This window comes from Nicotiana tabacum, chromosome 6 (genome assembly GCF_000715075.1).
Source record: "Nicotiana tabacum cultivar K326 chromosome 6, ASM71507v2, whole genome shotgun sequence".
Taxonomy (NCBI): Eukaryota; Viridiplantae; Streptophyta; class Magnoliopsida; order Solanales; family Solanaceae; genus Nicotiana; species Nicotiana tabacum.
The window spans coordinates 157,260,520-157,332,608 of record NC_134085.1 but is presented as its reverse complement, the minus strand read 5'-3'; the positions used below and the strand labels follow the sequence as shown (position 1 = coordinate 157,332,608).

The 72,089-nt window shown below is 39.0% G+C and overlaps 2 protein-coding genes across 2 annotated transcripts; one reads left to right on the top strand and one right to left on the bottom strand.

Annotated features, from left to right (window-relative positions):
* The first annotated feature begins 40,169 nt into the window (after positions 1–40,169).
* On the top strand, positions 40,170–48,360 carry LOC107813970 (uncharacterized). Its single transcript, XM_075255680.1, is given in 5 exon segments — positions 40,170–40,415; positions 41,087–41,297; positions 42,442–44,767; positions 44,769–47,181; positions 48,144–48,360. Coding segments are annotated over 4 exon segments (5,109 nt in total). The 5' UTR covers positions 40,170–40,256; the 3' UTR covers positions 48,144–48,360.
* Positions 48,361–48,980: 620 nt separating this feature from the next.
* Positions 48,981–51,507, bottom strand: LOC107804119 (uncharacterized). Its single transcript, XM_016627948.2, has 3 exons — positions 50,457–51,507; positions 49,970–50,055; positions 48,981–49,551 (listed from the first exon to the last, which is right to left on the bottom strand). Exons 1-3 carry the CDS (start codon positions 50,899–50,901, stop codon positions 49,396–49,398), a joined length of 687 nt encoding a protein of 228 aa, XP_016483434.1. The 5' UTR covers positions 50,902–51,507; the 3' UTR covers positions 48,981–49,395.
* Positions 51,508–72,089: the final 20,582 nt, after the last annotated feature.

The following is a 72,089-nucleotide window of genomic DNA, read 5'->3' as shown; positions in this document are numbered from 1 at the left end:
TATAAAATACCTTTACAAACATACTCTTAATTTCTAGGATCGTTGACCCTGTCATTCACATTGCCATGTATGAAGAATTTACCTTCCTTAATTTTCCACCTTTTTGGGGTACTAGTGGTCTATCATTACCATATCCTTTTAGAGAATCACATTACCCATTATCTCTTTTTTAGACTACACCTGTCTTCAACAAAATATTCAAACATCATAGATACATGGTTTTACTCTTGTTTCATTGTATTTAAGTGGCCTTACTATTTCCCTTCCTCCCCACTTGTGGCGAATGTCCCGAATTTTGACACAAGTCTTGAATTTAGAAACTTCAGGGACATATGTCTCATGTCTTTATCTCTCGTATATATGTTCGACTATTAGGGAGATTTAAGTCACCATGGTATTAACCTCATAAGTTTCTGCCCTTATTCAGCCACACGGGCTTGGGGTTCCAATTCCTCATGTCAATATCCTTTAGGAGTGTAATACAACTTCGTACATTTCTGGATTCTTATAAAGTTCGTAGTACAAGGGTCTTCTCATCGTGGGTTCAATTGACTCTCCTTTCATAATTTCTTGTCTCTTGGGAGAGACTTATACACTCATCATTAATCTCCTGGTCATGCCTCCCATATATCACGAGCTTATATAACCAATTTTATTTCACACTTTAGGATCATTTACATGCTTCCCACACTACCCACATGTGCTATTCAAGCTTACGTATCACTTATCAACTCAATGTTTCTTTGGAAGTGGGTAATCATTTTTAACACTTTTCTAGAATAAATTATGCTCATGGTACTATGTACTTATCCTATATGCCCATACCATTCGTTCAACAAGATGTATGTGCCATCTCCTTAATATTCATGCCTTTACCCATTTGTCATGCCATATGATAACATTACTTGGAATAGACGAAAGAGCGTTTAAACTTAACTTGAATCTCAACGCATGAGTTACAAGACATTCTTATAGTCAAGCTTTATCGCCCGATCTGGAGTGTTGAAGAAGGATAACATTCCTAAATGTCCATGTAGCCTCTAACTTATAGATGTGGTTGACAACACACCGATAAGAAGGAATCTACAAGACACGGCTCCAAGTCATCCAAGGGCACTTTAAACGCTTAGGCTCTAATACCAAGTTTTTCACACCTCGAGCTCGGAGAGCGCGACCGGCGCTCAACCGAGTGAACCCGGCCGATCAAGCTTGTTAGACACTTTCCACCTGACTCACTTACGATCAAGAGAAGACACAATTTCATCAATTAGACAATAGGAGATCATACAAGTACATTACTAAGCCATTTCATTAGTTACATCATTGTTAAGGTTTAAAGTACATACATATTACGATTTAGTGGAACAGGATCCAAAACATAACATAATCCATTGACCTTCCCCAATACCCATATACAACCCACATAATGTCTACGGATCCTCTAAGTAGATATAAAAGAAAGTTTTACAAAAGTACCATCAACAAGGCCCTGACTATACCTTAAAATATGATAAGAAGGTGAACATGAGATACAAAAGATATAGGACCCCGAAATGATGTGGGGCTCACCAAGTCAGTTGGAAAGAGGGCACGCCACTAGCTGCGATCAACACTGTCTGCTATGGAACCACCTACATCCATTTAAAGATGTAGCCCCCCCAGCAAAAAGGATGTTAGTACTATCGAATAGTACTAGTATGTAAACCTAAACACCAATCTTAATAGAACGAACAATGAAACAAAGGGGAAGCAGTCATGATGTACAATAAGAGCTTCAAACAAATACAAAAATATCAAGTAAGGATCACATGGTTTCTGGTTCAATTTCCATCAAATTAGGTTGATAATCTTAGTGCCATGTGCCACAATCCACAATACCACTGTGTTCCTATACGGAGTCCGATATCGACCCGATTGGCTAGGCCAAACCATGTCCATAATTTCAATCAATCAATCCAGAACAATTACCACCATGTATGCAGCATGGTGTCCGATCACGGCCCGATCGACTAGGCTATCTCATTTGAGACATCATCCTTTCAATCATTCATCTCAAATAATATTTCCTTCCCATCTTTCATTACATGGCACGAGTAGCCTCATTTATTAAGTCGTTCTTGGCACTTGACCGTATCTTACAATTCAAGTTATTCACTTTTTATACATTCAAATGATAGTATCATCCATATCAATAGGGCCTATCATATAAGGCATTGCACACATAAGGAAAACAACTTGGAAAATCTTAATCACACGGATGCTTTTCATACAAATTAGGTTAGCAAACGTTATTCGACTCTTGACATGAATTCTTAACCTTTGTCAACACATATTCCTCATTTAAAACACATTCTCAAGTAGCATGATGACACGATAAAGACTTAGAACAATTATTGAACATGAATCTTTCAACACAACACATTAAGACAACCAATTCTAGTATGATCAAGTTAGGAACTTAGACCAAATACTCGAACACCAGGGGTTCGATTCTAAGAAGAAGAGAGTTTATCTATATATATCTCAATTGTGCTTCCTTAAACTCTATAATGTTCCGGAATTCTTAGCAACCTCAATCTATTTTGGAAATAGAACAATTTGAAACAAAATTATGAAGATGATCATGATTCTAACTCATTTGAGCATCATATCAAACCCTAGGTTTGCATTAAGTCTCTAAGGTCCTTTTATAGAGGATTTCATTAACCCACAACCCCTCATTTAACATTTTTGTCTCAACAATGTTCTACACCCATTGATAACAAATGCAAGAAAGATAACAACTCCAATACCCATGAACTTTTTTGACAATTGCCCATATTTTAGCTAAAATTCGAAATTAAGAGTTAGGGTGTAGAATATTACCTCAAGGAAGAAGATCTAGTGTGTTTTTCCTTGTTAATATTCAAAGATTTGTGTAAGAATTGAAGGATGATTTGGTGAAGATCAGTTTCACACTCTAGGGCTCATTCTCTCACTCTAAAGCATTAGGTTTTTGCTAAAAAATGACCCATTGCGTGTATTTAACGAAGTTGGGTCGGGTTATATTGATAGAAATATGGATACTCCGAAGTACAGAGCTGGTATCGCAAGGCTAAAACCTAACCTAGTGTGCTACCGACCTGGCCTCGCCAGGCTAAAGCCTGGCCTAGCGTGCTATAGACCTGACGTCACTAGGCTAAATCCTGGTCTAGCGTGCTACAGACCTGGCCTTGCCAGGCCGAAAAATTTCAACTCCCCACTGCATTGTTCAACCCAAAACCTCCAAAAATACAATATGTTAGCCTACCTTGGTACAACAAAATCTTAATTTACTTACCATTTTTTTTCCGGGGCCTTACATAATCTATCAATACTAAAATCCATTCATATGATAAGAACGATCAACATAATAATAAACTAGTCTAAACATGGATAATATGATCACGTAAAGCTACAATTTTTTGAATAAGACTCCCAAGCATGTTATGACTCAACAACAATGCATAGGTACTCGTCACCTCACCTATACATTGTACTCAACATTCAAACACGTAGCGAATAGGTAAATAAGACCTAATTCCTCAAGCCAAGGTTAACCACGATACTTACCTCGCTCCGCGGGCCACTCAATGCTCAATTACCGCTTTTCCTCTAGTATCTACCCCCGAACCCCTTGTATCTAGCCACAATTAACTCAAAACATCAATTATTGCTAAAGGAATCAACTACAATGCATGAATTTAGATTTCCCAAACTTTCCCCGAAAAAGTAAAAAACCGACCCTGGTCTCGCTTGGTTAAAACCCGAGGTTCGGACCAAAATCCATTTACCGATTCACCCCTAGCCGGGATACATAATTAATTTTGGAATCCGATCCCAATTCGAGGTCTAAAACCCCAATTTCTCAAATCCCTAGCTTCTACCCCAAAACCCCAAATTCTAACATGGAAATCTTATATTTTAGGTTGGAAATTCATGGAATGTTATGGGAAATTGAAATAAAGTGGGTTAGGATCACTTACCAAAGTTTTGGGAAAAAATTGGTTTTGGAATAATCGCCTCTAGGATTCTAGAATTTGAAAATTTGAAGAATAAATGAAAAATCCCGTCTAACTTCATTTTTACACAGCTGCAGATGTCGCATTTGCGATTGCGAAGCTCACAAATGCGAACTCTCGCATCTCTGCTACCTTTGCAAATGCGAACTATTGTTTGCAAATGCGACCTGAGGTGATCACAGTTGCGATCCTCATCTTCGCAAATGCGAAGTCCAACCCCCAGCCCAATTGCTCGCAATTGCGATGAATTCTTCGCAAATGTGAGGCTCGTATTTGTGAGCTAGACCTTGAAAATGCGAAGTCTACAGACCTGAAGCACACCAGCAAAAATTCCTAAATTCACAACACTCTGTAGCCTATCCGAAACTCACTCGAGCCCTCAGGATTCCAAACCGAACATGCACACAAGTCTTATAAAATCATACGAACTTGCTCGTACGATCAAATCACCAAAATAACACCTAGAACTACGAATTTAGCACCAAATCAAATGAAATTCTCAAGAATACTTTGAAATTCCTATTTTCACAACCGGACATCCGAATCATGTCAAACTAACTCTATTTCTCATCAAATTTCACAAACAAGTCTTAAGTATCATAATAAACCTGTACCAGGCTCCGGAACAAAAATAAGTTGAGCACATCATTTCACCCTCAGACGGATGGACAGTCTGAGCGCACTATTCAGATATTGGAAGATTTGCTCTGCACTTGTGTTATTAACTTCGGAGGTTCTTAGGATCAGATCTTGCCCCCTGCAGAGTTTGCCTACAACAACAACTACCAGTCGAGAATTCAGATGACTTCATATGAGGCATTATACGGGAGGCGATGTCGTTCGCCAGTTGGATGGTTCGAGCCGGGGGAGGCTCGATTATTAGGTACAGATTTGGTACAGGATGCCTTGGATAAGTTCAAGATTATTCAGGATCGACTTCGCACAACTCAGTCCAGGCAGAAGAGTTATGCCGACTGTAGAGTTCGTGATGTTGCATTCATGGTCGGAGAGAGAGTATTGCTCTGGGTTTCACCCTTGAAGGGTGTGATAAGGTTCGAAAAGAAGGGCAAATGGAGCCTTAGGTATATCGGACCTTTTGAGATTCTTCAGAGAGTGGGTGAGGTGGCTTACAAGCTCGCATTGCCACCTAGTTTATCAACATTTTATTCGGTTTTCCATGTGTCCATGCTCTAGAAGTATCACGGTGATCCGTCCCATATGTTATTTTACAGTTATGTCCAGTTGGACAAGGATTTGACTTATGAGGAGGAGCCGGTGGCTATTATAGCCCTGCAGGTTCATTAGTTGAGGTCGAAGAGTTATCCTTCAGTTTGGGTACAGTGGAGAGGTCAGCCCGTCGAGACAGCTACTTGGGAGTCCGAGTCGGACATGTGGAGTATATATCCACACTTTTTCACCAGCCCAAGTACTTTCTATATCCGTTCGAGGATGAACGATTGTTTTAAAGGTGGAGAATGTGATGACCCGATAGATCAACTATGTTTTAGAATCTAATTTTGTGCTTTGAAGCCTTAAATACATCATCTTAGCTCTCATCGATTTGCGTATGCAGTCCGGGTGTTTCCGGAAAGCTTTTATGTTAAAAATTGAGAAAACATGAAATTTTTGCCTTAAAATCTAGTTGAGTTGACTTCGGTCAATGTTTTGAGCAAACGGACCCGGATCCGTATTTTGACGGTTTTGGTGCGTCTATATCGTGATTTGGAACTTGGGAATATGCCCGAAATTGAATTCAGAGGTTCCTAGCTCGAGTTATCGTATTTTGTTGAAATTTGAAACTTTAAAAGCTTAATGATTTTGAAAGTTTGACCAATATTTGACTTTATTGATATCAGGTTTGTCTTTTGGTTTCGGAACCCGGTATATGTTCATTACTATATTTATGACTTGTCTGTCAAATTTGGTGAGAAACAGAGTTGGTTTGACATGATTCGGACGCCCGGTTGTCAAAATAGAAGTTCATGAGTTTTCTTGATAATTCCTTTTGATTTGGTGTTCAATTCGTAGTTCTAAGTATTATTTTGGCGATTTGATCGCGCGAGCAAGTTTGTATGATATTTTTTGGACTTGTGTGCATGTTTAGTTTGGAGCCCCGAGGACTCAAGTGAGTTTCGGATAGGCTACAAAGTGAATTTTGGACTTAGGAGAAGTGCTGGTCTGTTTCAGTTCTGGTGCAGGCCTCAGACCTTGCAAATGCGAGGTCAGGCTTCGCATTTGCGACCTCTGTTAGGTTCGCATTTGCGAGCAACTCCTCGCATTTGCGAAGAGTAGCTGGGGCACCTCAAGACTTCACATTTTGCGAAGTGGGGCTGCGGGAGGCTTGGTCGCAATTGCGGATGATCACTGTTCGCATTTGCAAACAAATCATCGCAAATGCAATGATAGAAGAGATGCTGAGTCTTCGCAATTGCGAAGGTTTTCTCGCATTTGCGGGGTTCGCAATTGCAAACCCCAGGTCACAATTGCGACGTCTGCAACTGATCAAATAGCTAAAAAATAGGATTTTCTCTCATTCTTCAAATTTTCAAAACAAGAAAACCCTAGAGATTTTTTAACCAGAAAGAATTCGGTTCAGATGGAGGATACCTATCCAGAAGTTTTCGCAACTCAATCATAGATGATGGAATCATCAAATATTTGACCTTTTCGAACTCTGTCTCTAACTCACTAGAGGAACGGGAAACAAAGAGAAGATGTGTACGAACGAGAGTTGTTAAAACTAGCATATTGAAAGATCAATCGGCCAAAATAAGCATGAGCGGCTAACTGATTCTAATCTATTTTCTTTCAATCTTTCATTACATTTCCTAAGATTTCAACCTAAAATCTAGTGCTTTCATGGTGGAAATTGGGGGTTTGGGTAGAATTAGGGGGTTTTGTAAAAATTTGGATTTAGACCTCAAATTAAGGTCGAATTCCAAAAGAAATTACATAACCGGGCTCGGGAGTGAATGGGTAATCGAGTTTTAGTCCGAATTTTGAGTTTGGACCAAGCGGTCCTGGGAGTTGGCTTTTGTTGACTTTTTCAATAATGACCTAAATTGAATCCTTTGCAATCGTGGGTAGTTCATAAGGCTTAATTTGAATTGTTTGGTTGGTAATTTGCTAGATTATATTGGTTCGAAGGCTTGTTTGAAAGGCAAAGATATGGTTGTGCTTTGAGTTGATTTTTGGAGCGAGGTAAGTGTCGTGGTTAACCTTGATTGAGGGATTAGGATTTGTTTGTCTATTTGCTACATGTTTAGATGTTGGGTACAACGTATAGGTGAGGTGACTAGTACTTAATTATGCATTATTGTCGGGTTAAAGCATGCGGGGTGTGGCTTGTTCTGTATAATTTATTGCTTACTTTGATCATGTTATCCATGTTTAGACTAGTCACTTATTAAATTGATCGTTCTTACCACGTTTACGGGCTTTTGTGATAATTGAGTATTGTTTCTAAAGTTGAGATTGGTATTGTGGAACCATTGTTGAAGTAAGGCTTGTTCTTGTTGATTTTATCTTCCTCTTTGTTGCTTGTTCATTGTTATACGGTAAGGGATAGTGTTAATGCACGAAGGGTGATATCGTGCCATATGTGAGTGTTAATGCGCGAAGGGTGATGCCGTGCCATATTGTGAGAGTTAATGCACGAAGGGTGATGTTGTGCCGTTTTTATTGATTTGTGATTAAAGTGAGTTTAAAAGCACAAAGGGTCATACCGTATAGTTTTATTCATTATGTTTACTCATTTTACTGGTTAAAGGCATATTGACTATTCTAGTTATCATTTCTGCTATAATTATCATATTTTGTACCCCTTTAGCATGTCCCCTCCCAATAGTACATGTTTAGCTTTTATTGTTGTTATCTTGTACGTATATTGTTATCTCCAAGGGCCTATTACGTGGGTATCTTGTCATAACCTCGTCACTACTTCGTCGAGGTTAGGCTCGACACTTACGGAGTACATGGGTTCGGTTGATTTCATACTATACTTTGCACTTCTTGTGCAAACTTTGGTGTCACACCTCCTTTTTCACCGCACCCCCGGAAGGGAGTATATAAGGGAGTTTTTCCAATTAAAGGACAATCGAAATGGGATTTTATTTAAAGATTCAGAGTCGCCACTTGGGAGATTTATGGTGTCCCAAGTCACAGGTTGAATCCCGAATCGAGGAAAATATTGACTCTGTATTACAGTCCGTGAACCAGAAATCCGAGTAAGAAATTCTGTTAACCGGGGAGAAGGTGTTAGGCATTCCCGAGTTCCGTGGTTCTAGCACGGTCGCTCAACTGTCATATTCAGCTTATTTATCTGATTTTTAATATGTTGAATCTATGTGCAGATTTTAACTGTGTACCGCTTTTATTATTATTATTGTTTACCGAGAATTGCAACATCGTGAAAATACATCTCGAACCACGTCACATCAATGCACCCATGGCTATTGACACATTTCAACTCTGTTGAGATTTGGATTTGGGTCACACAAATGTGCACCAGAGTTTAAGAAGATAACATTATTAAATATGCGCCTAAAGCGACTAGCGTATTATTATTTTGGGTAGGGCCGTAAAATTTTGCTAAACGGCCCATCCCGAAGTTTAAGTAATTTTACCAACACATATAGAGGACCCCACAGCTTGTGTATTTTTGTTTGTCGAGGCTCGTCTCATTCATTATTTTTAAAAGGAATTTGCAAAATCTTGGAAATGCGTCTCGAACCACGTCACAATCAATGTACCCGTGATTAGCGACACATTTCGACTTCGTTGAGACTTGGATTTGGGTCACATAAATGTGCACCCGAGTTTAGGGAGGTAATGTTATTAAAATATGCGCCTAAAGAGACTAACGCGTTGTTATTTTAGGGAAAGGCCGTAAAATTCATTAAACGGCCCGTCCCGAATTCTAAATTTTTTATTTTACCCCTTTATTGAGGGCCCCGCAATTTATTCGTTTATTTGGCGAGGCTCGTCTCAACTACTATTTATTTTAAAGGGAAAATCCTAAAGTAACTATGATTTCTATTTTTTGTTGATCTCTAGTAAGAAAAGGTCCTAATCGATTTGTTACGGGGTTGGTGCAGACTAATTGGTTCTGATGTACCAAAGCCAAACATCGGGCTTCGAAAACGGGCCATCCGTATATCTCAGCCCAGGCCCAAGTGCATACAGTCATAAAACATGACCTGGGCTGCTCGTTTATCCATCTGGAGACTACACCTCTTGGGGGAAAAGAAATGGTTGAGCCCACGTGACTAAGCCAAACACGGTAGTTCAAATTGAGCAAATGACCAGTTAACAATTGTTCTAATGCATTATTCAGATGTTGTTGATCAGATTAACACCTTAATAGCTAAGGGAAACTTATCAGATTTAATGGACAAATCCAAGAGACGTGCACATTCTGACGTTTACTAACATTCTTGTACTAACTTGAAAATACTACTTCCAACTGATATATCAATTGATGCTTAAGGTAATTAATCATATGAGGTTACAATTAACTAAGTGGATGATTGATATAACTACTACAAGCTTTAGCTTTAAGTGAAGGTGCATCAACCTAGATTCATATTAACAACCAAATTACCTATGACCAATTCAAATAATTTGCTCAGTTGATGCAGCCCAGTACAACTACCTTAACTACAGAAATCCATATTTCAGTCCACAAAATGCAACTAACACCTATTGCACAATAAATGAATCGCAGAAAAACTTTCAAAATAACAGAACTATCGAACATGCAAATCCCCAGTTAATGAGGAACACAAGTTCTCATACTACCTAACAGTATGTACCAAATGATAGCTAACACAGTCCAATTGCAGTTCAAATTATACAACAGCTCTGTTCGAATTTAGTTCATATGATTACAAAACTAATTTTGTTCCACACAATTGAACTAGAGCCTAAGTTCGAATCATAGACAAAGAATCAATTTTTTTTAAAAAAAAATGACAGAAGACATTTGGTCAATCTCCATTGATTTTTATGTTTCAATCATGTGAAGCTACAGTCAGAGTCTCGAGTCATGTATCTAAAAATGGAATTGTAATAGAGGCAAAGATCAGCAGCAACAGTACAATAACAGACCAAGAGACAATCAAACAGTAGCATATGCACAACCCAAGAACTTGAATCACAGCCCACAAAGAGTTTGAAACCACACGAAGATGAGAATTTAACCACAAATCACTCGAATGCACCCAAATTTACTCGAGATTGAACTTCAAAATGCCCTAGGACTTCACTGTTTCTGAATGCCTTTTAGCTCTCCCCCTCTTTTCTCAGATTATCTCCTCTAAAAAAACTCAGCCCCCTTTTCTGTCTATAAATGACTCTATTTATAACCAAACACTGACATTGCCCCCTACCTTATTAGATTTTCTGCCCATCATCTTCCCTTACAGCCCATTATCAAGTGTTTTGTGCCCAAAGGTATGGGCAACTTATAATAATCAATTAATCCCCCATGCTTTTATGTTTTGTTCCCCACTAATACTAATTAATTCATTAGTTTAATGTTAATTAAGTGTTTTACTGACAGCCCACCTAATCTAGCCATTTTTAAACTTTTTAATTCCCAAATTACCCTCCTAAAGTCCCTGAAATTGCAGCTATAACCAATTCTCCTAAGTTCTGAATGCAACCTTATGGCTCACTACTATCTAGTTGACATTATCATACCAACACTGAATTCAAACCAATTGTCAGATTCATTTCAGACCCTAAACAGTAGGATTCGATTCCTCAATTGCTTAAGCTTGAATCAAATAGCAACAAAATAAGGCCAAGGCTATTAATGACTCAGAACACTCGTACAGGGCATGACACAGCAGGTTCAGGTGACAACCAAAATAATAGTTGTGACGAAGCAGTTCGATTGACCAAGCACTTCAGGACATTTCAAATGACCAAGCAAAAACAATGTGACGAACTGAATATACCCACATGCTCAGTACTAAGTTCAACTATACCAACAGGCTTATTTCAACATAACATTTAGGACAGAAACAAAACAGGTGGGGAAACAGACTAGAATAAACCATGAAATCAAACCAACATTACACTACTATCATGTTAAACTAAACACTCAAACCTATCGGACTAATCGACGACGCTTATACAAATTATAACATATAATAATCGACAACAAACAGAAACAATGATGAAATTGGACCAAATAAAAGGACAGAATCAATCGACAAAAGCTGAAAAATCAATAAAGCTACATTTAAACAAAATAAACTGAACAAACAAACACAAAAATGGAAACAAACAGGAAAAGGGAAAATACTTCAAGAACTCACAAACTGGACGACCCTGACTTGGACTCTGACTCGAACCTTTAATTGAGGTCGAATGGACCTTAATCGAGTGTTCTCAACTGATAACACTTCGACTAAGGTCCACTAGACACCCAACTTCCTTTGATTTGGACAGATTTCAGCCTTTGGTTTTCTAGGGTTCTTGGGGTTTCGATTTGGGGTTCGAACGGTTCTGGTCAGATTCGAACCAAACCAAGTGTGTTTTGGGCATGAGGGAGGTCAGGGGGTGCCAGGGTGTGAGTTTAGGGCGGATTGGGGTAGGTACAGGTTTTGCTCGAATCTTCAAATGAAGATTCGAGGAGTTTGAGGATGATTCGAAGCAAACGGGTACTAGATTTGCAACGAGGGTGGTCAGATGGCTTAGGGGTGTTAATTTGGTAGTCATCGGAGGAGGTGAGGTTTTAGGCTGATTCTTCGATTGAAGATTCGAGACGTTGGGTACTAATTCGAGGAAAACCGATACAGGATTTAGAAAGAGGATGTCGTGGGGAGACTATGGTGTAATTTTGGGGCTGTTTCGACCACCGGAACCGCCGTGAGGCGATTTCCGGTAGGTGGAGCACGGTGGGTGAAGGCGGTGGATCTGTTTGGTCTCTGAAGCTCAGAGACAAAGAGGTGAGGGGGGGTATGGCTTTGGGGGCGTGGGGTAAGGGATTGGACTTATATACGGAGGGGGTGTTTTAATCCTGGCCATTGGATCAAGGGTGATGGAGGGTTCAGATCAACTTGGGGAAGGGAAATGGGGTCGTTTGGTTTAGTGGCGGGGTTGGATCGGTTATTGGGATGGACGGGTCGGGCTATGAGGGAGTTGATCTAGACCGTTGATCAAGTGAGATCAACGACCCAAATTGAGAGTGACAAAAACGACGTCGTTTGGACGGTCGTATTGCCAGCCTAATTGGACCGGGTAAAGGGGTATTTGGACTGGGCCTGAACTCTCTTTAAAATTGGCCTAGTCCGATTTTCTCTTGTTTTCTTCTTTTTCTTCTATTTTCTTTTTAATTCCTAAAACCAAAATTCCTAAATTGAATTGTAAAACCAAGATTATTTTAAAAAGATATTAATTAACCCTTAACAATAATTAACACACAAGATCGAAAAATAAAATCGCACAATTAAACAATAAAAATGACAAAACTACCAAAATTCATATATTTTTTGTGATTTTCATTCTTTAAAATAGGACATGGTTTAATTAATTCCAAAATGCATAATTTAATCCTAAATGCACATGCAACACATATTTTTGTATTTTTTCTTAATTAAAGTAGAAATAAACACGCGCAGACAAAAATACCAATAAATTACAAATAACACAAAACCATTTTATTTTGAATTTTTGGGAGTAGTTCTCATAGAGCAAAAATCACGTGCTCACATTTGGTACTAGTCCGAAAACACAAAGGGTTTTCGTGCAAAGATGAAGTGAGCGGATAATAGCGATTTTTGCCGTTGGAATACTCCGCGTGAAGCATTTTTGAAAGGATTTAACGGAACCTTTGCTTCAAAGGTTTCCTACATATCCCTGGCTAGAAGGGAATCAGGTTAATGTAGTTCAGGAAATTTTTGTAGCTGGGACTACCATGGGATTGCAATTTTGCTGTTACTGCTGTTGCTGCTGATGTTACCGCTTACTGTCCTCCTTATTACACCTTGATAAAAGATAAAGAAGTTATACTAAGCTATGATCTATGAATTACAAAGATTTATTCCCAAACTTGGTCATGTGATTGTTGCTGCCTTGTTGCCTTGTGTTTCCCTCTGGTATTTCTTTACTTCTAATTTGACTTGTATTCTCCCTTGATCGCCGATCTCGAACTGTTTATTTCCTTCTTGTGAGCTTCACATTATTTTTCCTTCGAATCTTGAACTGCCTTCCTCTGCTGGGGATTTTTGTTGTTTCCCGCTGGGGATTTTTGTTGTATTCCTCTGCTTTACTGACTTCAACAACTTTTAAAATATAACACCTCCATTCTCCAGGCGGGCTCCTGACTTCAACTAATTTCTTAAAACATAACACCTCCATTCTCCAGGCGGGCTCCTGACTTCAGTTAGTTTCTTAAAACATAACACCTCCTTTCTCCAGGCGGGCTTAAAAATATAACACCTCCATTCTCCAGGCGGGCTCCTGACTTCAACTACTTCTAAAAAATATAACACCTCCATTTTCCAGGCGGGCTCCTGACTTCAACAACTTCTTACAAATATAACACCTCCATTCTCCAGGCGGGCTCCTGACTTCAAATATTTCTTAAAAATATAACACCTCCATTCTCCAGGCGGGCTCCTGACTTCAACTACTTCTAAAAAATATAACACCTCCATTTTAAAAATATAACACCTCCATTCTCCAGGCGGGCTCCTGACTTCAACAACTTCTCAAAATATAACACCTCCATTCTCCAGGCGGGCTCCTGACTTCAACTAATTTCTTAAAACATAACACCTCCATTCTCCAGGCGGGCTCCTGACTTCAATTAATTTCTTAAAACATAACACCTCCATTCTCCAGGCGGGCTCCTGACTTCAACTAATTTCTTAAAAATATAACACCTCCATTCTCCAGGTGGGCTCCTGACTTCAACTACTTCTAAAAAATATAACACATCCATTTTCCAGGCGGGCTCCTGACTTCAACAACTTCTCAAAATGTAACACCTCCGTTCTCCAGGAGGGCTCCTGACTTCAACTAATTTCTTAAAATATAACACCTCCATTCTCCAGGCGGGCTCCTGACTTCAATTAATTTCTTAAAACACCTCCATTCTCCAGGCGGGCTCCTGACTTCAACTAATTTCTTAAAAATATAACACCTCCATTCTCCAGGCGGGCTCCTGACTTCAACTACTTCTAAAAAATATAACACCTCCATTTTCCAGGCGGGCTCCTGACTTCAACAATTTCTTAAAAATATAACACCTCCATTCTCCAGGCGGGCTCCTGACTTCAACTAATTCTTAAAGCATAACACCTTCATTCTTCAGGCGGGCTCCTGACTTCTACTACAACTTGAAAATATAACAATATCCATTCTTCAGGCGGGCTCCTGACTTCAACTGTTTCTTAAAACATAACACCTCCATTCTCCAGACGGGCTCCTGACTTCAACTACTTCTTTGAAAATATAACACCTCCATTCTCCAGGCGGGCTCCTGACTTCAACAACTTCTCAAAATGTAACACCTCCATTCTCCATGCGGGCTCCTGACCTCAACAACTTCTTAAAATGTAACACCTCCATTCTCCAGGCGGGCTCCTGACTCCTTTAACTTTAATCATCTTCTTTCAAAACTGCTTCCCTCAAAACTGGTGTTTTATTCCTCTGAAAACTGCTGGGGATAACACCGATATTTTATTCACAAATATGTTATTTCCCTTCTTCAAAGACTACTTCCTTTAAAGCTGGTGCTTTCACTTCCCTGAAACCTGCCAGAAATAACACTGCTGGGGAATTATCTTCCTCTTTTACGACCAGTTACTCTCCTTTTTTTAATAATGGTGGGGATGATACTGATTCAGAGGCCAGTACCTTTAAAACTTTGGGTTATCTTGATTCTTCCAAGATTGCTTTATTTAAAATTTGTATTGCCTTTTCTCATATGCTACTGGGGATTTTACTTCCTTCAAAACTTGTGTTATCTTCCCTCTTCCCCAAGTGGCTATCTGATCTCAAGAAAATTTTTGCAATGAGAGAAAATTTTCTTCCCAGTTTGATAATCTTCTTTATGGCCATGTCTTCCTGCTGTCAATAATATTTCCTTTCCCTGCTTCAAATCAAAGAAAAATTTGTTAGTTTAAAATATGGTGAGTGGTCGTGCCACTCCTGTTGGGGATGGTTTTTCCCTTCTCCCTTTCCCTGCTTTGCGTTTTATTACAAAACTTGCTGGGGATGATATCATTTGCTGAGGATGATACTCCTGCTGGGGATGATTTTTCTTTTCTCTTCCTTCCCTGCTCTGTGCTGTTCGACCATTGCGGAACTTGGTCGAGAATCTATCGGAGTTGTTCCTGTATCTCGCAAATCTGCTGGGGATCCTCATAACCTTTTAACTGTTGCTTTTCCATTTTTCTCCAACTTCCCCTGGAAATTTGGTCCTCTTGGGATCTAGACCCATTCATCATTTGGTCTTATGACAAACTTCTTTTCGCTTTGTCGCCTTATTTTTGGCCTGTCCTATTCGCCTTTTTGCTTTGCACTATTTTGGCAACTGGTAGTAAGCTCTGAAAATCCTTTTCAAAAACAAACTGCTGGGGAGGTAAAACCAGGAAATGAAAAAGTGATGATTTCAAAAAATAGAAAAAGAAGAAGCCTTTCTGAACAAGCGCTGGGGAGAAAGAAAGAAAAGAACTTATCTGAATGATACAACCGATCCCAACGATCATGTCGTGCATTCCGGATTAATCAACCCAGTTTATTCGTATCAATCAATCTTTCGGATGGCCTCATCTTGCTGGGGATAAACAAACACTCAACCTTTTGCCAAATGCGGACCCTTTCCGCCAATCTTGCCTTGTCGCCTCATAGTGCCCTTCGAGGGGTTTTCACTAATAAGACTCTCTCATTTCTCTCAACTCCCGTCGTCTTATGGTGCCTGTGAAGGTTTTCACCGATAAGACTCTCTTATTTTATTTCTCTTATCTTCCGTCGCCTTATGGTGTCTGTGAAGGTTTTCACCGATAAGACTCTCTCATTCTATTTTATTTTTCATCTGGGGATTGGAGTGCTGCCGATATGACTCTCTCTGCTGGGGATTCTTTCGGCTATCAATTCATTTCCAGCTTATGATTTTCTTCTCTGCTGGGGATCGAGGTGTTATCCCCGACTTCCGTTTGCATGACTTGGCACTTCTCGGATACTGATTGGGAGGTCTTTTTTGGACACCAATATGGGTTTTCGTGTATGGCTAAAGAAAAAGGGTGTCAAGAGTTCAAAATAATTTTGATGGGTAAAACAGTACAACTCTTGGAATCAAGCTTTCTTTCCAAAATTACAAACACAACTTCTGCCCCAGTTTTTCTTGCTTGGGCATTTTTATTTTTTGTTACACTATGCACACTATGTTATACTATGCACACTATGACCGAGTCGTGAGGCGCCTACGTATCCTTCTTTGAGGAATCAGGTCAAACGTAGTTCCCAATTCCTTTATTTTTCTTGTGACTTTTCTTTTGTCTTTATTATCATTATTTTTCTCTTCTCTTTTTCTTTCATTTTCATTACTGATTTTAAAAGAGGGCTATGAAAGAATAAATAAGGCTCAAAGGGGGAAGCAAAGGTTAAAGTGTTTGGATAGAAGAAAGAATTGCATCCGTCATTTCATTCTCCGATAAATGCCAAGTACAAACAAACAACAATCAATTGCAGTCAAAGGAATTACACATAATATCTCTTGATTGCGTCAAAATTGATAGCCATGTCAATGCACCTTCCCTCGATATCTGTTAAACATAAAGCGCCAATGGACAACACTCTGGTTACAATGAATGGCCCTTGCCAATTCGGTGCGAACTTGCCCTTCGCCTCAGCCTGATGTGAAAGGATGCGTTTCAGCACTTGCTGCCCCACTTCAAATTTTTTGGGGTGCACCTTCTTGTTATATGCTCTTGCCATCCTCTTCTGATACAGCTGGCCATGACATACTGCTGACAATCGCTTTTCATCAATCAGGTTCAACTGCTCCAATCGGGCATTGACCCATTCATCATCATCAATCCCAGCCTCAGCGACAATCCGAAGGGATGGAATTTCAACTTCAGTCGGTATTACTGCTTCAGTTCCGTATACCAACGAATAAGGAGTTGCACCTACTGAAGTACGAACAGTAGTGCGATAACCCAACAATGCAAATGGTAATTTTTTATGCCACTGCCTCGAACCTTCTACCATCTTCCAAAGTATCTTCTTTATGTTTTTGTTGGCTGCCTCAACTGCTCCATTCACCTTGGGACGATATGGGGTGGAATTGCGGTGTGTAATCTTAAACTGCTGACATACCTCTTTCATCAAATTGCTGTTAAGATTAGCACCATTATCTGTGATGATCACCTTTGGGATCCCAAATTTACATATGATATGGGAATGAACAAAATCTACCACTGCCTTCTTGGTTACCGACTTGAAAGTTTTAGCTTCAACCCACTTAGTGAAATAATCGATGGTCACCAGAATGAACCTATGCCCGTTGGATGCTGCTGGCTCAATTGGTCCAATGATATCCATGCCCCAGGCGACAAATGGCCATGGTGCTGACATTGTATGCAATTCTGTCGGCGGAGAATGAATCAGATCTCCATGTATCTGACACTGATGGCATTTCCGCACGAAACTAATACAATCACGCTCCATAGTGAGCCAATAGTACGCTGCTCGAAGAATCTTCTTCGCCAATACATATCCGCTCATATGTGGCCCACAAACTCCAGCATGTACCTCTGTCATAACTGTCGTGGCTTGACTAGCATCTATATATCTTAGCAATCCCAAATCTGGTGTTCTTTTGTACAACACTCCTCCACTGAGGAAAAATCCATTTTCCAGTCGCCGAATGGCTCTCTTTTGATCTCTGGTGGCCTGCTCCGGGTATATCCCCATCCTGAGGTACTCCTTTACATCATAAAACCATGGCTCGCCATCCATTTCTTCCTCTATAATGTTGCAATAAGCATGATGATCACGAACCTGGATATGCAATGGGTCAACATGAATTTTGTCTGGGTGGTGCAACATCGATGCTAAAGTGGCCAAAGCATCGGCAACCTCATTGTGAACTCTTGGGATGTGTCTGAACTCCACTAATCAAAATCGCTTGCTCAGATCGTGCAAACATTGTCGATATGGTATGAGCTTCAAATCCCTTGTTTCCCATTCACCCTGAATCTGATGCACTAGGAGGTCCGAGTCTCCCAAGACCAAGACGTCCTGGACGTCCATGTTCGCAGCTAACCTTAAACCCAAAATGCATGCCTCATATTCAGCCATGTTATTGGTATAATAGAAATGTAGTTGTGCCGTAACAAGATAACGATGTCCTGTTTTAGAGATAAGTACCGCTCCTATTCCAACTCCTTTCGCATTTGCGGCTCCATCAAAGAAGAGCTTCCAACCTGATTCCTCAGGTAATTCCAACTCATCTATATGCATCACTTCTTCGTCAGGAAAATACGTCCTCAATGGCTCGTATTCTTCATCAACAGGATTCTCAGCCAAGTGATCGGCTAGTGCTTGGGCTTTCATGGCCGTCCTCGTCACATAGACGATGTCGAACTCCGTGAGTAATATTTGCCATTTCGCTAACCTCCATGTAAGCATAGGCTTCTAGAAAATATACTTCAGTGGATCCAAGCGTGAAATGAGATAAGTAGTATATGATGACAGATAATGCTTCAATTTCTGGGCCACCCAAGTTAGGGCGCAACATGTCTTCTCGAGTTAAGTGTACTTAACCTCATAGCCTGTAAACCTCTTGCTGAGATAATAGATGGCTTGCTCCTTCCTTCCTATAATGTCGTGTTGCCCCAGTATGCAGCCAAACGAATTCTCCAAGACCGTTAGATAAAGAATTAACGGTCTCCCCGGCTCAGGTGGAACCAACACAGGTGGATTTGATAAGTATCCCTTGATTCGGTCAAATGCTTCCTGACATTGTGCCGTCCATTCTACCGCATCATCTTTCTTCAGTAGCCGAAAAATGGGCTCACAAGTTGCCCTGAATTGTGCAATAAACCTGCTGATATAATTCAACCTTCCCAACAAACTCATTACTTCTGTCTTGTTCTTCGGCGGTGGCAAATCTTGGATGGATTTGATCTTTGACGGATCCAACTCAATGCCTCGCCGACTGACGATGAATCCCAACAGCTTTCCTGATGGAACACCAAATGCACATTTGGCCGGGTTGAGCTTAATATCGTACCTTCGAAGTCTTTGGAAAAACTTCCTTAGGTCTGCTACGTGGTCCTCCTGATGCTTGTATTTTATGATCACATCGTCCACGTATACCTCAATCTCTTTGTGTATCATGTCATGAAACACCGTAGTCATTGCTCTTATGTACGTTGCCCCAGCGTTATTCAAACCAAAAGGCATTACCCGGTAGCAATAAGTCCCCCACAGCGTAATGAATACCGTCTTTTCCGCATCTTCTTCATCTATCAAAATCTGATGATACCCAGCATAGCAATCTACAAAAGACCCGATCTCACGTCCGGCACAATTATCGATCAAGATATGGATGTTGGGTAATGGAAAGTTGTCTTTGGGGCTTGCCCTATTCAAATTGCGGTAATCGACACACACTTTGAAGTTCCCATCTTTCTTCGGCACTGACACCACATTAGCCAACCAATCAGGATATCGAGTGACCCGAATAACCTTTGCCTGCAACTGCTTGGTTACTTCTTCTTTAATCTTCACACTCATATCTGTCTTGAACTTCCTCAATTTCTGCTTGACGGGAGGGCATGCTGGGTCAGTGGGCAATTTGTGAACCACTAGATCGGTGCTTAAGCCCGGCATACCATCGTACGACCATGCAAAAACATCTTTGAATTCAATGAGTGCTTTTATTAGTTCCTCCCTGATGTTTGGCTCAATGTGGATGCTTATTTTGGTTTCCCTGACATCGTCTGCATCCCCTAAATTGACAGCTTCAGTGTCGTTCAAATTGGGCCTGGGTTTCTCTTCGAACTAGCTTAATTCTCTATTTATCTCTTCAAAGGCTTCATCCTCATCGTATTCCGATTCATCATCATAATCGACCTCTTGTACAATTAGTTCGGAATCAGATTGATTTTTTAGACTAGGTTGAAGATCCGTCGTGCATGCCATGTCATTAAAACCAGTATAAAGAGAACTGTTCAGAAAGAGAAAAGAAGAAAACAGAATTAAAACAAAATAAGAAGAAAAAGCTTTCACTTTATTAAAATACGGGATAACAGAGTTTCACACTTTGCCGAATACAAAACAAAACTGGATTACAACCCTAGAATAATCCAAAACAAGAAAGAAAAATCAGAGCCCACTACCAAGACTCCCTCCGAGTAGGAAGGGGAGTAGCCATCCAATTGTTGATATTGGCCCTAGGCCCCACAAACTGTATGTATGCCTTACTGGAACCTTCTCCAGCTTCTATTATGTTGACATCAGCGAACAACCTTTCAAAGCCTTCATTCAAATCTCCATCTGGACCAATCAATGGTCCGAGAACTTTCGGGCCCGACAACTTTCTGATACCTGCTCTGACAAATGATCTGGATAGGCGCGGGATTGGCTTGGGAAGGACCCAGACTCTTTTCTTCAACTTGCGGGCCCGTCTCACATCCGCCGATGTAGGCTTGAACCCCAACCCAAAGGTGTCCAGATTTTTGGGCAAAGCAACCGGCTGAACAATACCCTGAAGATCAGCCCCTAAACCTTTGCCTGGCACAAACCCGTTCTTCAACATCTTCGAGGCTACCATGACAGTCGCAACTACGATCCTGGGAAGTGGAAGGCCCCCGCCCTCCGGAATTTTGTATACTGAGACTGCGTCAAAACCTGATAAACCCATGGGCCCTTGTCCTCGTCCGTTTCTATGAAGGGCACAATGGCATCACTAATGGCACCTGTACCGTCATCCCCGTGTACCACAATCTCTTGTCTATCCCATTCAAATTTGACCATCTGATGCAGTGTAGAAGGCACTGCTTTGGCTGCGTAGATCCAGGGTCGTCCCAACAGAAGATTATATGACACCGCCACATCTACCACTTGGAATTTCATGGTGAACTCGACCGGACCAATTATCAATTCCAGTATGATATCACCCACTGTGTCAGTACCACTCCCAATAAAACCTTGGATGCAGACGTTATTCTTGTGAATCCTATCATCATCAACTTTCAGTTTGTTCAGAGTGGCCAAAGGACAGATATTGGCACTGGACCCATTATCAATCAGTACTCGAGTGACTACCGAGTCTTCGCACTTCACGGTTAGATAAAGGGCTTTATTATGTTCTATACCTTCCACGGGCAACTGGTCGTCTGAAAAGTAACCCTGTTGACCTCGAAAATCTTGTTTGCTATTTTCTCCAGATGGTTCACAGAGATCTTATCCGGAACATGGGCTTCATTCAGAATTTTCATCAACACCTGGCGGTGCTCGTCTGAATGGATCAACAATGATAGCAATTAGATCTTTGCCGAGGTCTTCCTCAGCTGCTCTACAATGGAGTAGTCATGTGCCTTCATCTTCTTCAAAAACTCCTCTGCTTCTTCCTCCGTCACTGGCTTCTTTATTGTTATAGGATTGGCCCTTCTCAATTCTGCGGGAGCAAAACACCTTTCCGAACGAGTTAACCCTTGGGTCTCACATACTTCTTCCACAACCTCCCTCCCCTTATGCATCACCGTCACTTAACTGTAGTTCCATGGCACAGCTTTCCCACTTGTTATCGGCAGCTGCATTACTGGCATGATAACAACTGGTTCTACGTGGGCCCCCTTCACAACCAACACTGGTGTGCTTGATATGCCTTGCACTATTACTTTGACCGGTTCTGGGTTCTTGGCAATATCAAACGAACTCTTCCCCATCACCACCACTGGTTTGCCTTCTACCCTTTCTGGCTGTACTACCGCTTCTCCACTGATCAACTTTTCTTTCGGACTGGCACGGATCATCATTACCATTTGTGAGGGCTTCTTGAGCTTCCCTCCTTCGTGCAATAGTTCGATCATGTGGGTTCCGTGGTGTGCCGACAACGGGTTCTCATTGATGTTGGGTGCCTCTGGTGCCTGAACCTCGATCCTATTTGTGTCAATAAGATCTTGTACGACAGTCTTCAACTTCCAACACTTCTCAATGTCATGCCTTGGAGCCCCCGAACAATATTCACAGCTTACCGAGTGGTCCAGATTTTTGGGAAGGGGATTTGGCAATTTGGGTTCAACAGGACTCAATAGGCCTAATTGCCTCAATTTGTGGAACAGAGTAGTATAGGTTTCTCCCAACGGAGTGAATGTTCTCAGCCTCTGCACCCTTTCGTTCCTAAAAGTCTGATTCCCACGGAAGCCTGGCCCCAAAGGATTCCTGTAGGCCCTTGGTGGTAGATATGTGTTTTATGAAGGTGGATATGTATGTTGGGGAGCCAGCGCACGCCATTGCGGGCGAGACGGAGGCTGGGTGTAAGTTTGGGCATGATGGACGGAGAAATGTGGCTCTTGTGGTGGATAATAGGGTTATGGAGGGTTGTATGGAGTGTGTGGATAATTTGGGTAATGGGGTCTGGGTTGGTAGCGAGGGGAAGGACCTCTGGATCTGGACCAAGTACCTGCTTCGACTGTTGCGACCTCCTCTCTCTTCTTTTTCCCGAGCGCGCCTCCCGTGCCTGCTTTGGATAGCCTGAGTTGTGGCCTTGATTGCCGAATAGCTCATTATCTTGTTGGACCTGAGTCCCTCTTCAACCATACCACCCATTTTTACTACTTCGTTGAAAGATTTACCAACTGACGTCACCAGGTGACCAAAGTAAGTTGGCTCCAAAGTTTGTAAGAAGTAGTCCATCATTTCACCTTCCCTCATTGGTGGATCGACTCTTGCTGCTTGTTCTCTCCAACGGAATCCGAATTCCCTGAAGCTCTCTTCGGGCTTCTTCTCAAGTTTCAATAGTGTGAGACGGTTAGGGACGATCTCAAGGTTATACTGGAAGTGACCTGCAAATGCTTGTGCTAGAACGTCCTAGGTATACCACCTACTAGGATCCTGCCTTGTGTACCATTCTAGTGCGGACCCGCTTAAACTTTGACCAAAATAAGCTATCAGCAGCTCATCCTTTCCACCTGCCCCTCTTATCTTACTACAGAAACCTTGTAGATGTGCCATGGGATCATCATGTCCCTCGTATAGATCAAACTTTGGCATCTTAAAACCTGCCGGCAATTGAACATCGGGGAAGGGACACAGATCTTTATAGGCCACACTAACTTGGCTGCCCAATCCATGCAAATTCCTGAAGGATTGCTCCAGGCTTTTCACTTTACAAAGCACTTCGTCCTGCTCCAGATTCTTAGCCGGCCTCTCAGTTTCTGCCGGGAGTTGAAGGTGAGGGGTGTAAGTGTATGGCTCGGGTGCTTTGAAGGTGAGTTCGGGAGGATAGTATTGGTTGTCGTGAACCTGAAACACTGGTTTATCGGATGATTTTTGCAATGTGGCGGGTGGAGGTGCCACAAAAACAGGAACAGTTGGTGGAGGAGGGTTTTGTTTGGGTGGTGGAGCTTGGGGATTATAGGAAGTTTCCCCCTGATAGTTGTCACACCTCTTTTTTCGCCCACGCCGCCGGAAAGGGGCGCGGAAGGGAGTTTTTCCCAATTAAAGGACAATCGAAACGAGATTTATTTATTTATTTCAGAGTCGCCACTTGGGAGATTTATGGTGTCCCAAGTCACCGGTTGAATCCCAAATCGAGGAAAAGAATGACTCTGTTTAACAGTCTGCGCACCAGAAATCCGGATAAGGAATTTTGTTAACCCGGAGAAGGTGTTAGGAATTCCCGAGTTCCGTGGTTTTAGCACGGTCGCTCAACTATCATATTCGGCTTGATTATCTGATTTTATACAATGAGCTAACTGTTGTGCAAACTTTAAACTCTTTATCGCTTTTATTATTATTATTATTATTATTTTAACAGATAATTACAACATTGTGAAAAACGTATCTCGAACCACGTCACATCAATGTACCCGTGGTTATCGATACATTTCGACTCTGTTGAGATTTGGATTTGGGTCACATAAATGTGCACCCGAGTTTAAGAAGATAACCTTATTAAATACACGCCTAAAGCGACTAGCGTATCATTATTTTGGGTAGGGTCGTGAAATTTTGCTAAACGGCCCATCCCGAAGTCTAAGTATTTTAAAACAAATTATTGAGGGCCCCGCAACTTGTGCATTTTATTGGGTGAGGCTCATCTCATTTATTTTAAAAGGATAATCCTAAAGTGCCTACATTTTTTCTATTAGATTTGTCTCTAAAAATGAAAGAGAAAAGGTCCTAATTTATTTACATGCTTACGAGTTGTTATAGTTGGGTTCCGAATATGATTCGTAAAATCTGAAAATGATGCAAGCAGGGCAGTCCGTTGCAAATGCGGGCCCAGGCCCAACGTGTACAGTACAAAACTGGACCCGGGCCATCTCATTTATATGTTACTACCTAGTTACATCATACTACACATGCTCACAGTTTGCCAAATTAAAGAACTTAGCAATCTCATTTTAATCCTAAACCATTTATATGCTGAAATTAACCAGTAGTATCTAGCTAAACAATATTCCTACAAGTTCCGAAACGGGCTATTTGTTTAATGAGCTAACTGTTGAATGTTTAAGAATAGTCTAAATCAGCTAACATGCTTTTTGAGATATGATAATCATCAAACCATAGCGAACTAACTGAACAGAGCTACTACACCATTAGTCTTTTTAACTAGCATAATTCGTCCACTAAGCTACTGTCAGATGTTCCATTATATATATCAAACAACTACATGATTCTAATTAGAGGAAGTTAAATAATGTACATATACAACTAAAATTCAGAATATAACTAAGATAAATTCAGAACTTCAACTCTTCATTTCATATTTATGCTTCAGTTTCCATTCTACAAGAACCAGTGTATCAATTTGTGTACCTGATATTGGAAGCAAAAGAAGAGGAAGATCAGCAGAAATGCCGTAGCATACAACAACAGCAACACCCAACAACCAGTAACAACCAGCAACGAGAAACCAGTGACAGATTTTAAAATCAAGCAAAAATCCAGCAATAACCCGTGAAGTAGTAGCAATAACCAACCAAACTCAAGGAACAAACCAAATGAAAATCTAGAAACACCAACAGCAATCAACGGGCAGAAACAAAGTGAACCTTTTTTAGATTGAACGACCAGTTAATGTTTGACCCTTAAATTCTCCCTCCGTATATCCAGTGTATTCAGAGTGTATATCGGGTGTATACTACTCTCTCTTTAGATTTCCAGAATGTTTTTTCTGTTCCGAAAAATTCCCCAATTCTCTCTTAATGTTCAAAAAATTCCCTCTTAATATTCCGAAAATTCTTTCTTAATATTCAGCAAAAACTTCCTCTTTTCTTGTGTCCAGCCCCCTCTTTATTTATTTACAAACTTGAAGCATTTAAACTAAATCCCACCATCTTCTACCCATCCCCCTTTTGAATCCCACTACCTAATGTTTTGTCCCCTACTATATTAAACAATGTATTAATTCCCACTAACACATATCTTTTCCTTATTTAATTCCCTTATTGCCCCACTACCGCATGCTTTATCCCCCACTATATTAAACAAATATATTAATTCCCACCATTATGTCTTGTCCCCCACTACGTATTAAAAAATGTATTAAATTAATATTATTAGTACCTAGTGGACGGATCATTCAAATTAATCATTTTTTAAGACTCATTTAAAATCCCGAAAATGCCCCTGAAACTATTGAAATTACCATTCTACCTCTGAAAATACTGCCATTTACCATTCTACCCCCATCCCTTTCAATCTGTACCAAAATCATATCAGCTATAACCAATTCACCTAATTAATCAAATTACAACAGCTATAACCAAATCAAACCTGACAATTGACAACTAATAATCAAACTCTGCATAATAAACTTGCCAAACAAACTCCTAATCGACAATGTTCATGAATTAACAACACAATCAGATTCATATCCGAACAAACTCAGCAGAATAAACAAGTAAATACAAATCACTAAACTCGATCATCAATCGAACTTCGAATTAAATCCAACAACATTACAACAAAGATGAATGATTCAAACTAAATCAAAAACTAAAAATAAACACTCACATTAAATCACTTGATGAAAAACAAACTTCAAACAAAAAATGAACACTAATTAAATCTAACTCAAACAAAGACCAAATTTCGAATTCAAACCAACCTATCGGAACACGAACATAATCATGGAAAAAAGAAAAGGAGCGGAAGATGAATTTACTGAACGAAAACTAAAAGAAAAGAGAACGGAAACCTACTAGTTTGAAGTCCGGGTTCGAACGAAACCTCGACGAACTGCCTCGATGTATGACTGAGCATGAACTTGACGTGCTTCCTGGAGATGGAGTTGCTGACGAAGAAGAAGCAACAGCAAGGATGGTCGACGGAGCAGCTGGGGTTTCAGCCGGCGATGGCTGTTCGTGGTTGGTCGACGAAGTTGCTACTAGTTTGGGGCGATGGAGGCGACGGACTGTTTGGTTGCTTGGTGGAGCAGCTGGTCGTGAGGAGGAGGCTATGTGTGTGTGTGTGTTGAGCAGCAGCAACCATGGTGAAGAAGAAAAAGTAGCAGCGATGGTGGTTTGGGTGGTGTTCATGGCTGGACGTAGCAGAAGCGATGGTGGTCGTTTGGACGTGACGAACTGGTTGTTGCTGGTTGGGCGACACTGGAAGGGTCATTTGGAAGGTGGTCATCGTGGTTGAGCTGGGTTGTTCGACGAGCAGGAACACAGCAGCACTGCTGCTCGTTAATGGCGGACGGGGGGTCGACTTGGGTGAAGCTGGACGTTGGGGTGGTCGTTCATGGTTGAAGACGAAGGGAGAGGGGGCGGGCAGCCATGGGAGGTGATGGTGGAGGGGAAGGGGCATCCATGGGAGGTGGAGCTTGGTTTGGAGAAAGAGAAGAAGAGAGGGGGGGGGGCGGATGGCTTTTAGGGTTTTTTTAGGGTTGGGAAAAAATGAAAAAATGAAAATGGGGGTTGGGATTAGTTTGGGTTATGGGGAGGACTGGGTCGGGTCGACCTGGTGGGGTTATTTGGTTTGGGCCTGGTTGATTTAAATTAAAAGGTGGCCCAATCCGATTTTCTTCTTCTTTTATTTTTTATTTTTTTTCTTCTTTTATTTTTTCTTAATCTAAAACTAAATTCTATAAATCCTAAATTATCATATAGAACTAAATTAATTTATAAAAGTGCAAATTAACTCTCAATAACAATTAACACACAATTAAATAGCAATTACGATAAAATCACACAATTTGGACATTAAATGCTAAAAATGCAACATACATTATTTTTATGATTTTTTTGTTCTTGTAAAAACAAACTTAATTGCTCCTAATTGTAGAATTAAAGCCTAAATGCAAATGCGACATATTTTGTATTTTTTATTAATTTAACAAATAAACATGCACGGACAAATACAAATAATTATCCAAAAATGCCACGAAATTCTCAAAATTGCACACAAAAGGAAAATTGTTTTATTTTGAATTTTTTGGGAGTATTTCTCACATAGGGCAAAAATTACGTGCTTACAATAGTATTGGGAAATAGGGAAGCTTGTTGATGGACCAGTGGGAGGGTGTTTCGGAGTCCGAGCCGGTGAGAGGGTAGGAGTAGGGGGAGGTATTGGTGATGTTTGTCCCCTAGCCCAGGCTAGGTGCATCCCAACTATCTCTTGTCTCAACCTGTCTACTTTCTCCTTCATCATTTGCATCTCCATCCTTTCCTCCTCAACACTTTTGTCCGAACCAAACATACTTTTCGGAATGGGCCCTTTAGATCTTGTGTGGTAATGGTAATCTGCCAGAATGTTCTAACGAGCTAACTGTTTCGAAATCTTTCTCTGAATAAACAACAAACTTGTTAGTGTTAGAGTTTAACACATATTGCAATTTCACGTTGGGGAATGCAATGTTCCTAGGCAGTTTAACCATTTCTAACATGTCTTTGCTTCGACTGCATGCGTCATTCCGGCTTACTTTCTTTATCTCTCTTTTTATGTCCTTCTTTTCCTTTCTTTTATTCACTTTGCCTTTTCTTTTTTCTTTTTAGTGGTGGTCGAATATTATGTGGATTGAATACGTATCATGTCCCCACATGAATCAGACCGAGCATAGTTCTTCCACATAAGTGCGAAAAGAAAAAGATAATTTTTTGGAAATTTTTGATTCTTCATTAATAAACATTCTATTACAAACCAGACGCTTTTTGGAAAGGAAAATAACAGACTCGAAACCAAACCAAGTACAAACTCAATAACTACTGACATACTCTGATACGAAATAAAGACAAACTCTAACAGACAACAGACTCTAAAAATACAGATTCAAACTATGAACACATTAAAGTTTTAAGCTTGGGTGCCCGCGGGGCGTCATTCGGCCTCGCCGCGGGTCTAGGTGTAAGGTTCCCTTCCAGCTGTTCCCATCACTACCGAGAAGAAGGTAGTGCGGGTCATGTTTTCACACTCCCGATATTTCTTGGTGATAGCACGAGCAATAGTCAGGATCTTGTTCCTAGTTCAGTCTTTCTCTAGGAGTAGGCGTTCTATCTGATCCCCTCTAGCCTTCAAAACCCGAGAATCATGCAGATGTTATTTCCGTAACTGCTATATTTTACCTTCCATTGAGGCCATCAGATTACAGCAGTGTTTACTCTCGGTTTCAAAAGCCTTGGCTTGTTTAGCCGCCCTGCTCTCTAGGGTGGTCACCTTCCTTTTTAGACCGACCATAGTCTTTTCATGATCTTTACTTTCTTTCTTTGTCCACTGTGCCCGGAGTTGTGCTATGGTATCCTCAGACTACTTCAAATCATCCCGACACTCACCGATTTCCTTTTTAACCCTTTTATTAGCTGCTCATCCGACCGATTCCTTTGTTGTTTGTCAGACTCTCTCCCCATCTTTCGGATTTGGGCTTTCAGCGCTTCATTTTCTTGGGTCAATTTGCTCTTTTCTCCCCGGTCAGCATCAACTTGTAGGCTATTTTCAAATTCCAGGTCTCCGATCTGTTGCCTTAGCTTGCCTATTTCTACCCTGTAGCTCTCTTCTTTAGCCAACCAACCCCACTGTTCTTGTGACGCCTGGACGAACTCCTGGAGATGGGGCCTTTTAGCCGGCCTTTCGTGCTCAAGTTCTCTCATGTACCAAGCAAGGTATCCTGGTGCCACTTCGCCTTTGGCCTGATCCTTCACGCAAGCATCTGCTTTTAGATATTGGCATTCACTCCAGATCTGACGGACTCTTGCTTCAGGGAATTGTCCATCAAGTCTAATCTCAATTACTTGAGCACTAAGATTTTCCTCCTGAGGCACTATTTGGCGTCTCCCGAGTTGTCTCAAAACCCGATATGGCGCGTAAGGCTGAATGCTCTTGAGCCCCATCAATAGAAAGTGGGCCCTAGCTGCCGGCATATGGATGACCTCGTCCACTGGCAACCATCCTAGTGTCCATTGTATTTGGCTGGCGGTGAGGGTCCGAAAGAATAATGTCCATGCTATAACTCCCTCGGGTAGACTGGCCCCCCTGATTCTTGTGTAGAACTCTTCTATGCAAGTTTTCTTTGAGGAACCATAACTCAATAGCTGGGAACGGTGGCAGAGATGCTCAGTCATCCATATTTGTAGCAACAAGTTACACCCCTCGAAGAAACTCCCTCTGGCTTTGCAGGCTGTGAGAGCTCTGAAGATATTAGATACTATCATAGGCGCAAGAGTGCTTTTGTATAATGAGCAAAGTACTGACGACCCCGGCTATTTTTAGATCAATGTTTCCGTCTTTCCTTGGGAATACCAAAAGGCCCAAAAAGGTTATCATAAAAGCCACTCGTCTATGCTCGTCCCACTTCTGACGGTTACTCTTGCTGCATAACTTGTTATCCAGGTTGTTGAATCCTCCTACATGACCGTATCTGTCGTATATGAAGCGCGAATTACAAAAACCTGCGGCCAAATCTGGGTTGTGGACCATCCTAGGTATCTTTAACGAATCTAAGAACCGATGCACAGTGACAACTCTTGGAGCAACCAGGTATTTTTTCCTCAACGGAACTTCAGCATTTCCGATGTACCCGCTATTTCCTCCAAAGTCGGGGTGAGTTCAAAATCGGAGAAGTGGAACACATTGTGTGCCGGGTCCCAGCAGGTGACCAAAGCTCTTATGATATCCCCCCGAGGCTGGATTTCCAATAAACCCGTAAGACCTTTCAGATATTTCTTGACCTCATCTTGCCCTTCACCGCCTAAATCATCCCACCACAACCGCAACTTGAAAGGGATTTTGGTCATTATTGAAAAAGGTTCATTTTGCATCGTGCTCATCCTGCACATTTGTTTAGGTGATTAAGAAATAAAATTTATTTGACTCAACAAACTGACTGAAAGGAAGATCTGGTTCCGCACACGGCTTTTCAGCACTTCGGGAATGAAGATTTTAAAGCTGGGCGAGTCAGCCAGTCAATAATCCAAAAATGACTAAAAGTGACCGTTTGTGCAAAGTTAGCCTTCCGGCATCCCTTTCGGGAACATTCGGCTATTCTTGCCAAAATGGCATCACCTGATTTATTTGACAATTAAAATTTTGACATTTTTTGGCTATTTTTGTAAAAGGGGAGGTTGGACCCAATGAGGGTTGCCTACGTATCCCGCACCCTGTGAGAATCAAACCGGCGTAGTTCGGACAGATAAAACAAGACTCTTTTCAATTGGTAAATAAACCATTTCTCATAAACAAAACCCTTTTTTCTCTTTTTTTTTTCATTTTTCTCAAAATTCGAAAGAGTTTCGACACTATTTGGACATTGATTTTTCAAAACAGGCGATTAACTACCTCTATCTCTCTTTCCTCAAAGTATTCAAAGCCGGTCAACATGCAAGTCCGAAGCAAACAAATGCACGGGTAGCAAGTTGGATGCATCAGGATGGTCTTTTGTCGTTTTGGTACACCTGTCCTAGACAGACCCAACCCCTGTGTTGAGCCTCCAAAGTCAAATGCACATGATGCAAACAAACGTTCCTACTAGGGATCCGGCATGAAGTTGAGTTATTCTAGGTTCATAACCTGGGTATTTGTTCTAGACTGTGTACCCGAGCGGACAACTCGAGTCGAGGAGGGGGCTACGTACCGGGGACCCGCGGGATCGTCCGGCTTTGTAACATGTCCGACCTCTTTCTTATTCCAAGGTATGATACTAACAGAATAGGGAGTCTCGATCAGCAAGCACATCCCCGGAGGTAAGAAGAGAAGGGTTTCGGCACAGTTTATATATAGTTCAGATAATATCAAAGCGGTAAAAGCAGCATTTAGCACATTAGGCCCAAGCATGTAAAAAAAATCAGATAATAAACAAAGCCAAATATAACAATTTATCTAAGCTCAAATTCTGAACCCTGAACCAGAGGTTCTGGGTTCGTATCCCCAGCAGAGTCGCCAGAGCTGTCACACCTCCTTTTTCACCACACCCCCGGAAGGGAGTATATAAGGGAGTTTTTCCAATTAAAGGACAATCGAAACGAGATTTTATTTAAAGATTCAGAGTCGCCACTTGGGAGATTTATGGTGTCCCAAGTCACCGGTTGAATCCCGAATCGAGGAAAATATTGACTCTGTATTACAGTCTGCGAACCATAAATCCGAGTAAGGAATTCTGTTAACCCGGGAGAAGGTTTTAGGCATTCCCGAGTTCCGTGGTTCTAGCACAGCCGCTCAACTGTCATATTCAGCTTATGTATCTGATTTTTAATATGTTGAATCTATGTGCAGATTTTAACTGTGTACCACTTTTATTATTAATATTATTTACCGAGAATTGCAACATCGTGAAAATACATCTCGAACCACGTCACATCAATGCACCCGTGGCTATTGACATATTTCAACTCTGTTGAGATTTGGATTTGTGTCACATAAATGTGCACCCGAGTTTAAGAAGATAACATTGTTAAATACGCGCCTAAAGCGACTAGCGTATTATTATTTTGGGTAGGGCCATGAAATTTTGCTAAACGGCCCATCCGAAGTCTAAGTAATTTTACCAACACATATAGAGGACCCCGCAGCTTGTGTATTTTTGTTTGTCGAGGCTCGTCTCATTCATTATTTTTAAAAGGAATTTGCAACATCTTGGAAATGCGTCTCGAACCACGTCACAATCAATGTACCCATGATTAGCGACACATTTCGACTTCGTTGAGACTTGGATTTGGGTCACATAAATGTGCACCCGAGTTTAGGGAGGTAATGTTATTAAAATACGCGCCTAAAGAGACTAACACATTATTAATTTTTTGGGGAAGGCCGTAAAATTCACTAAACGGCTCGTCCCGAATTCTAAATTTTTTATTTTACCCCTTTATTGAGGGCCCCACAATTTATTCGTTTATTTGGCGAGGCTCGTCTCAACTACTATTTATTTTAAAGGGAAAATCCTAAAGTAACTATGATTTCTATTTTTTGTTGATCTCTAGTAAGAAAAGGTCCTAATCGATTTGTTACGGGGTTGGTGCAGACTAATTGGTTTTGATGTACCAAAGCCAAACATCGGGCTTCGAAAACGGGCCATCCGTATATCTCAGCCCAGGCCCAAGTGCATACAGTCATAAAACATGACCTGGGCTGCTCGTTTATCCATCTGGAGACTACACCTCTTGGGGGAAAAGAAATGGTTGAGCTCACGTGACTAAGCCAAACACGGTAGTTCAAATTGAGCAAATGACCAGTTAACAATTGTTCTAATGCATTATTCAGATGTTGTTGATCAGATTAACACCTTAATAGCTAAGGAAAACTTATCAGATTTAATGGACAAATCCAAGAGACGTGCACATTCTGACGTTTACTAACATTCTTGTACTAACTTGAAAATACTACTTCCAACTGATATATCAATTGATGCTTAAGGTAATTAATCATATGAGGTTACAATTAACTAAGTGGCTGATTGATATAACTAATACAAGCTTTAGCTTTAAGTGAAGGTGCATCAACCTAGATTCATATTAACAACCAGATTACCTATGACCAATTCAAATAATTTGCTCAGTTGATGCAGCCCAGTACAACTACCTTAACTACAGAAATCCATATTTCAGTCCACAAAATGCAACTAACGCCTACTGCACAATAAATGAATCGCAGAAAAACTTTCAGAATAACAGAACTATCGAACATGCAAATCCCCAGTTAATGAGGAACACAAGTTCTCATACTACCTAACAGTCTGTACCAAATAATAGCTAACACAGTCCAATTGTAGTTCAAATTATACAACAGCTCTGTTCGAATTTAGTTCATATGATTACAAAACTAATTTTGTTTCACATAATTGAACTAGAGCCTAAGTTCGAATCATAGACAATGAATCAATTTTTTTAAAAAAAACGACAGAAGACATTTGGTCAATCTCCATTGATTTTTATATTTCAATCATGTGAAGCTACAATCAGAGTCTCGAGTCGTGTACCTGAAAATGGAATTGTAATAGAGGCAAAGATCAGCAGCAGTAGTACAATAGCAGACCAAGAGACAATCAAACAGTAGCTGATGCATAGCCCAAGAACTTGAATCACAACCCAGAAAGAGTTTGAAACCACACGAAGATGAGAATTTAACCACAAATCACTCGAATGCACCCAAATTTACTCGAGATTGAACTTCAAAATGCCCTAGGACTTCACTGTTTCTGAATGCCTTTTAGCTCTCCCCCTATTTTCTCAGATTATATCCTCTAAAAAAACTCAACCCCCTTTTCTGTCTATAAATGACTCTATTTATAACCAAACACTGACATTGCCCCCCTACCTTATCAGATTTTCTGCCCATCATCTTCCCTTACAGCCTATTATCAAGTGTTTTGTGCCCAAAGGTATGGACATCTTATAATAATCAATTAATCCTCCATGCTTTTATGTTTTGTTCCCCACTAATACTAATCAATTCATTAGTTTAATGTTAATTAAGTATTTTACTGACAGCCCACCTAAACTTGCCATTTTTAAACTTTTCAATTCCCAAATTACCCTCCTAAAGTCCCTGAAATTGCAGCTATAACCAATTCTCCTAAGTTCTGAATGCAACCTTATGACTCACTACTATCTAGTTGACATTATAATACCAACACTAAATTCAAACCAATTGTCAGATTCATTTCAGACCCTAAACAGTAGGATTCGATTCCTCAATTGCTTAAGTTTGAATCAAATAGCAACAAAATAAGGCCAAGGCTATTAATGACTCAGAACACTCTCACAGGGCATGACACAGCAGGTTCAGGTGACAACCAAAATAACAGTTGTGACGAAGCAGTTCGACTGACCAAGCACTTCAGGACATTTCAAATGACCAAGCAAAAACAATGTGACGAACTGAATATACCCACAGGCTCAGTACTAAGTTCAACTATACCAACAGGCTCATTTCAACACAACATTTAGGACAGAAACGAAGCAGGTGGGAAACAGATTAGAATGAACCATGAAATCAAAACCAACATTACACTACTATCATGTTAAACTAAACACTCAAACCTACCGGACTAATCGACGACGCTTATACAAATTATAACATATAACAATCGACAACAAACAGAAACAATGATGAAATTGGACCAAATAAAAGGACAAAATCAATCGACAAAAGCTGAAAAATCAATAAAGCTACATTTAAACAAAGTAAACTGAACAAACAAACACAAAAATGAAAACAAACAGGTAAAGGGAAAATACCTCAAGAACTCAGAAACTGGACGACCCTGACTTGGACTCTGACTCGGACCTTTAATTGAGGTCGAACGGACCTTAATCGAGTGTTCTCAACTGAGAACACTTCGACTAAGGTCCACTAGACACCCAACTTCCTTTGATTTGGATAGATTTCAGCCTTTGGTTTTCTAGGGTTCTTGGGGTTTCGATTTGGGGTTCGAACGGTTCTGGTCAGATTCGAACCAAACCAAGTGTGTTTTGGGCATGGGGGAGGTCAGGGGGTGCCAGGGTGTGAGTTCAGGGCGGATTGGGGTAGGTCCAGGTTTTGCTCGAATCTTCAAATGAAGACTCGAGGAGTTTGAGGATGATTCGAAGAAAACGAGTACTGGATTTGCAGCGAGGGTGGTCAGATGGCTTAGGGGTGTTAATTTGGTAGTCATCGAAGGAGGTGAGGTTTTAGGCTGATTCTTCGATTGAAGATTCGAGGCGTTGGGTACTGATTCGAGGGAAACCGATACAGGATTTGGAAAGAGGATGTCGTGGAGAGGCTATAGTGTAATTTTGGGGCTGTTTGGACCATCGGAACCGCCGTGAGGCGATTTCCGGTAGGCGGGGCACGGTGGTTGAAGGCGGCAGATCTGTTTGGTCTCTGAAACTTAGAGACGAAGAGGTCAGGGGGGTATGGCTTTGGGGGCGTGGGGTAAGGGATTGGACTTATATACGGAGAGGGTGTTTTAATCCTGGCCGTTAGATCAAGGGTGATGGAGGGTTCAGATCAACTTGGGGAAGGGAAACGGGGACGTTTGGTTTAGTGCCGGGGTTGGATCGGTTATTGGGATGGACGGGTCGGGCTATGAGGGAGTTGATCTGGACCGTTGATCAAGTGAGATCAACGACCCAGATTGAGAGTGACAAAAACGACGTCGTTTGGACGGTCGTATTGCCAGCCTAATTGGACTGGGTAAAGAGGTATTTGGACTGGGCCTGAACTCTCTTTAAAATTGGCCCAGTCCGATTTTCTCTTGTTTTCTTCTTTTTCTTCTATTTTCTTTTTAATTCCTAAAACCAAAATTCCTAAATTGAATTGTAAAACCAAGATTATTTTAAAAAGATATTAATAAACCCTTAACAACAATTAACACACAAGATCGAAAAATAAAATCGCACAATTAAACAATAAAAATGACAAAACTACCAAAATTCATATATTTTTTGTGATTTTCATTCTTTAAAATAGGACATGGTTTAATTAATTCCAAAATGCATAATTTAATCCTAAATGCACATGCAACACATATTTTTGTATTTTTTCTTAATTAAAGTAGAAATAAACACGCGCAGACAAAAATACCAATAAATTACAAATAACACAAAACCATTTTATTTTGAATTTTTGGGAGTAGTTCTCATAGAGCAAAAATCACGTGCTCACATTTGGTACTAGCCCCAACTGTTCGTGAGGCGTAGCAGCTTGGATTTGTTCATTGGTGACTCGAGGTAGATCTGCTGACGTTCGCAGACCTTGAAGTCCCCTCCTATTTTCCCTATTTTACTGTTTCTTTTCGTTCAGAACAGTTGTATTTATTCCAGACCATGTTTGTAGAAATTCTAGAAGCTCGTGAGTTGTGGCTCCAGATCCGGATTGTATTAGATATTATGGGCTTCTATGTTATTCCACACTCAGTTTTAGTTTTTATTTGGCTTAATTGATCCTATTATTGAAATTGACAAATTGGCTTAAGGAATCCTCTAACATTGACTTGCCTAGCAAGTGATGTTAAGCATTGTCACGGTCCCGAAGATGGGAATTTCGGGTCGTTACAAGTTAGGTTTCTAATTTTTGCTACAAAAGAAATAGTTTTCTTATTTTTGTGTGAAACAAACGCCAGATAAAATTTGTTTTAAGGATAGTATGAAACTAAAATCATCGAAACACTTTTCAAAAAGATAGTCCGAGTAATGAGGAGTGGACTCATGGAAAGACTAGAGGAAACGACAAATGTGATGATTCCTAAGTGCCACTACTTCCTGGAAAAAGAGGATTAAAGAAAAGTTACGTTGGCCAAGACCATATAAACCAATGAACGTTTAAAGATCAAAATTAATGCTCCGTACCAACTTCATTTCCACCTTTTGTAAATAATTATTCGTACCATATATTTATATATAACCAAGGGATGCATGATACATATTTGAACATATATTCTATTTTTATTTTACTTAGTTTTAATTTATTAATATTTAATTTTATTAAATTATTTAAGTATAATAAGTTGAATTAATTTAATATAAACACCCTATACATATTAGTATTTATAATTTCCTCGCCCCCACCATTCCCCGTCTTCTAACTCTTGCTTCCCAAGTTTGATTTCACATATGACACTAGTAAGGCAAGTATATTTCGCTGATAACTGATGCCGACATGAGCTTTTCCAATTTCTTGCTTCTTTCCTTCCAATTTCTACACAATGCATGTCGTTCATTATTTTTTAGTCCACATAGCTTGTTCGACAATAGATTACTGATCATCAATACGTTGTACTTTAACCTGTATCACCCACAAAATTATGCAGAGGCAGCTACATGATTTGATATTTTCTTGAATTCTATTATTTCAAGCTAATAAGTTTTAAATTAATAATTTATACCTATTCAATAAATATTTTAAGACAAATACAGAATTTGGACCAAAGTTATTGGCCGAAATAGACGAAGAGCTAGCTTCGCCCCGGGAATTTTGTACAAGTTGTGTTGATTTATAGTCACAATTTGGCTTGTATTTAAGTAGGATTGGGTGTATGACTGATGATTTTAAAACGTTATTTCAAGTAACAAATTAACATTTACTTTGTATTGTTTCTAGTAGTAGAAATGGAAAACAGAAAGGGAAAAGAGGAAGGAAAAAAGCATGGTAATTGTCCTTCCCAATAGTCGTTGAAAAAGAAAGTTAACACATTTACGTCGATCTCATGCAAGTCCTCCTATTAATTAATTCCCTATTTGCCTCAAGTTTCTTTCTTTTTCATATTGACTGTGTAATATGCAAATGAAATGGAACGGAGAGTTGTTCGTATTGAAGTTTACGCTTTAGATAGTTACATAGTATATCTGTGAAGATTGCAACTCACGCTTTATTTTGTTTACACTAGGGATGCAATCGTAATTTAATATGTAACTAACAGGCTGGTAAAATTCGCGCGTGATAAAATACAAGCTGATGGAGCAATAAAACTAGACTTTCATATACGAATTTCATTATTTCGTTTGTGATAGCAAGTTTATGTCCACACACCACTTATGGGAGTAGTTAAAATATTCACAAAGTATATGGTTAAACTCCTATATTAAAAGCAAAAAAGGATTACTCTTCTAATTAAAATTTATGAAAATAGAAAAATTCAAAGTGTACATGGGGACTGACCAATACCTCTATGTAGGATGTTCATGGTTCGATTTGGATCGATTTTCACCTAAAAAAAAACTAAATCAATTAAGTTAATTTTTTAAATTCTGAAATAAACCAAGCCACTTAAGTCAGTTTTTCATTGATTCAATTATGTCGGTTTTTTCCTTAAATATGGTATACACTGCCGAGCACATATTTCGGCGATTACAGTCTAATATAACACTATCAAACCAATTAACCTGTGAGAAATTTATCATTTAATTTATCAAGATATATTGATGTTATTTGAATTAAATAGTGATGGATAATTTAAGGACTCTTAAAGACAATATATATTTAACTACTAGATTCTTGGACTTAAAAAAACTACAAATCAAACTAGAATTTAAAGGCCAAAAATTAGATTATTATAAAGATAAAGAACTAGACTATCAACTAATAAATGATTAATATATATCATAAATTTTAAGAACTTTATAAAAGTACACACATATATATGTGTGTGTTAGAATTCAAAATTAAAACCAAATCAAACCAAAAAGTCAATCATTTTTTTGTCGGTTTGATTCGGTTTATCATAAGCGTTCTATCTCTATGTATCAAATTTGAGAAAAGAGGACATAAGCTAAATTTTTTATTTTTATTTTACATTTTTTGGAACATATTAAATTTGTGAAAATAGATATGTGTGATTTTAATCTCGCAAGAAATGACTGGGATCAATGATCATCAATGGAAGAGTTAATCAATGTTCATATTACCAATGCCACTCGTTCCATCTTCGGCCATACTTTTGAGATAAAAATACCGTTTTCACTCGCTCTTGGAAAAAAGAATTAATTACTAAGACTTTAAATAATAGAAACAAGTTAATTGACTTTACCTTTTGAACTTCCAATCAAATTCATTAGGAATATATGGAAGAGTTACATCATTATTAAAGAGGAAAAAGAGTTGCTAAAGTTACTAACTCCATGTCCAGCATGATCTAAGTAGAATTAAAGTAGAATAAGGGGTCGTTTGGTTATGGGATTAGGGAAGTTATTCCAATATAAAATTTGAGATAACTTTTTGTTTAGTGTTTTATAAATTACGTGTATTAATTAAAAGTAGAATAAAATTTATACTAAAATCATGAATTACCCTACAAAACATAGAATTATCTATCCTGATTATAACTTGGTTTTGAAACCAAACAGCAGCAAAGAAATTAAGTTTTACAACAATCACTTGTAAAGACCATCAAATTTTGAAAAGTAATTCAATGATATTGTTAGGATCGAAATAATCAGGTGTTATGTGGAAGCTAACAAAATATATCGTTAACGAGGATAAATTAGACAATAAAAAGAAAAATATACCAAAAGAGATAAATATTTAACGTGATTCGGTTAATTAGCATACGTCTACAAGCGGAGATAAACAATCCACTATATCAAAGAGAGTATAAAATATCGAGAGAACAACATTAAAAAGCGAGAGACACACAAGTAGCAGACTAACCTTTGTCTCAAAAATTCTCACCCTAAACAAGACTCTCAAAGCCATTATAACTGGATGCTACTAAATGAAAAAGAAGAAACCTCAATTTATATAAGTCCAAAATCTTCGAGAAAAAAAACTAGTCAAATATAAAAAAATTAAAATTTACTTTTCACAAAATGTTAAATCAATTGCGATAGATATTACCCTTAATAGAAAACTCAATATGGTATTAAACAAAAAAAAGCACAAACACTTACTAACAAACATCACATAGGGCCCCAAGACCAAGAGTCGACGAGCTTCCTTCACGCAGTGGATTTTCAACAGTTCAAAACCTTCCATCTACTCGTCACCACTCTATAAATTCCCAAAAGTTGAGACACAACCTTTCATGTGCTAATACTTGTCTGTTTCTCTCTGGTATAAGCACAATCATATTTCTTTGAGTTGGGTGAGAAGTGAGTGATCAAACGATCGACAATGGCGACGGCGAAAGAGCACATAGAAGAAATAAGGAGAAGCAAGTTCTCCATTGGAGGTGAAACTAATCCACTCACTGAGGACCTTCATCAAGCTGTCAAAAATCTCTCTGCTGAACTTTACGCTAAGGACGTTCACTTTTTCATGGAACTCGTTCAGGTTTTTCTCGATCTCTCTGCAATCTACTCATATATCTTCTTCCATCCATCGGTATAAATGTAATTACCAGCGAAAGGTTTTCCAAGCTATGTAGGATATGTAATACACGGACATAATGTTTGGCGATGCCTTAGGCATTACAGGTTGATAACAATGTTTATATTTTGATCAAAAACATCAAGGTATCTCAAAAGGGTTGTCGGAAAAAAAGAGGGCAGAAAATGGTGTATCCGTTACAATGAAAATCTATCCTTACACGAAAATTTCTTATAAAATATGGTTTTATTTTAATAAATCATTTTGTTAATTAGTTTTTGTTTGGCTAAATGTAGCTAGTCGTGTAAAGTATGATGATGTTTGGATTGTAATAAGTTTTGAGAAAGGTTAACAACGTTAGAGTGAAGCAAGCAGTATATTTTTTTGAAAAAACCATGCTCATTTTAATAAAATATTTTAAAAAGTTTACTTATAGCCCCTAACAAAAATCCTCGCTTTTCCAATTTTAGCATTCCCTTTTCTCTTAAGTTCTGTATTTAGCTATATACCCGTATTCGCACGTTTTAAGGGGGTTTATCTTATAATTTATAGACATAAAAATAAAATTTAATCTTATGACATAGTATAATATTTAATCCGTATAATTAATAAATAATTGTAATTCGTAACTGTAGAACGCGGAGGATAACGAGTACCACGAAGGCGTGGACCCGTCACTGGAATTTGTGATTACGTCCAAAGATATAACGGACACCGGAGCTCAGGCGACGCTTTTGATCTTCAACAACGAGAAAGGATTCTCCCGCAAAAATATCGAGTCCATTTGCAGCGTCGGACGTTCTACTAAGAAGGGCAATCGCAAACGTGGCTACATCGGCGAGAAAGGTAATAAAAAAACTTTGTACAATTTTAGTCTACTACTTGTCCCTATCCATGGCATGTGTATATCAATTGATTGTTCCTAAATATTGATCGTGTGTTCATTTTTGTGTATATTTGGCTCGGTCTGTTTATGCTTTAATTAGTGAATATTTTCAAGTGCTGCTGCTCTTTGTCATATCTGCTGGTTGCCTTCATGTTTCGTTAATCTTTATATGTTATTGATAAAAATGTCCTCCTTTATGTTTAGAGAACTTAATAGTTGAAGAGAATTCCTAATTTGTTTTAGAAGACTATTTTGTTGTATGGGAATGAGATCGGCCTGAATAGAGCAGAAGGAATACAAAGCTGAACCCAACTTGTATGGGGTTGAGACTTTATGAATTAACTGATTTCTTTCCCCTACATTTTGAGCTTGACTGACCAAAAAATTAATTTTGAGAGATAATTGCTTTCATGTTGTGTCTTCGATAATTGAAATCCAAATAATCAGCTGAACCATGTCTGTTTGAAAAGAGAATTGGGTTGTTCTTAAAAAATAAAATAACTGGGTTGTAAGCTGATGAAAGCTAAAGCCTTGCTTTCATTGCAATGAAGTGCTATATTTTTTTTTTCTCTTCCTCTACCTTATCACATTTCCCCCTCTTTCCTCTACGCTAAAAAAGAGTTGCTAGAAGGAACAATGATATCTTATTATTATTTTGACAAGTGGATCGATGGTATCTTTTCTAGATAATATTACGTTTGTTTCCTTTTAACCTCCTCTTCCCTCTTTTTGGTGCCTAAAAGATATGTCTACAAACACATTGTATTTCAGTTTACATCCCAGCATTGAGATGCAGGTGATAGTTCTGCTTTGTGTTAGTCTCCCATCTTTAAAATCTGACACTCCAATGTTTGGAGATGTGCACTCAAAAGAGACCGCGAACATGATTTTTGAATGAAATTCACTTTAGTGGAGTAGAACTGCATACAATTTTCTCCCTTCAGATACTTGCTTAAAATGTATTTGTTTCAACTTAAATAAGTCATGTAATGCATTCGCGTTTGACTGATCTTCTTATGTTTTTCTTACTTAATTGAATATGCGTATACCTCATCTGTAGTTGTAATTTGTTTCTGAAAGTTCTTGGTGTGTTTCTTCTCTCAGGCATTGGCTTCAAGAGTGTGTTTCTCATCACTGCGCAGCCCTACATCTTCAGCAATGGGTACCAGATACGATTCAGCGAGGAACCTTGCCAGCACTGCAATGTAGGCTATATTGTACCTGAATGGGTGGAGGCAAACCCAACTCTTTCAGTTATAAAACAAATCTATGGGTCTTCTGCTACCCTTCCAGCCACAACTATAGTGCTACCACTGAAACCTGACAAGGTGAAACCAGTTAAGCAGCAGCTTTCAAGCATCCATCCTGAAGTTCTTCTCTTTCTTTCAAAGATAAAGAAACTTTCTGTCAGGGAAGACAATGAGGATCCCAGGCTTAATACCGTTAGTGCTATTTCAATTTCAAGTGAGACCGATTTTGTTAAGAAGAAGAACATTGATGCTGAATCCTACATACTCCATCTCTCAGCTGACGAAAAATCTGGTTTGGGGGAATGCAGTTACTACATGTGGAAACAGAAGTTTCCTGTTACGCGGGAGCACAGGGTGGATAGAAGAATGGATGTCGATGAGTGGGTCATCACATTAGCTTTTCCCAATGGAGAGCGCCTCAACAGGGGAACCAGTTCCCCCGGGATTTATGCTTTTCTTCCCACGGAGATGGTCACGAACTTCCCTTTCATAATTCAGGCCGACTTTCTTTTAGCATCATCAAGGGAGACAATCCTTCTTGATGATATATGGAACCGGGGCATTCTTGACTGCGTCTCTTCTGCTTTTGTCAGTGCTTTCACATCGCTTGTGAGAGCTAATGAAGGTGCTCCAGTTTCTACTCTCACTCATATGTTTGGCTTTTTACCAGTCAATGTATCTCCTTATCCAATTCTTAACGACGTGAGAGATTCCATTAAAAGAAAACTGCTGGATGAAAGTATCATTCCATGCGAATCATACATGGAACAACAGTTCTTCCAGAAAGCCAATGGTGTTGGTAGGTTGAACCCTGCTTTCTGGGATCTGCTGAACAAGGCGAGGAAGCAGGGGGTCATATTGCATAACATCTCTTCCCATGGAAGATTCATTGTCAACTCTGCTTTTGATAAGGAGATGTACAACCACATTTTAAACTTTTTGGAGGTGAAACAAGTTGACAATGAATGGTATGCAAAGTGCATTCAGAGTTCCAATCTTGTTTTGGGTGTCTCAGAGGATGTTTACTTAGAACTTCTATCATTTGTGGCTGAGAAATGGTTGTCTTCTTTCAAGACAACTGAGATGAGGAACATACAACTTTTGAAATATGTTGATTTTGATGGTGATGTCACCTTGTGTAGCATATATGAGGCATTGAGTGGTGATTATTCATTGCTTTTGTCTCGGGAATCTGGTCACATCTCTTGGCTGATCAACTGGAACTCAGAATTTCGTTTTGCTAATCATCTTTTCTTTGGCAAATTAACACAAGAAGCAGTCCGGAGTCATTCTAAAAGGCAGACTGTTTTGGATTGGCTTAGAGATGAGGTCAATGTGAGCTCAGTAAACGTGTACGACTATGCTCTTCTGGTTCTCAATTCACTCAGTGATGATCAAAAACTTGCCGTGGCTTTCAGCCACTTCTTACACCAGTCCCTTGCGAGAAATTATTTATCTAAAGAACAAGTTGCTACCTTATGTAGTAAAATGCCGCTTGTTGATAACTATGGACATGTTGCCAGGCAAAGGAAAGGGGTAGTGGTGCCTGCTAATGGAAGTAAATGGGTGCAGTTGATTGGTTCAAACCCGTGGATATCAGAAGGCTATGTTGAGCTTGGAGAAGACTATTTGCATTCCGGCAGCTATGCTGGAGTTTGTACCAGCAAGAAAGAGCTTCTGGGATTTCTCAAAATTTATGTTGCAGCTATGGACATTCCTGACTTACCTCCTCCTGATGCAGCAATTTCCAGCTTGTCTTCTCCACTAACCAAGGAAAATGCATTGCTGATGCTAGCATGGATTCGGAAATTGAAAATGAATGGGTTTTCCTTGCCTAGAAGATTCTTAACCTGCATAAGGGAGGGAAGCTGGTTGAGGGTATCTCTGAGTGGTTGCCTTGGCTACAGGCCTCCATCAAAATCATTCTTCCATACTTCATCATGGGGACATCTTTTGCAGAATGGATCAGTTCTTGTAGATATTCCATTAGTTGATCAGGAATTTTATGGCAGTGAATTAATACAGTACAAGGATGAGTTAAGTACAGCTGGTGTCATGTTTGAATTTAAAGAGGCATGTACATATATTGGAGATCATTTTATGTCTCTGGCAACTTATTCTACTTTAACCAAAGGCCAAGTGATATCAATACTCAATTTCATTAAGTATTTGAGGGAGAAATCTCTCCCCAGACACCTTCATCAATAGCATTAATGGTAGAAGGTGGTTGCGGACTACTCAAGGTGAGAAGACCCCTCTGGAATCTGTTTTCTTTGACAGCGAGTGGAATGCTGCCTCACAGATCAGTGACATCCCATTCATTGACCAAAAACATTATGGTGATGAGATTCTTTCTTTTAGAACAGAATTGGAGCTGCTTGGAGTGGTTTTTGGTTTCAGGCAAAATTACCAGCTTGTTGTTGACAACCTGAGGTCTCCAGCACGCCTGGGGTGCCTGAGTTCTGATGCTTTGCTCTTGATACTTAAGTGCATTAACCATCTGAGGTCATCTGACAAAATATGCAGGGCACTTAGGGATAGCAAATGTATGAAGACCATAAACATGGGGTGTAAATCTCCAGCTGAATGTTTTTTGCTTGATCCTGTGTGGGGCTGCCTGCTGCAGGTTTTTGGCAGTTTTCCTCTTATTGATACAAAGTTCTATGGAAGTGATATCTTGTCATATAAAAGCGAGTTGCAGAAACTAGGGGTGGTTGTTAATTTTGAGGGGGCAACTCAAGCTTTTGCTTCTGTTTTTAAGCAGCAGACAGCGAAGGGTGCCTTAAACAAGGATAGTGCCCTTTCTCTTCTTGCATGCTACAGAAAGTTGAAGACAGCCAGAATTAAGTTTCCTTCAGATCTTAAGAGCTGCTTTCAAAAGGTCAAGTGGTTGCGAACTCGAATTGGTGTTGATAAAGTACCTGAAGATTGTATACTCTTTGGTTCAGACTGGGAATGTATCTCTTCAATCTCACTGTTGCCTTTCGTTGATGATAGTGAGGCTCGGTATGGAAGGGACATTCATGAGTACAAGGATGAACTTAAGAGTATGGGAGTTACCGTGACATTTGAAAGTGGGGTAAAGTTTGTGCCTGCAAGCCTTCGATTACCTGAAGACCCTAGCGTCATTACTGTTCCAGTTGCATTCTCGTTGTTAGACTGCTTGAGGAATTTGGAGACAGAGCATAATGATCAGATTGCTACGTTGCGGTCAAAACTTGCTAGAAAATGGATGAAGACTAATGCTGGTTACAGGTCTCCAGATAAGTGTTTGTTGTTTGGTCCCCAGTGGAATCCTCTCTTACAGCCAGAAGATGGTCCTTTCATCGATGAAAATTTTTATGGCTCCAAAATAGGGTCGTATAAGAAAGAGCTCAAGTCTCTTGGTGTTGTGGTTGAAATTGGAGATGGATGCTCATTGCTTGCCGATTACCTTGATTGCCACTCCAGCAGCGTCACTATCACTCGGATTTACAAGTACTTGAGTAAGTTCAACTGGGAACCAACTAAAGAAGATCCTAGAAACATATGGATTTCAAATGGTGATAACGTTGGAGAGTGGGTGAATCCTGATGATTGTGTTCTGCACGACAAAAGTGGTTTCTTTGGCCTGCAGCTGCATGTTTTAGAAAAGCACTATGACAAAGAACTGATCAGTTTCTTCTCCAAATTAGGTGTCAAAAGCAATCCTTCTCTTGATGATTTTCTCAAGCTTTGGAAGTCATGGGAAGACGCGGACCGCAGTTTGTCACAATCAGAGTGTCAAACCTTCTGGGAGTTCATTGTGAAGCACTGGAGCCCAAGAGTCGAGAAATTTCTATCTGAGAACTTGTCAAAACTTCCTGTGGGTTCAGGCTCGAACAAAATTTTGGTGCTTGATAAACGTGATGTTTTTATTGCTGATGATCTCTATCTGAAGGATTTATTTGAACAGTCTTCTTCTCATCCCTTGTTCGTTTGGTATCCACAACCAAGCTTGCCATCTTTGCCTCGGCAGAAGCTGCTTGAAATTTATGGCAAAATTGGTGTTCGTAATTTGTCTGAATCTGTTCTGAAAAATGGCTTGTCTTCTGTTAATTGTGTTGGACTTGAGCAGGTGCAGCCGAAGGAAATCTTCATCAGGAAGGGTTTGTTTAAGTTAATCCTTGGCTTCCTTGCTGATCCTTCACTTCAAATGGAAGTGCGTACGAGACATGAAGCTCTCAAAAGCCTCCTGGATGTTAGTATTTTTGCGACATTGGAACCAATAACCATGGAGTACAGTCTGTCACTTTCTTCTGGTGATGTCCTGAACATGAAAGTGAGCCGAATGATGTGCTGGGAAAGAGAAAATGCAAAGATCTTTGTACAGAAGCTGGACAAATCAGGTGGTTACAGATGTAAGCTCGAGTTTGCTACATATTTCTCAGAAGTAGTTGCCGAGGGAATTCTAAGGGAGAAAGAAGATTATGTGCATCAACTGGCTGAATTGATCAAGTTGGGATTCATCCTGGAGTTCGATGAGGCAGCTGTTGGGTTCTTAATGAAAACAAAGAATTTGCAGTTATTTTTGGAGGATGAAGAATTCCTTTCTGCTGCCTTCACTTCCGAATAGGTATTTATTGGGTACAAAAATCCCCTCATCCTCATTTTGCACCCCATGATGGCTTTGTAAAATTTTTGTTTTGCTTTTTGGTAATTTCCTGAAATATACTCCCTCCGTCTCAAATTATCGGTCGTAGTTCTAAAAGTAGTTCTCTCAAATTATTTGTCATTTTAGAAATTCTAGACAAAATCCCATTTACCCTGCATAGTGTTGTTTTTGAAGATATAGATAGCATGTAAATAGAGTAAATATTCAATAAAGAAAGATTATATCTTAAGACATAAATAAGGGTAAAATAGTCTAAAATCCCTTCTAATTAATGTTAAAACAGGACATATAATTTGAGACGGAGGGAGTACTACTTTTGACATGTTTTGGTGTTGATGTGGATGATTATTATCTTGCTTGCCAACATAAATCACAGTTTACTGATGTTTTTAGATTGCCTTGTCTTTTGTTGTGATGGATCATTAGCTGAAATGAGATCTGCAATTTCGTCTGGCTCTATATTTCCTTTTATTGACTTCTGACTTGCTATGCTATATGACTTCCATTATTATCTTTGTCAAATAAGTGGAGGGGTTTTTTCTTTGGCTTTTGTGGGAAATTGCTTCTCTGCAGGGGTAAATGCAACATTCTTTTGTACAGGGAGCACAGATGGATTCCCTTATATTCAGGCCATTTATTAGTTATATTGTGAAGATTGGTGGAGAGGAACAATCTATGAAGTTAAAGAGATGTACCCATTTACACTCAAACTTGTTGAAGGAATCTTGAAAGTTGTCTTAAAAGATGTTAAAACTTGATCATCTGGTTAACTTTCAGTTCCTGATGCATTCGTCCCTTTTTTACTGCATAACACCTGCCCATCAAACTATTCTGTGTTATAGTTATTTGAGGTGGTTACTAATCTATTCACTGGTGGAGATACAGCAAAAGTTTAACTAACCTGAAATCTTCTATTTGTGCAGGCAGGGAGACATGGTTGCGAATGGTTAGGATAGCGTTTTGGTTGGTGTGGCCCTCTGTAGATGCCAAATGGGATTTCTGTTGCTTTCTGGTCGGGCGAGAGTTCTCCTTGCTAGTTTTTAATGCGTTTTGTTTTGTATTTTGCTGCTCTAAGGGTTCCCGTGTAATTTACCAAATTTGCACTTAAGGGATACAATTGCTGAAAAGCTTTACTCCTCAGTTCCATGTTCTTAAGATTTTGTTCCTCACTCTGCATCTTTGTTCAGCTTTATAGTAATTAAAATTATTCTCTTAGTTTGCATGCTTATCTACCATAATGTAGTGTGTGTGTGTGTACTCGCTCATGCGCGTGTAGAGGAGCCATTTAAAAATTTGGTCTTGAGCAACAAGCTGAAACTAGGAATCTCATTCTAGAAAAGAAAAACTGGAAAGTTACTTTTTCCCCTATAAAATTTGGATCTTAAACTTTGTTACGTTTTCTTTCTCCTCCACACCATTAACATCTGAGATGTGCTAACATTGTACAGTTAACTAGTTTATCTTTGCTCTTTAGTGTCTAGTATTAGTATACTTCTTTTGCAATTTAGTGCTTCTTAAAGAAAATATCAGGTGTTTGCTTTAATCGAAGGAAGCAAAAGTAAAAAAATAAATGGATTCGTTAAAGAAGTCAGAGTAACTTGAATTGTTTTCTTGAATAAGATTTCCTTGGCCTTTCATTCCCTCAAGAAAGTGTCTAAAACTTGGATAGAAAAGATGTTGAACTTTCTCTATAACAACAACTCTATCTGTTTCTCTATAACAACAACTCTATCTGCTGCTATATTTATACAACACCTGGTATGAAACCGGTATGCAGTAATTCAAATTGCTCCTTTTGATCAACTAAACAAAATCTTGGCTCACACCTACCGCAGTGCATTGTTGTCAACTCACGTAGTATTGCATTGCCTTGTCTTTTGTTGTTTATACTCTCTTTTAGCCACCTTTCAATCGAAAAAAATAGAAGGAACTAACAACTTTCTTGAAGAATTGAGCATATTGGTAAAGAATTGATAAGACAGCCAAAGACAGGGAAAAGAAACATTTTGTACCAGTATATCCAAACTCTTCATTTGTCTATTATTTAATCTGAATTTTTAATTACAGTGCACTAGCTACCGTTAAATTCACTAAACTTTCGTATACATCCTGTTGATAAGTAGACATAGCCAACAAATAGTGATGGATAATTTTAAAGCAATTCTGGTGGTGTGATCAAGCTGGTGCTTTTCCAGGAAGAAGATGGGCACGGTCGGGGGAGGAATGAGCTGCAGAGCAACATGATCGAACGTTCAACAGATTCTTAGGCAGCGCTCTTCTAAAACTCTTCCTCTTCCTTTCTTTTTTCGGCCCCTCCTTGACCACGGGCTCCTGTATGAAATGTGAAACATATTTACTTTACTGCTAATCAATCTTTTTGATTTGTTATATTTCAAATGCTGTTGCTTCTGTTTATGTTTTGCTATTCCAGTTTTTGTGCAACTTTCATGCTTCAGTGTGTGTTCATTAACTTCCTTTGAAGATAAAACTGATTCATAACAATTAGTAATGTTTTCCATATCTCTATTTCAATATCTACTAAACCACTCTCACTAATTTTATGGTGCGCACACATTTTTCAATTGGACTTCTTAGTTATGGTTAGCTTATGTCCTTTCAGAAATGAAAAATTTGGAAAATGAAAAGAAGGGTTTGGGGGTGGGGATCAAGTGGGGCTCCATCTCTGGTTTGTGTATATACTAAGGAAGATAATATTCCAAACCATATAATTGACAGAAATCATGCATACCTTTGTTAGTGGTATGGTAGCAGCCATAGGGACAGTTGGTGTGGTAGCTGCAATTGGGGTTGTGTCCTCAAATACATCCTTCTTACCTACATGCACATTAAATGGTAAAAAGGAAAAAAAGATTAAAGTAATATACGACGAACATATAATTAATTTCTTTTACACCATCACTATAATTTAACTTGCTATAACAGGTCAATTCTCATTTTTTCTAGGATACAAATCAATGTTATTAAATAGATTTATTTGGAATAATCTTTTAAGTAAATATATTGTGGAATACTATTTAAATCACGAATCACGAAATACAAATTCTAAGGTTGGGCTAGGAGAGTCTATTAAGCTTTTCTCCTCTTCCCGGTTTGGAAAATTTTAAGGCAAATGATCCATACATATATACATTTAAGTATCATATGTAATGATATTTCTATTGGCAACTACAGTTTTATGGTTGCTACCTCTTGATAATTACTGAAAGAAAACATACCAATATTAACTTCATTCTTCTTGTTTTCAACATTGTTATTTGTGAAGTAAACTCTAAAACTTGGTGAACCAATACAATTATCCTCCTCAACATGACGCTTAACCACCCTCTCATCATCTTTATAATTGTCATCATCTTCATCTTCAACATTTCCAAGATCCCCTTCTTCTTCTTCCTCAACAATTGCTTCTATCAATTTTGCTACCCTTTCCTTCTCTGCTTCTACCTTTTTCATATCCTTATAAACCGACTCCTCCTTTTTTAAGCTTTCTTTCTCATATTCGTCTATGACTTGATCAGAAAGCAATTCTTTCTTAGAAGGTGTAGATTGTTTGGATGTTCGCCTGTTGATACGTCTTTTTTTTCTTATGTCATCTAAGCGATAAAGAAATTTTGGGGGGATCCTAGTTGGTGATGCATTTACCTTAGATACTTCACCACCCATTTTTTCAGAATTTTTCGAGACAGGTTTAAAACAACAACAAGAACAACACCAACTCTACTACAATTCCAAATAAGTTATGGTCGGCGCAGTTTACAAGAAGTTTGACAACCAACGTAAAACTAGCCAATTTATGATAAAGCAGGTGAAAAACAATGAAGGTAAAATGCAATTTGAGGAGGATGAAGAATGAGGATTACTAATTGATCAAACAAGATGTTGAAGGAATGTATAGTTGCATGCTTAGGAAATGAAAATTTGTACATTCATAAACTTATTCTTTATTATAGGGGGTATAACAAAGGCCCTAAAAGAAGATGAGAATTTGACTATGGCTAAATTTTTCTCTACTTTTAGCAATTGCAGGTAAAATTAATGATATAGGGGTTAAATTTAATTATCCGCCTTCAAGAAAAAGGCGTCTAGGGTATCCAAGAAATGCATGCATATATATGTGTTCTTAGTTTTCACGAGTCACGACAACTATTTTTATCAAGATGGAAAATGAAGATTGGTTTTGCACTTTCTTAATTATTTTGCATATATGGTTTTGACTGTTACATTGGAATTTCTTTTGAGGTTAACGGACATGTGGATCAATTTGCACATAGATTTCGGAATGTTTAAAAGATAGCAACTACATTTTCAAAATTAAACCTTGTGAATTTTATGTGTGCGAGGTGGGAGAAATGGCAGTTGGAATTCTGGATAAGAACAAAAAGTCCACCATAATTTCTCTTGGTTAGGGAGAAATTTCGTATATATAGAAAGTTGAATTAAAAGAAACCAATCCTTGGAAATCCAAATGGTTGGTATGTGAAACATGTTCGCAAGTAATTGAGATTTTACTAAGTTATTAGATTCGTTTAATCATTTAAGTTTTGAGAATGTTATGACCTTTAAAGTAGGCGTGACAGGTAATATTTCTAAGCCTTACTTTTTACTGCTTTATCCTCTTCAATTTCTCAACCCAAACAAATGATGCATACCCCTAATATGATGAAGGAAAAAAAATACCTAACTTATTTTATTCCGAACTCAAGGAAGTGGCAGTGGGAGAAGGAAAAAACTTTTGGGAGATTGAGATTTTCTTTCATCGCAAATGAAGCAGGATGAGGATCGCCTATGATATAATAGTGGTATGATAAACCATTTACATATTATAATAGATAATTATATACGACATAAACCATGTATTGATTGCACCAGATAAGGTATCATTTACCATGTATAATCCGAAATATCAATAGTAATAATTTATGATGTATTGCATATTTAATTAGAGATAATGGAATAATTTCATTATTAAATAATTTGGTATATCACATTATTTATTAGAAATATTTAATTATATAAATGATATAATAGTGGTATAATGTTTATTCATTTGTGTTTATTTATGCATTTTTATCTTGAGAAAAATGAAGGTTTATTTATTGTTAATAAATCGAAATATTAAAAGTGATAGTGTAATCATGATGAGAGAATGGTGAATACTACTTGATAAGGTTAAAAGTGATTCCTTAATACGAGGGTCAGTATTTAATTTCTAAACCTGTTAATTACCATACATAAGCAATCATGTGCTACAATTGTTATCGAATTTGTTATTTTTGAAATAAACTAAAAGCCTTCTCTAGTGGAAGTCGTCCTAGGCCCCAAAAACATATCCAGATAATTTGTAACAAAAAAACATGACTCATAGTATGAATATGCTTGCTGGCTGTTTTCTCTAATAAAAAGAAAAGTCTGTTCGCTCTAGCTTTATATTTTTCTTTCAACAGAATTTCCTAAAGCCAGCGGGAAATATTTTTTCGGGTCTAAAATTAATATGTCAATGGATATTTAAAGTATCATAAGTAGGGATATAAAGTTAGATTATACTCCTTTTAATGATGATTTTTCTGTAGTTGTTATTCTCTCTCAAAATAATCTACTAGTTATGCAGGATTTTAAACAAGTTCATCTAATTCCTCTTCCTAAACCTTCAGACAATAATACCAATCAAATAACTGATGGAGCAACCTTATATATCCCTAGTTTTAAGGAAAAACTAGTAGAGGGTGAACAAGATGCTTCAATTAATATGATCATAGACACAAGTGCCCAATATACAAGTGAATAACAAGACATTGGGCAAGATGATCATTTGATCCACTCTACAAATGAATGACAAGTTCAACTATCTCAAGAAGATTTTTAGCGGATCTACCAGCTATGGAAATACTCAACCATAGTCAAGCTTCAAAGGAGAAGAATCCAACATTATCTTCTTAAAAGAAGTTACAAGAACTGTGGAAAATTAAGAATAATTTTCCGTTAATTGATTTAGGGTGTGACTACAACATCATTAAATTCAATAATGAGGAAAATATGTTAAGAGCCCAACATAATGGACCTTGGTTCATTTTTGGGCATTTCCTGCGAGTTCAAAAATGGGAACCAAATTTTTTAGCTTCAGATGCGAGGGTCTCTCAAACAACTGTTTGGATATGTCTACCCTAATTACCAACGGAATTTTATAATGGGTTAATCCTGAAAAAAATTGGAAATAAAATTGGCAGGCTTTTGAAAATTGATGCATGTACATCCTCAACCCTAAGAGGAAGCTATGCAAGACTGTGTACATAAATGCCATTGGAGGCTCCAGTAATGCCGTTTATCTTCATTGGTCAGTACAAACAGGTTATCCTTTATGAGGGTGAAAATTTTCTATGTAAAAATGTGAAAGGCTAGGTCATACCCAGTCCAAATGTCAGTATAAACTTATAACTGAATGCTCCTTCTCCTACCGTATTGGATTCTACTGCCAACCAATCTAAGGCACAAAAGGAACTCCTACGCATTAAAGAGGATTCTTTGCAGTCGTTCAAGGAAGATGTTTTGGCAAACGGTGAGTTTCTCCAAAAGGAAGAAAGCCAATCACATGCAACTATCAGGTAAGAACTATGATCATAATGGCCGCATGTCAGGCATCTCCACTTCTCTCCCCTTAAATAAAAAGTCTTAGATAAAATGCAGTCTAATAATGTAACCAATAAGGTTTCTTCTAGCGAATTCGTAATCAAAAATTCTAATCCTAAGATCTTCACTGCTACTAGAAACAAATTTGAGGCTTTGGTAGATCCGCCTGAGATGGAATGCATGGCTTTGGAAGTGGCCCCATCTCCTAGCCTAGATGGCCACGTGGCAACTACAAAAGAGGACCAATTAAATTACATGCATCACAATAATCCACTACCTAGCTCCAATAATAACCTAATTAGCCCCACTAACACGCCTAAAATGATTTCCAAAGACCTCCAAAACTCTTCTGCCTACTTAATTTCTTCCGTTAATGAAATTACTTCATGCATGAACAATAAAATACTAGATCAACACCTGTCCCAAGAAAACTACACTGCCCCACAAATGGCCAATGAGGATAAACACGTGCCAGGGGAAAAATCTATCCAAAATCCTATTAAAACCACCTCCTCAAGTAACCCTCAAGACATGCAAATAGAGATAATAAGTAGCAAGCTTCCTAGACCCTTAAGTGATCTATTAACCCCAACGGAAGAATCCCTACACTCCCTCAATATAAACCAACTTCCCACCATTAACCATGCCAAGAATCCCAGTATTTCAACGAAGGAGATATCGCCTGGTTCAAATCCTGACATCAACGTGCTCACACTATGTCCAACCCACCACTACTCCAGTCCTCACAAATGGGCAACCAAATTTTCTATGTTCAACCCCCACTCCCTCAAGATCACCAACCCCTCTCTTGGATAGAACAAGGTCTAATGGGCCATGCAATATCATTCAACATGATATTGGATGGATATGAAACTGTGATAGTACTCCAAAACTCTCATTTCCTAGCACAAACAGTGTTAGAAGAGATGCACATGGCAATGAGCAACTATCTCAACCATGTTTGGATGAGCAATATATTACATCCACTAGTTCCCTTAATGAATTCAAACCTAGCTCAAACAATGAGGAATCAATGGAGTCTGACGCCTCACTTCAACCCAATCCAAGCTCAAAACATGCAAATAGATCTTCCATTCTTCCCTCCAGGGAGATCTCAAATATGAACCCCATATTCATGCCTTGGACCACACCAATCAATAATGCAACAACTCATACGACCACTCAAATGCATACACATCCCCATGCAAACAGTGCTCCACCACATGCACTCCTAAATGTTCCCCCACATGTACAACACAATGCTCCCCAACAACACCCTATTCCAAATCCGCCAGAACAAGAAGATCATCAAATATAGGAGGCGGAGGAATTGAACCTGCTGGGGTCAGAACAAATCCTAGAGTTTTCAAGTCTAAATGAGGTAAAAGTATATCTATTCAGAGAAATGCGAGAGAAAAGATATGTTCTCAACTGCCCCCGGCACTCTACAAGTGCTCGAAGGATGTCAGACCCCCACAAGAACCAACTGTTGGGAGCCATGCAATGATACTGGTTCCTTCAATAAGGAGAAATGTATTACCCCCTCCACAAAGAGTGAGGGGAAAATGGCAACAATCACAACCCTGATCAAGTTAATATGATGTTTCAACCAATTAATTTTATTATTTGGAACATAAGAGTGGGTAACAATGATGCCTTTAGAAGGAACTTTAGGGAAATGATTGACACACACAACCCAAGTATAGTCACCTTACTGGAAACTCGTATGGAAAACCATATTTCCCTTCTCAATGATTTTCCTCACCCAAATAAACGAAGTCCCAGCAGAGGGACAATCTGGAGGAATAGTGATACTGTGGAAATCTAAAGTGGTCACAGTGAACAACTTTATTAGAAGGAAACAAGAGATCCATGCAAATATTGAGGTATGTCCGATCAATACTTCTTGGCTATTTTCTTCTATATACGCTAGTACTAAGATAGCTAATAGAAATACTCTTTGTAACAACATTGAAAGTATCTATAAAAATTACAAAGGGCTCTAGCTTCTAGGAGGAGATTTTAATGACACGTTTTATGCTGAGGATAAGTTTGGGGTAATAAAATAAATCCTAGACGTAGCTCGCGTTTATGGACTAGTATTAATAACTGCAACCTCTTAGACTTTGGCTTTAAAGGATGTAAATACACTTGGTCCAACCATCGTAGGAAATCCAATAAATTAATCATGGAAAGACTTGATAGGATATTTGTTAATGACAAATGGATGAACATTTTTCCGAAGGCTATTGTAATCCATCTTCCAAGGACTCACTCAGGTCACAACCCTTTGTTACTTCAATTATTCCATAGTAATACATATCACAATGGAAAACCTTTTAGACTTGAATCAATTTGGTGTAGACATCATAGTTTTGTCAATATAGTTCGGGCTAGTTGGCAAACAAATGATCTACGTAAAGCTCATAAGATTTTAAAAGAAAAAATCATTCCCTGGAAAAACAATACTTTTGGAGACATTTTTAAGAAGAAAAAAAAGAATTCTGGCTCGTTTGCAGGGACTTCAAACCTCCCCTAACTATCATACTAGTTTGTTTTTAATGAACCTTGAAATTACTCTCCAACAATAGTATATTGCTATTCTTAAAATGGAAGAAGATTTCTGGAAACTTCGTTCACGAATATCTTGGTGCAATGAAGGGGATGATAATACAAAATTCTTCCAGATTATGGCTTCTAATAGAAAACGCAATAACTTAATAATGTATTTCAAAGATGATAAAGGTAACTGGATCACCAACGCTAAATATATTCTTGATCATACCTTTAACTTTTTTGAAAATTCCTACACGACTTCTAAGGCTGTAAGCAGGAAGGCTATTATTAAAAATCAAGTCAATAATCTTCCTGTAATTGATTCAGAAATCCAGAAATCCTGGATAGACCTCTAGCCTTGAAAGAGATCACAAATGTAATTTTTTCGTTTAAACCTTTCAAGGCACCTGGTCAGCATGGAATTCATCTCTTTTTTCACCAAAGGTATTGGAACATAGTTGGTGATTCTATTATTAAATTTTGTCACACGATTTTTGAATCTCAATCCCCTCCTTTGGGTATTAATGGCACTTACTTATGCCTCATCCCCAAAATTAATAACGCTACTCATCTAAAAAACTTTAGACCTATTGGACTATGTAACACTGCTTACAAAATAATTACCAAAATCATTGCTAATAGATTAAAGCAGTTTCTTCCTAGCCTAATTAGTTCAACGCAAACTAGTTTTATAAAAAATAGGAGAGCTAGCGATAATGCTATTGTTATTCAAGAACTTTCAACAATATGTGTACCTCTAATAGCTCAAAATATGATATGTTATTGAAAATCGATATTGAGAAGGCGTTTGACAAATTGGAATGAGATTTTATCCATAGAACTCTTATCTTCTTCAACTTTCCCCCAAAAATTTTCAAACTCATTATGCATTGCATTTGCACAAGCCAGATTGGAATTCTAGTTAATGGAACCAAGACTAAGTTCTTTAGTCCTAGTAGAGGAATTCGCCAAGGAGATCCTATGTCTCCTTACATATTTATATTATGTATGGAACTTATGTCTAGGCTAATAGAAAATCAAGTAGATACCATGCTCTGGGATCCTATTAGAATTAGCCCTAGGGGACCCTCCTTCTCTCATCTATTCTTTGCGGATGATCTAAGCCTAGTTGGTAAAACTAATTAGAAAACGGGTAACTGTATTAAGCGTTGCCTAAATCTGTTTATGGAAGAAACTAGCTTATCTATTAACTATGCTAAATTTAGGCTTGTCTTCTCAAAAAAATGTCCTCCAGACATTACTTCCTATTTTGCAAACTTATTAAATATGAAATTAAGTTTTGAATTTGGATAATACCTTGGATTTTCCATTTTAAATCTTAAACCAAAGTCCAAAAATTTCCAATTTGTCATTGATAAATAAATTCTCTCTCTGGAAATCTAATCTTCTAAACATATCTGATAGATTAACATTAGCAACCTCCACTCTTAGTTTCATACCTTCTCATCTAATGCAATATACCTTGCTCACTACAAAAATCTTGAGTCAAATAGATAAAATCCAAAAAGATTTCATATGGGGTACCATTAATACTAAGAAAAAACTTCATTTAGCAAATTGGAAGACTCTTCTAAAGATAAATCAAAATGAGGGCTAGGGATTTGCTCAACTTTCAAAAAACAAATATGGTAATTCTCACTAGCCTAACATGGAGACTTATTAATTATCCGAATAATCCTTGGACTCAATTAATTTCCAATAAATATGCCCAAAAGAAAACCACTATAAATTCTTAGTTTATTTGGGCAGCCCTAGTGAAAGGTTGAAAAATCTACATGCAAGGGACCTTGTGGCACCCTAGCAAAAAATTTAATATTAATGTTTGGATCTATAGATGTATCCACAATGCTCCTAGCCTTAGAAATAATTTTGAAGGCCCCCTCCACCTATCGGATTATAGTATCTCTCTGAATGGTGATAGCTGGGATTTTTTAAAAATCTCCTTTGATCTCCCCAACTCCATAATCAATAAAATTAAAGCCACTCCTATCCCTGACCACTTAAATGATAAGGATTATATGACTTGGGATATGAATAGCAGTGATTTGTTTACCTCTAAGTCTTGTTACAAGCTCCTACAAGAGAATTACTCGATTAATTTAGTAAAGAAGCTTGATTACAAGTGGATTTGGAATCTCTATTGCCCTATTAAAATTAAGTTCTTTATCTGGAAATACATGCATAACAAAATACCATGTAGAGCCTACCTCCACCATATTGGAATCAATATTGATACTAAATGCCCGTTTGCAAAGAAGGGCCAAAAGATGCCACTCATATCTTCATTAAGTGTCCTATAGCTATTCGTTTCTGGTTAAATCTTGGATTAATTCTGAAACAAACTGATGATGACACTCACAGGCTAAGTACCCTAAAGAACTTTAACCTACAAGGCAGAAACCAACATTGTCAATGGGTAAATATTTTTCCTTTTGCTATTTGGAACCTTTGGAAAAATAGGAATAATAATAATGTGAACAACCTTGATCAAGATCTTAATGTCAATCTAGTTCTCTATCAATCATGGGAATATAACTTTTTCACGAAAAAAACCCTCAAACAATCAAAAATCAAAATAGAATTTCGTTGGTCAAAACCCCCTAAAAATACAATCAAGCTCAATATTAATGGTGCTTTTTTAAGGACAAGTTTACATGCAGGTATAGGAGGAGCCTTTCATAATAGCAATGACAACTAAATTATGGAATTTTATAAATCTTGTTGTGCAACATGTCCTTTACAGATAGAGTTACTAGCACTGGAGCAAGGCTTTAAAATAGCTTTGGATATGTCGTTCCCTATACTGGAAATTGAATCGGATTCATCAGACATGTTAAAAATGATATAATTCCCTTACTAACAATACTTTACTTAATTGCATATAATTTAAATGCACAATGAATATAACTTGTGTCAATTGTATTTTTTAGTCGCACAACGAATACAACCTGTATCAATTGTATTTGTCACACCTACCTTTTTACCTACACCCGCAAGGGCATAAGGGAGTTTTTCCAATTAAAGGACAATTGAAACATGATTTATTATTAAAGATTTAGAGTCGCCACTTGGGAGATTTATGGTGTCCCAAGTCACCGGTTGAATCCCGAATCGAGGAAAAGATTGACTCTGTATTACATTCCGCGAACCAGAAATCTGAGTAAGGAATTCTGTTAACCCGGGAGAAGGTGTTAGGCATTCCCGAGTTTCTTGGTTCTAGCACGGTCGCTCAACTGTTATATTTGGCTTAAATTATCTGATTTTAACAATTATGAACCTATGTGCAAATTTTAACCTTAACCGCTTTTATTCATTTTTAAAGAAAATTGCAATGTCATTAAAACAAGTCTTGAACCACGTCACATAAATGCACCCATGGTTTTTGGACATACTTTAATATCGTTGGGATTTGGATTTGGGTCACATAAATGTGCACCCGAGTTTAGGGAGGTAATGTTATTAAAATGCGTGCCTAAAGAGACTAACGCGTTATTATTTTGGGGAAGGCCGTGAAATTCGCTAAACGGCCCGTCCCAAAATCTAAGTATTTTAATATATACAATTATCGAGGGCCCCGCAATTTATGTGTTTTGTTTAGCGAGGCTCATCCCGTTTTATTATTTTAAAGTGCAAACCTAGAGCAATCTATAGTTTTCTACTTAATTTGTCTCTAAACTAAAAGAAAGGCCCTTATTAATTTGTTACTGGACTGATGCAAACTAAGTAATATTGTTTCACCAACATCCGACCATTGGGCTCCGATGTGAGCCCAGCAAAGAGAATTTAAAACCAGATATACACCATAAAATCGGCCAAAACAGACCTTGGCCCAGCCTTAAATGAGAAAGGGGCCAAAACTGGCCTGGGCCATGCATCAATTATCCTGAGGCCCAAAAGTTTAGGGACTAGCCTGTTAAGCCCTGTCTTTTACACTAAATGGAATTTCAATTTAATTAAGAACACAAATCTGATGAATCTACTACTAAAATTAACTAGCCAGTAAAATAAATTCAATGCAACATTAAACATGCGTTGGAAAGCAACTGATTTCAGATTTCATGACCCGCGTAAACTGCCTATGATCACAATTTCAAACATGGTGCATACTAGTTCAAATTTCAAATTCCCTACTATGACTCATTTTTATTAAAATGCTGACTCATGAACTTTGATTAAACACTAACGTGACCACATATGAGAATTGAAACTCGAGAATTAAGGATGCTGGACGAAAATGGATTGCCTAAATTAACCTTACGAATTACATATCTCATATCTACTTTTAACTTTCTGATTTCGAACCCACACACAACCACTCAAACTCAGAATTATAGATTAACTCACATCATCACTACTAAATATAAAGCTCCCATGATCAGAAGAAGTATCACACTACTTTAACAGTCTACAGCCTAATTAATCACAGCTTGAAAACACCATTTATACAGATCTAGGAAAACCGGAAATTAACTAAACTAATAGAAACTATTCTGTTAGTCCAGCATGGAATTATTACAATGAATACTCAACTAAACTCATATGCATTTCTAAATATCTAACACACACTTAACGGTTCAAATGCACAAACTTATGATTAACAGTCCATCAGTACGGTTATTACAGTATAATAAAAGCAGTAAATCAATAATAGGCCTCCACTTCAACAACAATAAGCCTCCACTTCATTCATTTTCAACTGGATATTTACATACATCGAGTTTCAGGACATGTACCTGGTATGTAGAACACAAAAATAGGGCAAGCAATCAGCAACAGCAAACAGCAAAATACAGCAGCAGAAAGCCCAACATAGTAGCTTCAACACCTCAATCCATAAATCCAGCAACACGGAGAAAACCAGTAAAAATGGAGAAGAAAAATAGTCCGGAAATCTCTCTTTTTTTTCTCTTTCTAGCTTTGAACTCTCTCTGGTGTTCTTCCGCTCTCAATATTTCAGAAAATTTGGTTCTATCTTTTTACTCTCTCCAAAATGAATTCTGCCCCTGTATATCCAGTATATCCATAGTGTATATCGAGTGTATACCGCTTTCTCCGCCCCCTTTCTCTTTCTTCTCCTCTCTATGTGTTCTATTTAAAGATCAAACTTACTCCCTTTTTTTTATTCAGACTTTTTTTTGCAGCTTGTATATTCCCTTACTATGTTTACCCCTTTAACTTTTTATCATTACCCCCCATGTTATCTACTTTCCAACTTGTATATTCCTTTACTATGTGTACCCCTTTAACTTTTTATCATTACCCCTATGTTATCTACTTTCCAACTCCTAAAAACATTTAACTATTAAGAAAATATTTCCTCTCATCACCCCCTCTGATTTTCCCACTCAAAAAACCAAGACAGAAGTGTTAGTTACCCCATTACATCCCAATTTCATTATTTTATTCCTCTAGTTATGGGCAGCATGGTTTTCTAAATTAAAAAGTGCCCTAACAGCCCATGCTGTCATGTTACCTTCAGTTCAACTTTTCAAATTAAAGCCCCCTTGAATCTCTACCTTAAGTTTCGATTGATTGTAACTCAATTCAAAAACGAATATGAATTAAAAAATCTACTGATTCAGGTAGCAAAACTCAAAACTAACAATGAACCCCTGAAGCTGAGAATATACGGATCAGAAAATAAAACAACCAACGTCAAATAACTTGAAGAGAACAACTAACTACAAACATGAATTAGCTGCAAGAAAACGGACTAATGGACGAAACTATTTAACCGATTCAACAGTTTATAACATATGCTAATCAACAAAGCAAACTGGACCAAGAAAAGGGTCCGAAAGAGGAGGAAGAAAATAATTGACAAAAGACGAATTACAACGAAAATTAATCAGAAGACAACAAACGAAAAAGAATAAATGAGAAGAAATACCTTGGAATTTCAGACCATTCGAATCCGTCCTACTCGAAGCTTCAACTTGATTTTGAAGCCGAAATGGACCTTAATCGTGTGTTCTCGACTGAGAACACACGACTAAGGTCGATTACGACCTTAGTTTTTTACTGCGTATCGATCCCCTAGCTTGGTTCTTTTAGGGTTCGTCCAATCAATTTCAAATTCAAAGGAATCCAACTTGATTCGAAGGAAAATGGTGTTGGATTAGGGACGAAGGAGGTCTAGTGGTGGTATGGTGTTAATTTGGGACTGATTGGGTAGGTTTAAGGTTTGAGGTCTTGTCTTCGATCTAAGATTCAAAGCAGTCGGCCATGATTCGAGGGTGATGGTTAGAGGGGTTAGGTTGGGGAGGTCGAGGGGAAGCTGGGGTGTGAATTTGGTGGCCATTGGAGTACCGACCGCCGGGTTTTGGGAGGTGGAGCAGGCCGGCGGCTGCTAGGGTTTTGGGGGAGGGATTTTCGGTCTCTGAAGAGACGATTGGAACGGGGAGGGGGGGGTTTGGGAATGGAGACGGGTTTACGGGTATGGGGGGTGTGACATATTAAAATCAAAGACTTAATCTGGACCGTTGGATGGATGAAAACCAATGGTCCCGATTGAGTCGCTTAACAAACCGGGGCCATTTGGTTTAGGGCTGGGGACTGGGTCGGGTTGGACCGGGTATAGGGGTGTTTGAATTGGGCTGTAAGGATTTGGGCCTTGGGGATTTAAATTAATTTTGGCCCAATTCCGATTTCCTTTTCTTTTATTAATTATTTTCTTCCTAAATTGTCTAAAAAATTAAAACCAAAATCCCAACTCAAATTATAAAACCAAAATTGACTTAAAATACTAATCTACTTCAAATAATATTTATCACAAGTAATTAAATACTAAAAATAAAACAATCACACAATTTGACATTAAACACTTTAAAAATGTAAAGTACGTTATTTTTTGTGCATTTTTCATTTTTTGTAAAAATAACATTTTACTAAATTAACCAAAAATGTAAAATCAAATCCTAAGTGCAGATGCTATATTTTGGTATTTTAATTTAAAATTAAATATGCAAACAATCAAGAAAATTGCACAGTAATTCCTAGAATAACACATAATTAAAGAAAAGGCCTAATTTGAGAATTCTTTTGGAGTAATTCATGTGCGGCAAAAATCACGTGCTCACAGCTGCCCCTCTTTGCCCGGAAACATGAAGAGTTTTCGTGCAAAGATAAAGTGAGCGGATATGAGTGATTTTTGCCCGTTCGAATACTCTGTGGGAAGCATTTTTTGAAAGATTTGACCGAACCTCTGCTTCAAAGGTTTCCTACATATCCTTGGCTATAAAGGAATCAGGTCAATGTAGTTCAGGAAGTTTCGGTAGCTGGGACTACCATGAAGCTGTGGTTTCACTGTTACTGTTGCTGCTGATACTGCTTACTGACCTCCTTATTACACCATGACAAAAATGAAGAAGCTAGACTAAGTTATAATCTATGCTTTACAAAGAGTTATTTTCAAACTTGGTCGTGTGACTGTTGTTGCCTTGTTGACTGGCATTTTCTTCATTTGTTCCTCTGTGGCTGACTTGAATAGTATCTTTGAAATGCTTTCCTTTTCTTCAGGTGGGCATCTTGTTGCTGACCCTTTAACCATCTTCCTTTGACCATCGTTGCCTATCCTCTATTCTACAGGCGAGCTCCTGATTACTCGAATCTTGAATTGCTTCTTCCCCCCGTCCTCCCTTTGGGTGCCTGACTGCTGAACTTGAATTGTATTCCCTTGCTCTCCAGGTGGGCTCCTGACTGTTGAAACTTGAAATGTATTATCTTGTTCTCCAGGTAGGTTCTTGATTGCTGAACTTGAATTGCATTCCCTTGTTTTCCAGGTGGGCTCCTGATTGCTGAAATTTCAACCATCTTTCCTTGTTCTCCAAGTGGACGCATGACTGCTGAAATTTCAACCATCTTTCCTTGTTCTCCAGGTGGACGCCTGATTTTTGAAACTTGGTCCATCTTCTTCTTGAAACTGCTCTTCTTTGACTTGTTCTCCCTCGTTCCTCCAGGTGGGCGCCTAATTACCAATGCTTATGCCAATCTTCCTTGAAACCTGATTTGTTTTCCCTTGTTCTCCAGGTGGGCTCCTGACTGTTGAAACTTGAACTATTTTTCCTTGTTCTCCAGGTGGACGCCTGATTGCTGATACCTCAACTGTTGTTCCTTGTTCTCCAGGTGGATGCCTGACTACTGAATCTTGAACTATTTTTCCTTGTTCTCCAGGTGGATGCCTGATTGCTAGTGTTTGGTCATGTTCTTATCTTTAATATCCGTGTTGTTCTCCCTATTCTTCACTTCAACAAAATAGACAACACAAAAGAAAATTTTCTGCCCTAGTTTGGATAGCTGGGCGCATCTGTGAGTGTTAAACTGAATCATATCACCAAATATCACTAAGAATTTAAAAACTAGGTTCCATTATCCATGGGGTCCTGACAACTCTTAACTAGACGACAATTTTAAATCTAAGCTATATCTTTTAAAGGTGTGACTTCCGCTAAGTCGTGTTATTTAATGAAAAACTCTCAAAGCTAGATCCCATTATTCAGAAGGGTCCTGAAAATTCCTAACTGAATCCTATCTAAAACATGCAAACTTTGAAATCAACTTATATTCCTTTGGGGTACACTTATGCTAGATCTTGCTTTCACGATTGTTCCGATTTTTAAACCAGGTCCCATTTTCCAGGAGTGTCCTGAGAATTTCCGATTAAATTGGGGAAAAGGTGGAAAAAGATGGTGTTTCTTCTCGGGGAAAAAATTGAGGAAGCGGAAAATCATAATCATTAATCTGGGAAAGAAGAGAAGTCAGAATTTTTGTTCTCATGGGGTAATGTCCAAAGTACATCTCGACATACAAACTTCGAAGCTCCACTTATAATCCTCTATGGTGCATTCATGCCAAATTCCGCTACTCATGAGTATTTTGAATTTTAAACTAAGTCCCATTTTCCAGGGGGGTCCTGAGAATTTCCGCGATCAAATCTGCCTAGTACTTACTCTCCCTACGGATGATTTCCCGAAACAAATGCCATCTTTGCCCCTGTTTCAAATCAAAGAAAATTTCGTCAGTTTAAAACGTGGTGGTTCGTTGTGATATTCTTGCTGGAGGTGGTTTTCTCTTTGCCATTCTTTGCTTCGTCCAACTGCCTTAAACTGATCCAAAAGATTGTTTTGACCTTCCGACTGATCCTTAACTGCAAGATCCTCAATTGCTATTCTCCCCTCCTGACCTTTCTGCCCGAAACCGTACATCCCCCACGACATTACTGAACCATTCCACCATTTTAACTTTTGCTTACACCATAGGTCCCATTTCTCATCATATCATCTTTGGCATGTTCTAGCTGCATTTTGCTTTGTGCAATTCCGAAACTGGTAGTAAGCTTTGAAATTCCTTCTTACAAGGCTAAACTTGGAAGAGCTTTAGAGAAGTAAAATTAACAGCAATGAAATGCAAGGATTTTAAGAATAAAGAAAAGAATCCAAATTTGGATGACTGTTGGAGATAGGAAAAGGGACTTATCTGAGCGTAATCACCGGCGCCAATGATCATGATATACATTTGGATTAATCAGCCCAGTCTATTTAACCAACCTCTTTTATAATTGTTTTGCTTTGTGCTCCAAGATCTTCCATAACCCAAATTTACTTTCCGCTTAACTTTACGGACCTTGTTCGACTTGCGGTGCCCTGAAGGGCTTTCACCGACAAACCTCTCTCATTTGTTCATTCCTCAATTCTTTGTCGCCTCATGGTGCCCGTGAAGGTTTTCACCGATAAGACTCTCTCATTTTTACTTTTTCTCAACTCTCGTCGCCTTACGGTGCCCATGAGGGTTTTCACCAATAAGACTCTCTCATTTTCGTTACTTTTCTTGTTTGGACCTGAGTGTTACCCTGATATGAATCACCTCTATTTGCTCGACTCGGCATTTCTCGAAGATTGATTAGAAGGTCTTTCCTTGGACCGTAATGTGGGCTTTTGGATGGGGTTAGAAAGAAAGGATATCAAAGGCTCAAAACAATTTAACATGGGTTTAAAATTACAACTTTTGGAATCACATTTCTTATTACAAATAACTTCTGCCCCAATTTCTTGCTTGGGGATTTGTTGACTTTTATTTTACTATGACCGAGCCGTAAAGCTGCCTACGTATCCTTAACAGGAATCAGGTCAAACGTAGTTCACATTCGAATTTCCCTTGTTATTATACTTTCCCTTTTTACTTTTTTTTCTTTTCCTTTTCTCTCTTTTTCGTTATTGATTCCAAAAGAGGGGTATGAAAGAAATAAATAAGGCTCAACAAGGGAGACAAAGGGTAAAGTGTTTAGATAGCAGAACAAATTGCCTTCGTCATTTCAATCTTCGAAACAATGCCAAATACAAACAATCAACAAATATACCAAAGAAATCATACATAATATCTCTTGACTGCATCAGAATTTATAGCCATGTCTATGCATTTTCCTTCGTTATCTGTTAAACATAAAGCACCATTGGACAATACTCTGGTTACAATGAATGGCCCTTGCCAATTCGGGGCGAACTTGCCTTTTGCCTCAGCCTGATATGGAAGGATGCGTTTCAGCACTTGTTGTACCACTTCAAACTTCCGGGGACGCATCTTTTTTGTTGTATGCTCTTGACATTCTCTTTTGATATAACTGGCCATGACACACAGCTGCCAATTTTTTTTCATCAATCAAGTTTAACTGCTCCAAACGGGTTTTGACCCACTCATCATCATCAATCTCAGCCTCAGCGACAATCCGAAGGGACAGGATTTCAACTTCCGCAGGTATTACTGCTTCAGTTCCATATACCAACAAATAAGGAGTTGCACCTACTGAAGTACAGACAGTAGTGCGATAACCTAGCAATGCAAATGGTAATTTTTCATGCCATTGCCTAGAACCTTCTACCATTTTTCGAAGTATCTTCTTTATGTTTTTGTTAGCTTCCTCAACTGCTCCATTCGCCTTGGGACGATATGGGGTGGAATTGCGGTGTGTAATCTTAAACTGTTGACATACCTCTTTCATCAAATTGTTGTTAAGATTAGCACCATTATCCGTGATGATCACCTTTGGGATTCCAAATGGACAGATGACATTTGAGTGAACAAAATCGACCACTGCATTCTTGGTCACAGACTTGAAAGTTTTGGCCTAAACCCATTTGGTGAAATAATCAATGGCTACCAGAATGAACCTATGCCCGTTGGATGCTGCTGGCTCAATTGGTCCAATGATATCCATGCCCCAAGCGACGAAGGGCCATGGCGCTGACATTGTATGTAATTCCGATGGTGGAGAATGAATCAAATCTCCGTGTATCTGGCACTGATGATATTTGCGCACAAAACTAATACAATCTCGCTCCATGGTGAGCCAATAATAACCTGCTCGGAGAATTTTCTTTGCCAGCACATATCCGCTCATATGTGGTCTGCAGACTCCTGAATGTACTTCGGACATGACAGCTGTATCTTGTCTAGCATCTATGCATCTTAACAATCCAAGGTCTGGTGTTCTTTTATACAAAACTCCTCCACTCAAGAAGAATCCACTTGCCAACCATCGAATTGTTCTCTTTTGATCCCCCGTGGCTTGCACTGGGTATATCCCCATTCTGATGTATTCCTTGATATCACGGAACCATGGTTCGCCATCAAATTCTTCTTCAATCATGTTGCAGTAAGCATGTTGATCTCGTACTTGAATGTGCAAAGGATCGACATAGGCTTTGTCCGGATGGTGCAGCATTGACGCTAGGGTAGCCAAAGCATCGGCGACCTCATTATGGACCCTTGGAATATGCCTGAACGCCACTGATCTAAACCGTTGACAAAGATCATGCAAGCATTGTCGGTATGGTATGAGCTTCAGATCTCGTGTTTCCCATTCTCCTTGAATTTGACATACCAGAAGGTTCGAGTCTCCCAAGACCAAGACTTCCTAGACATCCATGTTTGCAGCTAGCCTTAAACCCAAAATGCATGCTTCGTACTCAACCATATTGTTGGTACAATAAAAATGAAGCTGAGCCGTAACAGGATAGTGATGCCCTATTTCAGAAATAAGCACAACTCCTATTCCGACTCCTTTCATGTTAGCAGCCCCATCAAAGAAAAGTTTCCAACCTGGTTTTTCAGCCTGTTCTAGTTCATCAATATGCATCACTTCTTCATCATGAAAATAAGTCCTCAGTGGCTCATACTCTTCATCGACCGGGTTCTCGGCCAGATGATCGGTCAATGCTTGGGCTTTCATCGCAGTCCGAGTCACATAGATTATGTCAAACTCTGTGAGCAAAATCTGCCATTTTGCAAGTCTTCCTGTCGGCATAGGCTTTTGAAAGATATACTTCAATGGATCCAAGCATGAAATGAGGTAAGTTGTGTAGGATGACAAATAATGTTTCAACTTCTGTGCCACCCAAGTTAGGGCGCAACATGTCCTTTCCAGGTGAGTGTATTTAACCTCATAGGCCATGAACTTCTTGCTAAGATAGTAGATGGCCTGTTCTTTCCTGCCGGTGATGTCATGCTGCTCCAGTACACAACCAAATGAATTTTCCAGGACAGTCAAGTAAAGAATCAAGGGCCTCCCTGGTTCTGGTGGTACCAGCACAGGAGGGTTAGACAAGTATCCATTTATCTCGTCAAATGCTTCTTGACACTCATCAGTCCACTTGATTGCAACGTCCTTTTTCAGCAACTTGAAAATAGGTTCGCAAGTTGTTGTGAGCTGAGCAATAAACTTGCTGATGTAGTTCAACCTTCCTAACAGACTCATCACTTCAGTCTTGTTTCTCGGAGGTGGCAGTTCTTGTATGGCTTTGATCTTTGACGGGTCCAACTCGATGCCTCGTCGGTTGACTATGAATCCCAACAGTTTTCCGGACGGGACACCAAATGCACACTTGGCGGGGTTAAGCTTAAGGTTGTACCTGCGAAGCCTCTGGAAGAACTTCTTTAAATCCCCACCGTGGTCGGCCTGATGCTTTGATTTTATGATCACATCATCCACGTATACCTCAATCTCCTTGTGCATCATATCATGAAACACAATAGTCATTGCCCTCATATAAGTTGCCTCAGCATTCTTCAACCCAAATGGAATTACCCGGTAACAATAAGTTCCCCATGGCGTGATGAAGGCTGTCTTTTCTGCATCTTTTTCATCCATTAGAATCTGATGATACCCGGCATAGCAATCCACAAAATATCCAATCTCGCGCTTGGCACAATTATCGATCAAAATGTGAATATTGGGTAGTGGGAAGTTATCCTTCGGGCTTGCTTTGTTGAGATTGCGGTAATCGACGCATACTCTGATCTTGCCATCCTTCTTCGGTACAGGCACGACATTAGCCAACCAAACAGGATATCGAGTGACCCGAATAACCTTCGCATCCAACTGCTTGGTAACTTCTTCTTTAATCTTCACACTCATATTAGTTTTGAATTTCCTCAACTTTTGCTTGATGGGAGGGAACGCCGGATCAGTGGGCAATTTGTGGACCACTAAATCAGTGCTTAAACCCGGCATGTCGTCATATGACCATGCAAAAACATCTTTGTACTCGATGAGTGCTTTGATTAACTCCTCCCGGATTTTTGGCTCGAGGTGGACACTTATTTTAGTCTCTCGGACATTGTCTGTGTCCCCTAAATTGACAGCTTCTATGTCATTCAGGTTGGGTTTGGGTTTTTCTTCGAAGTGAATTAACTCCTTACTAATCTCTTTGAAGGTTTCATCCTCATCATCGTATTCTGATTCGTAATCACAATCTACTTCTTGAACTAATATTTCGGAACCAGATTGATTTTTAAGACTGGGCTGAGGATTCCTTATGCATGACATGTCATTAGAACCAGCGTAAAAAGAACTGTATGGAAAGAAAACAAAAACAAAAAGGAAAACCATCAGGAATGATGAAGAAAGGGAAATTGTATTTCATTTGAATGATAAAAGATAACAATGTTTGCACACTCAAACAGACTGAAAAAATGAAATCTGGATTACAACCCTGGAATAATCCGTACAAACTTAAAGGAAAATCAAAGCAAACTACCAAAACTCCTTCTGAGTAGGGAGAGGAGTAGCCTTCCAATTACTAAGCTTTGTTGTTGGCCCGACAAATTGCACTTCCGCGTTGCTAGAACCTTCTCCAATTTCCACCATGTTCACACTGTCGAACAACTTCTCAAATCTTTCAATTAACTCCTTGTCAGGCTTAATCGCAGAACTGGGAATTGCTGTCACTGGGCGACCCCTCGTACCAGACTTGACAAATGATTTAGAAAGACGTGGGACCGGCTTTGGAAGGACCCATGCCCTCTGTTTTAATTTCCTGGCTCTTTTTATGTCGACGGCTGTGGTCATGAATCCCAGACCAAATGTTCCCAAGTTTTCAGGAAGAGACACGGGTTGTATGATGCCTTGCGGATCTGACCCCAAACCCTTTCCTGGTACAAAACCATTCTTCAACATTTCATACGCTACCATGACTGATGTGGCGTTTATCTTTGGATTTGGGATACACTTCCCTTCTGGAACTTTCTCGACTAACATTGTGGCAGAAACTTGGTAGACCCATGGTCCCTTGTCATCTTCCACTTCAATGAATGGCACAATGGTGTTGCTGTGAGCGCACAAATTATCTTCGCCGTGCACAACTATTTCCTGTCTATCCCATTCAAACTTGACCATCTGATGGAGTGTTGATGGTACTGCTTTAGCGGCGTGAATCCACGGTCGCCCTAATAGCAAATTGTAGGAAACAGCTATATCCAGCACTTGGAATTCCATTGTGAATTCTACTGGACCTATAGTTAGCTCCAACATTATGTCCTCGACCGAGCCTTTGCCTCCGCCATCAAATCCCCGCACACAGATACTGTTCTTATGGATCTTCTCATCTTCTACTTTCAGCTTGCTTAGAGTGGAGAGAGGATAGATGTTCGCACTTGAACCATTATCAACCAATACCCGGGTAACCACGGAATCCTCGCATTTCACTGTAAGGTAAAGGGCTTTGATATGCTCAGTACCTTCTACGGATAATTCATCATCGGAAAAAGTGACTCTGTTTACTTCAAAAATCTTGTTGTCTATCTTTTCCAGATGGTTTACCGAGATTTTGTCGGGTACATGGGCCTCATTCAAGATTTTCATCAGCGACTAACGGTGCTCATCTGAATGGATTAGCAACGAGAGTAATGAGATCTGAGCGGGCATTTTCCTCAACTGCTCTACAACAGAGTAGTCATGCACTTTCATCTTCCACAAAAATTCCTCTGCCTCTTCTTTAGTTACAGCTTTCTTCACCGGTGTTGGATCATCTTTAGCTCTTCTTAACTCCTCGGGAGTAAAACACCTTCCTGAGCGAGTCAAACCTTGCGCTTCACAAACTTCTTCTTTGACTTCTTTCCCTTCGTAAATCACCGTCACCCATTTATAATTCCAAGGAACAGCTTTGCTATTAATCACTGGAAGCTGAATTACCGGTTTTATAATAACAGGCTCTGTGCGAGCACCCTTCACGACCACAACAGGTTTTCTTGAGACCCCTGGCACTACCACTTTAGCTTTCTCTGGTTTCACTGCAACAATGCTTGACGACCCTCTCTCGGCTGCCACATCGGGCTTATCGTCTACCCCTTTCAACTGGATCACTGATTTCCCACTGGTT

What these genes read in the sequence shown, in the direction of transcription:
- LOC107804119 (XM_016627948.2), bottom strand. Translation starts at nt 50,901, where the DNA reads ATGGGTGGTGAAGTATCTAAGGTAAATGCATCACCAACTAGGATCCCC. An exon ending in GAAGAATGAAGTTAATATTG is followed by an intron (nt 50,056 to 50,456) that starts GTATGTTTTCTT and finishes ATGTGCATGTAG; the next exon opens with GTAAGAAGGATGTATTTGAG. An exon ending in CTACCATACCACTAACAAAG is followed by an intron (nt 49,552 to 49,969) that starts GTATGCATGATT and finishes CATTTCATACAG; the next exon opens with GAGCCCGTGGTCAAGGAGGG.